The sequence below is a fragment of the Chlamydotis macqueenii genome, chromosome 2 (genome assembly GCF_036417535.1).
Source record: "Chlamydotis macqueenii isolate bChlMac1 chromosome 2, bChlMac1.mat, whole genome shotgun sequence".
In the NCBI taxonomy this organism is placed as follows: domain Eukaryota; kingdom Metazoa; phylum Chordata; class Aves; order Otidiformes; family Otididae; genus Chlamydotis; species Chlamydotis macqueenii.
The window spans coordinates 32,873,602-32,945,690 of record NC_141557.1 but is presented as its reverse complement, the minus strand read 5'-3'; the positions used below and the strand labels follow the sequence as shown (position 1 = coordinate 32,945,690).

General features: G+C 40.4%; 1 protein-coding gene across 2 annotated transcripts; it reads right to left on the bottom strand.

Moving 5' to 3' along the window:
- Positions 1-21,955: 21,955 nt before the first annotated feature.
- Positions 21,956-57,170, bottom strand: ABCB5 (ATP binding cassette subfamily B member 5). Of its 2 annotated transcripts, none has more exons than XM_086741534.1 (28): positions 57,122-57,170; positions 55,994-56,078; positions 55,834-55,882; positions 54,640-54,793; positions 54,130-54,193; positions 53,704-53,895; positions 52,433-52,604; positions 51,278-51,402; positions 48,712-48,889; positions 47,615-47,728; positions 46,627-46,737; positions 44,140-44,265; positions 42,810-43,013; positions 41,406-41,576; positions 38,593-38,754; positions 38,156-38,395; positions 36,035-36,181; positions 35,490-35,594; positions 34,639-34,716; positions 33,483-33,566; positions 31,332-31,535; positions 30,395-30,495; positions 28,900-29,040; positions 28,273-28,429; positions 26,360-26,572; positions 25,270-25,476; positions 24,125-24,271; positions 21,956-22,153 (listed from the first exon to the last, which is right to left on the bottom strand). In XM_086741534.1, exons 1-28 carry the CDS (start codon positions 57,168-57,170, stop codon positions 21,956-21,958), a joined length of 3,978 nt encoding a protein of 1,325 aa, XP_086597660.1. The 2 variants fall into 2 exon arrangements, with proteins under 2 accessions (XP_086597660.1, XP_086597661.1); XM_086741535.1 differs by having other exon boundaries at positions 26,375-26,572.
- Positions 57,171-72,089: the final 14,919 nt, after the last annotated feature.

The window sequence follows — 72,089 nt, the reverse complement described above, 5'->3', positions numbered from 1 at the left end:
GATTTTATAAACACTTCTCTAAAGTCTATATCAATCTCTTTTGTATCACTTTGTTTAAATTCTTCCATCTAAGGCGGTTGCCATCTTCTCTTATTTCAATTAGTAGTGATGTGAGCTGGCTTTGTGCAAAATGTTATTCTCTGTATTCACAGAGGAAGGATATAGATGTCCAAGAAGCAAATAAAAGGGGCAATGGCTCTGCAACTTGCAACCTCCAATCCATTCAAAGCAGTAAAAGACAGCAGTAATCTGAAGCAAGAAAGTTCCAAGAAAGTTCCTAATGAATTTCTTTTGCAACTGAATCTTTATCCCTTGCTGAGGGAGAACCTATGACTTAAAAACTTTTTTATTTTTTAAAATCTCCTTTTTCTACAAAATATACTAACTCTACTCAACTCAAGATTTATGTCTGTCAATTTTATGGGTATTAATGATGCCTTACACAGAGTAAATTCTGCCATAAAGAGTAAAATTCTGTAAGTTTCTTTAAAAAGATTTTTCAATTGAAATGATGGACCTACTTAAACATTTATATATTTGTAATAAAATAAATACTACTACATATTAATAATATATTTATATATTATATACTCATGTGACATGTAACATATTAAATGTATTAAATGTATCATTGCATGTGATACTTATACACTGTGCATGTGTTATAAAATTTGTATTTTCTTCCTGCTGTACATATATGTGCTTCTGCAGAAAGAATACAGACATTTGGGTCAGTATAGAGTATTTTCTTCATGCCTTAATGAAATTTTTGCTTTCAGAGTATAACTTGCTTAAAAAAAGAGCATGCTTACAGACACGCTTTTAGGCTTATGAACATTACTGGATTTTTGTTCTTTTTCCTTTAAAATACTATCAAACTATTTCTTTTCTGAACAGATTCCACCTAGACCTCTTTCTCCAAGATCAATACTCTTGACTCCTACAGCATTTGAAATGCTGGCAACTCTCCAATCAATGTGTTTAAAGGATTTGCTTATTAGCATCGGATCTGTGCTTGTTGGCGAGATGTTTGGCCCTGAGCACATAATCAATAGTTTGCCAAAGTGTAAGTAGTGGGATAGCTTCTCAATTTTATAGAGAAGCTTTTCTAGATTCACACTTTTATTTTTTTCAATGGCTTAGTGAATTTACAAGAGAATTCTGATTGAAGTAAACATACCCCTACTGCCAAAAGTGAATATAAAACTTATGGCCATGCACCATAAAAATCAGCTTCCTACTTTAACAAAGTTTTAGCTGATGAGGAAAATGTGCCTGCGGATAGCATGGAACTTGGAGTAGGAAGATGTTTTTTCTGAAATAATATAACAATTTATTTTTAAATGACAAGCCTTTTCTCTCCAGAATTACGAAAGCTGCTGTACTTGGCTTATGGAAAGACATGATGCATTTTGGAATAGGCTTTTTGTTTAGGACATGTCTTCTTCAATTTGCTTTTATCTCAGCAAAACACATTAGTGAGCATTGCTAGGGGGGAACCTTGTGTTTCAGTCCTATCAAAGCACATTAGTTGCAGAATGTACTGGAAAAAGCTAAAAAATTAAAAAAAAATCAAACAACTGCACGTCCATCTCTCCTTGCAATAATGTTGTTTGTTTTCAAGCGATGAGTGCCCATGCCAGCTCTCCAAATTCATCACAAGTATCTGCAGGACTTCATTTTAGGGACAAAACCACAGATAAAGACTTCTAAGTCCAAGGTCAAACTAGCATTGCTACCCCAGGAAAAGACACCAAGCTAGGTCTGGAGCAAAGTACAAAAGCTGTTGGATTACCCTTTTATTTTGGTTTTATTTCCTCACATTTGTCTCCATGTTGATATTACTTTAACAATTCTTTCACTGGCTGGTCCCCCTAATCTTCATGCTGGTAAGTGGATTCTTTTTTTGATGGCTCTCCAAGCAGCGCTGTGCTGGCCAGTTTCATCAAGAAACGACACGTCCTTTTAGAGGAGGTGGGGTGTGTGTGTAAGAGAGAGAGTGAGTGGCTGTGTGGTGCTTAGTTGCTGGCTGGGGTTAAACCATGACAGTAAGAATGAAGCCAAGGAGGAGACATATGAAGTGTTTTTCTGAACCCCAGCAAATTTTCTCTGCAGCCAGAGAGTTGTAGAGACTTTTAAAAAGCCAAGCATATCTGTAGATTGATGAAGAAAGTATTGCAATTTGACAGATGTTTTATACAGAAATACAGGTCATTTGCAATGTGCCCTTCTAACTCTGGCTTCTTCCCTTTGCTTTATGACGGTTGATCATCTAAGCTGTATGTTTTCTTTTAGCTCCTAAAACAGTGACTCAGTTTATAATCAGGATCAAGTGCCTCCAACTTGGAGATATCTTTTAAACCCACATGTCTGGATTCACAAATACAACCAATTATGAGAGCTGTAGGAAACACTCAGATAAAAGTGAAATTGTAATCTTAAAAAGAAAAAGGAAACGAAGCTTTGTGAAAACATCTGTGAATTTGCTTTCCCTTGTCTTCAGCTCTGGCTCCAGGGACTCCTCAGTGAGAATGACACCTAGGAGGATGATTACTCATTAAAAGAGGGAAAACCTTGTAACCCAGGGAGCATTATCATGTACTGCATGCATAAAACTGTTCACCCAGGGTAGCTCTGACTTCACAGGTTTCCTGACCTGACTACTCACTGGGGATTTTCTTCCCTTGCTATGTAGGAAAGCTACACTCTCCTTCTAGAGATAGCATTTGTCTCTGCTTGTGCTCTGTTTTCTTAGTCATTAGCAGTGAATGCATCAGCTACCACTTCTCCCTGGGCAACAGCAATGACTGCGACCGCAACGGAAACCCAGTCTCCTTGCAGTCCCTTCCTTCTCCGCTTTTGTTACACAAGATTTCATAATGTTCATGATGTGCGATCTTACTCAACTTAGGTTTTTTTTTACAGACAGCCAACTTAGATGTGAGAAAGTTAAAACTCATTCATACAATAAAGCTTGGCTAGACATCACTTCATTACAAGAAACAGGCAAAATAGGAATTAAAATCCACTTTCAAATCAGTTTTATAGGGTCTTTTCTCTTTTTTTTTGCCAGGCTTCTCTGATGGGAGAAGGAAAGCAAACCAATGCTTCTTGGTTAAAATACCTTGTCCTTTAAGCTTTTACCTACATCTCTTCAGAGCCTCATTGTGCTAAGTAAATTGGTTGTAAATGAAGCAATCAGAAATAGTTTCACTGAAAGAAGGCTTAAAAAACTGAACTAACAAAATTGGAGATTTAACTGGACTTAAGAATGCTCCTGAAATGCTTGAGTATATTGTATTCCAGAAACTCTATTTATCCTCTTGCATTGAATTACACAATTTCAGGTGTAATTATAGAAATAGGCAAAGATCACCAGGAGCTGATAATATTGAACCACATACTCAGCTAGAATCATTATTTTGGCCACACTATAAACCAGTAGCTTTAGTTAGAAGCAAACCTCAAAACACTTAAAACATGTCACCCAAAACCAGAGAAGATGAGAGAGTAATGTAATGGTGAATAAGAAAGGGAGTAAACCCACCCATTTACTGTTCACAGAGGGGTGAAGCAGACAAAGTCTCTAATGCCCACGTGTTAATTATCTCCTTGACAGCATGTCACTTACCCTCCCAATGCACAAGCTTATTGAAAAATGGATGAAAAATGCAGTCAGAGGAACTGACTGCAAAACTCTCTGAGGATCTGAGGAGAATTAGGGATCTTCCTCAGGAAAGTTACTTGTGTGGTATAAATTTTGTCAAACTGAAAGAGGTGGGTCTGGCAAGTCAAGTGATCTAAACGCACTAACCTAGGACTTACAAAACTCATGACTCTGCAATTGCCTCGTGAGCTGGGAAATCCGGAGCTTGAAGATCCTTACAGTTCCCTGGGGCTGGACTTAACACACAGCCTCGAGGACTTGACAGCCAAAAAGAATAAATAGTTTTACTAGCAGTCTTGTTTCTACCTGTTTTTGCCTTGGAGAACCACTGGGCTCCCAAGGGAGAAGACATTCTGCAGTCAAGTCTCTTTCCGCGCTCCTCTCAAGCTAACATGTCACAAGACAATGTTTTTGCTACAAATGAAGGTTTACGCAAGTGGAAATGTCTTTTTTTTTTTAAAAAAAAAGCGAGACAGTACACTTTTAGTGGGGATTGCAGAAGCACGGACTGTCTGCTGTTTTTACTGTGCAAAGAGAAAAGACTGTTCATCGTTGAGACTAAATTTATTTGCATTTTAAGGGCAATTTACCCCAAGAGGCTCTTTCCCTAGCAGCCCTGCCAGCTTGCAGGGCCCATGCTCGAGAGCGGCAGCGTGCTGTGGCAACAGCATGGAATGCGCACTCACGGCATTGCTAATGCAGCTAAAAATACTGCAGGAGAGTAAACAAGCAGGGATCTGTGCAAAGTTTGTGTGTCAATAGATGTCACTGTTGCATGTCGTATGCAGCTTTGCAGTCCTGGCAAATGCTGTCTGGCCTAGCTGTGCTGGGCAAGGGCTGTACATGGGTCCTGTTCCATTTCGTTGTCTTTGCTTTTTTATATATAAGCCTGTCCGTATGACAAAGAGAAAGTACACCAGAGCACCTGCTGGCTAGTGCTTCACCAGTTAGATAATTAAAAATAAGTTTTAGCTGTCATATAACACTAAAAGCAGACCTTTACCATTGATCTGCTTGAATTTGCAGGCCTGGCAATTAGTAACACCATTGGCAATACGGTTGATAATCAGACTGCACAGAGATAACGGAGGTGAAACCAAGGAGCCGCAGAGACATGCATAGCAGCCCACAGCGACTCCAATGTCTCAGCTGGCACTGAGATCATACCTGCTCATGTGCCATGCTGTTGCGGGCATGTGAGAGCAGGACTTGGCACGGCTTTCTGGCAACCCCTGAGTCTGACTCATGCTCTGAGAGAAATACCAGAATACTCCTCTGCTAAATCACTGGGAAAAGGTGCCTCTTCCACGCCGGATGCATCAGCCAGAGACTCGGCTTTGCAGGGAGAATTTTTCGGGGGGTTTTATTCTCTCACCAGGGGTTGGCTTTCCGTTACTTGCCAGATTGTTTATCCTGGCCATCTCCTTTCATGCTGTGGCCCCCGCTCATGCTCCCGCATCCCTGGTTACGTAGCAGGGGAATCACAGAAAATGTTTCTATAATTAATGTGCCACTGCAGGATCCTGTCCTGCCTGTGCTCTCATTCTTAGCTAATGACTCAGCCCCTCTTTTATTCCCCCTTATGGCAATCAACGTGCTTCAGTGCCTTTACCCCAAATGGTAATGTTTTTATTAAGGACATCGAACGTATCCCTTGCTCAGTGATGCCAGGTAGAACACAAGTGGTTTTGATCCTACCAGCGTAACCAGAAAACCCAAAGAGGTTTTTTGGCCTCCGAATTTCCTGCATCTCGTTAGACTGTCCGGCGCACATCTGTAACAGCTCACAACCAGGCCCGTCAGCACATGGCTCATTAAAAAGCCATGGCTGCCAGCTTCTTTTGGCCTAAATTCTTCTCTTCACGGCGTAATACAAATACTGGTCTGTGCACTGAGTACCTTTGTGAGAGCTTGAGGCAAACAAAAGCAATCTCTCATCAGACAGTTTGGTTCTCCGTGGGTGTCAGTGTGCGCTGATGTGCAATAGCCTCTGCACTTCTCAAGAGTGGGGAAGTGGAAAATCCCCATGGGTGAGACTCTGACCTAAGGAATTTGCCTTGTAAATTACACATAAATGTTCAGTGGATGAGAAGATTTTGTTTTGTCCTCCTGCATTTTTTTCATTTCCTCTCCTCCCCATATAATATAATATAATATAATATAATATAATATAATATAATATAATATAATATAATATAATATAATAATATAATATAATATAATATAATATAATATAATATAATATCATATCATATCATATCATATCATATAATATCATATGCAGATTGCAAGGTATATGCTTAAAAAAAAAGAAGTGGGGAAAAACTATATGAGGGCTATTATTTCCAACTCCCCTTTATCCTGTCCTAACTAAAAAACATTTCCGGTAAAATATTAGAATTTAATTCTTGGAGCATGTGAGTTACTAATCTTCCGCCAAAAGGCAGAATATCTCAAAATTAAGCTGCCTTGAAACCTTTGCCATCCCAGTAACAAAAGCTGGAGGTACAGACTGAGTATCATCACCTTGCCGTGTTAATACTGCTCCTTCTCAGGAATCTCAGACATTTCCTGCATTGGGGATCCAGAGAATTTCTCATGAAAACATTGCTCAAGACCTATTTTGGCTAAAAACATCTTGATTTATGGCAACTTAAAAATATTTGACTGTCTGTTGAAGCATTGAAAAGCACTGTGAGTTTTGTGGGCATGTATTAAGGAAGGTGAAAGACTTTTTATTTAATACTAGCAATTTGTATGTTGGGTTTTTTTAATAGCAAGAATGTTAAAATCGGGAATCAAACCAAATATGGCTGAAATCATGGGTGACATCTCTCCTTCCTCCTCCAGACCCAACTTCTCCCATGAGCGAGAATGTCAGAGGGGCAAGGCTTGGTCAGAAGGCGCGTACAGGGCACTACCAGCATGCCTGGACCCCCATTGTCTCCCATGGGAAAAGGGGGCTGGAAAGGGAGGTTTCCCACCTGGGACAGTCCTTCAGGGGTTCTGCTGGGGTGATGCAGGTGGTGGCTGTGCTGGGCAAATGCAGAGCAGCATGGCCACGCTCATCATGCCAAAACGAGTGTTTGTGTGCTGAGTGCTGGGAAAGGCATAGCAAGGATGGGCAGCAGCTGTCAGCCGCCATGGACAGAGGTCAGAGTAGCACTGAACAAAGCACAGGGGATCAGAAGCTGTGACTTCCTGTCATTGTCCTCCCTTTCCTCTTCCACACATCTGTCTCCATCCATTTTCCATAAATCTTTCTTTCCCATCCTGCGTGAGCAACTTGGCGAGTGTAGGTGGGGTGACCATCAGGGTGCCAGGTGCTCTGCGGCTCAGCTGGACAAGAAGGGCTCTGCAAGGTGCACAAGCTCTTCCTGCTGTCAACTCCAGATGCTGTGGCTCCAGCTGAGCCTCCCCAGTGCAAGGGGGGCTTTTCAAGCACTTTCCTCTTTGGCCCAGGTTATTAAGCCAAATCCTTTCCCCTGGATGTGGCAGGCACAGAGCAGTCTCACTCAGGGTGTGAGACCATGCTATGCGATGCACTACAGAGCACAACCAGAACACGAACAACTTTTGCTTTTAAAATTAATCTAATTTTCTTCTCCTCAGCCTCCCTTACCCAATGGGTTCCCCTTGTCATAGGAGTCAACTGCCAGAGCTGCATTTCCAGTATGTTAGAAACAGGACCAGGTGATCGACTTTGGACATACACTTTATTCAGTAAAAAGGGCAGTAGAGGTTAGATAAAACTATTTGCAGCTAAATATGGAAGTTGGTTTTAGCCGTGAAAAATTGCTGAGAAGGTTGAAGCTCTTCATCTCAACATTTGTAGAACAGCAAAAAAAGATTTTTACCTGCAGAAATTGTTTCTAATTGAGAATTTAAAAAACAGAAACAAAACTTCAGATTTCTGCTTGAACAAAATGTTCAAAATACTTGGCTCAGCTGAAATAATTTTTTAGCGAATGCATTTTCATTCTGGCTTCCCCCAAAACAATTTGGGGGAGAATATCTTTGCAATGGCTTTGCAATTGCAATTTGCTAAGAAAGAACTTGCCATGGAAGAATTAAAGGTGTCAGGTAAGACCCTGAGTCAGTTTTGGAAGCCTTCTGATACACAACCTGGCACTGATTTGGATGTATCTAGCAAAGTAACTGGTTCTGCAGACTTAGCTCACCTTCTTGGTGTTTCCTCAAGGCTTTCTTGGTGTGGTCGCGGGGGGCTGTGACACACCCTCAGGCTTTGAAACCTGGGACTGGGTGGACAGATTGCTTATCTTGGCTGTTGCTGGATGGAGAAAATCCCCTGTCTTGTGATCTGAACATAACAACGTTTCTTAGAAAAATATGACCTTTTGAAATCTCTACTACTAATCACCCAGAGAGCAACCATACCCGACTGAAATCCTCTGGTTTTTTTTGTTAGTTTCCTGTAGCATAATTACTCACCACTTCTGGAGTTTGCTTACCCTTTTAATGTGTAGGACTTCTTTGTTTGAGATACTTTATTATTGTGTTTCATGTGCTTGTAAGTATTCAGGCAGGATTGAAGCTCCCCCGCTCTTGACAGATTTGCCGTTTAATCTGAAGCAAGATAGGACAAGTGAATGTGATGAGCTGGAAGAGGGAAGGCCATATGAAAGATGTATGGTTAATGTCCTTGCAGAACATTACTTACCCCTTGAGCCTCATAAAATATTTCCAGAGAACACACACATCTGACTATCATTCAATCCAACCTTTAATGTTTGCCAAGTTTTGTGGAAGGTTTAAACAGTGCAGGGTTCTGAGGAAAGATTTGGAGATGTTTCTCTTTGTGTGTGTTCATCTAATCCTGTACTTCAAGTGTTTAAGGTTTGGGGTTTTTTCTTGTTTTATTTTTTCCTAGACTGATATCATTTGGGGACAGGATTCTCCCTAGCTCATCAGAAAGAAGCTGGCACATTTATGAGGCAATTGTCTAAATAATAAATATGGTAAGAATTATAACAAAGCCCCTTCTGACTTCGACTTGTCACTGAACTGGGGTTACATACAGTAAATACATATCAGTACTTGAAGTTCCCAGAATTTCCAGTTTTAACAATCGATCTGGCCATCTTTATCTCCCTCCCAGTAAATGAAACGCAGCAGGCTACTTTCTGTGTACCTCTCTTTCCAGTGAAATATTATCTCAAATAGTGTGGTCTCACCAAGTAGGCCCTTGCTAGTCTTTTAGTGAAGGATGGAGCTACCCGAGTAGCTTAGTTTCTTTCTCTATGGCAATCGTTGCAACTGAGACATTGACAAATATGTGGGGCAATCTGAGAAGAAATGAGGGGAGGTGACGGAAATTCGATCTGATTCGGGGGAAAATAAATGGAACTACTGATGTAAAAAGGTATATATATTATGCAGTAGATGATAGTTTTTAACAATATGCTGTTATTCACAAATCACACATAATCACACAACCCGTTATATTCAACATTAAAAACATTTATTAATGCCTGTTTTCTTTTGCTTGTGCTTTTTTTTTTATTAAAAAAAACCTGAGACAGCTTAAATATGACTTGTGTTAGCACAAGCTTATTATAAACACATGTGAATGTTTATGTGAATGTGCCAATCCTGGTGGCATTATGATTGAGTGTACTTGACAGGAACGAGAATAAAATACATTTTTAGATGTACTACTTTCCCCATAAAGATGAAAACAGGCTGAAGAAGTCATGACAAAACTGAACTTCAATGAAATGCGTTTTAAATGTCACCCACATAATACCGTTCTTCACTGATGCTTGGCAGTAACTGTACAATGATGACGAGGGCGGGATAAGTTGTGTTCCTGGTGGCTTGAGATATAGTTTTTAAGGACACTCCATGTGGGGATGTTGGCCCTTGGTAAGTGGCACTTTGAGGCTTCTTCTGTGCTGAGCATTTTCTTAGCACTGACTGGTGTTTGGAGCAGCAGCAGCAGGGCACTGCTGTCCCTTTTTCTGAGAACGATGTGCAACTGTGGGATGGCCGGGGGGAGAATGGAAATATGAAGCCCTCACAGGAAAGCTATGCTTTCTGGGAGAAAGTAAGCCTCTGGCAAAGCATCAAGATGGGGAGAGGTTTAATTTTGCTGTAAGAAGTATTTTCAGAGAAGCTGGTTTGGGTTGTGTAGCTTTTCATAATACCATCTCTCATGGAAGCCAGGGGACAGCTTCTGGGGTCCAAATAGACCTGCTGTTGTTTTCATAGTGTGAGCTGTCTGGGCTTTTCAAGTGCAAGGATTTTAATTACTTTCCCAGAAGCTATGGCTAAAAGGTCTAGACATAAAAGCTGACAAAGGTTTATCTACTGAAAAATGTAATAAATACGCGTAACAAACATCATGTGGATAAGTGCTGTTTGTGAGTCAAGAGTGCTGGCTCAAGTGTCTGACTAAGCTGAAAAGAGAAATTGCATCATCAAAGCTTGATGACTGTCAGAAGAAAAAGCTACTTTTGACTTTGCAAGATTGAACTAAAATGATGACAGCAAATGGAATTTTCCCATGATTTATTTGAATTTTTGCTTGGATTATTTCCAAACTTGTCATCATGAAGCAATCTCCAATGTATTTAAATATATACAAATATATATTTTATAAATATAAAACTATATATCCATTTAAGTATACTCATACATATTGCAAAGTGTATGCTTTCTTCTCTTCCATAAACGAGGCAGATGAAATATATCCTTTTAGGAAAAGCACATTCATAACTCTGTTTATTTGTGAGAAACAATTAAGAGTGATAGATGCAAAGATAATTTAATGATGGTGGATGTAGATGAATTTTCAGACTCATTATACATTATTGCACTCTGCAACTAAACATATAAGTGTAAAATAATTATAGCAAGGTACTAATATATACCAAAAAAAAAAAGAGAGAGAGAGAGAGTAAGAAAACATTAAAACATAACTCTGGAAGACTCCCAAAAGGACTGGCATAAATTCATGGAAAAAGTTGTTCCAGGTCTCAAAGTATGTGTGAAATAAGAAATTGAAGAAAATAGTCAAGTAAGTCTTTATTGGGAACCCTATTTATTCCGACTAAAACTACATTACTGAATATGAAAAAGTAAATCACATTACAGATGTCTCTTCATATTGCTCTAGCATCATAAATGTGGCTTTCATTTTAATTAAAATTTCATTTTCATATTCAGTGTTGGTGATATACACTTCATTTACAGTAAATAAAACACATGTACTGGGTTTATAACCAAGACCATTAGTGCTGTATAAAGTGATAGCTGTTTCATTGAGTTTCCTCTGAAGCAACACACACACTACATTGCCAGGTGTACATTCGTATGAACACCAGATGTGAAAATGGGAACTCCACTTACCATTTTTAGTGTGGTTTCATAAGAAACAGGCAATGTATGGGATTGTCAGAGACACCATTTATTTTGATCCCTGAAACATTAACTCCTTGTTTAAAATTCCCCCCATGTTTAAGATTTCCCTCATCCAAGAGGGAAAAAAAATCCGGATTCTGCTAATTGACTCATTATCATAAGCCATTTTGGATGCTTCTGCAATCTGAAAATTTATTTTCCATCAGGATAAATAATTCTATTTCCTGAATATTTTTCCTTCTCTCCAGCCTTCTTGCACTGCTAATACCTAGATGAAGAAACTTCACCCTCCTGTGCTGCAGAGGCCCTTCCTCTTCCTCAAAGCACTTCTTATCTGCAAGAGTGCACTCCCTGGTGCCTTTCTGGTCAGGACCCGCAAGATTATCTGCAGGGCTGATAATCTAACCTAGCAATCTCTTTAAGAAAGATGAAACATTTAGAGTGGAACTCCCTTCACCTAATGTAAATGTATAATCTGAACAAAAAACTAAGACTCCTGATTTAGATTTCTGGCAAGAAATAGGTGCTTCCCTGGTATAGTTCACTGTTCTCAGACAGACATCTGGAAAGAGATGAGCCATATCCCAGAGGTTTTTTTTAAAGGCAATCTGATGGATTGCTTCATCTCTAAATGTCTGCAGTTGAGTGGTAAGTGTCCTATGGCAGTGTCTATTCACTCTTGTTTCCCTCTTGGTAGAATACCATGTGCGTTCTCTGAGAATGCGGCCCATGGGAGATCAAATACTGAGGGTATCATTTTGCAATCAAGGGTGAACTCAAACAATTATTTCCACAAAAATAGCCATATTCAGGTCATTCTTTCAAACCTCAAGGACTGTAATGAAGGAACTATTCTAGTAGTGATTAACTGCAAGGTGGGTTTGCTTTGGACTACATAGAAGACGGCAGTAGTCACAGACGACGTTCATAATGATCAGAAAGAAATGTGGGTGTTACTGTTATGGAAACTGCGGAGCAAGGAAATACATAATTGCCATACAAGTCCACAAAACATATTTGTTGAGCTAACATGACTTTAAAATATCTTTCTGTGAAAGCATTCAGTAAAATAAAGATTGGCATCTTCAGGAGAATTACAGGAAGGCTAGGCGAGTTTGCTTTGGAGCGTGTGATACTGATGTCGTTGGACAGGCTGGGGATGACAGAAGCGGATGTGTGAGCTTCCCTAAGGGCACAGCAAATTATTATTTCCAGACAGAAATATATGCTTCAGAAAATAGTTTCTGGACATGACTGCTGATGAGCCAGGTAGGCAATAAATGCTAAAATGAGAAGATGACTGCTAGGGTCTCAGGTAGATAAGAGCTGCCTGCAGTCTACATGACAAAGCACAGCCCAGAGGCAGATGGAAGCAATCCAGTGTAAATGATTCATTTACTGAGAGCAATGACCAGTCTTCTGCTGACAAATTTTTGTTAATTTTAGAAAGTAATCCTTTTGCACTGCTATTGCTTTTGGCACTTCCTCTCTCATCTGGCTGTCCTTTTGTATCGGATCACACGGTGCAGCATCTGCTGTGTGTGCTAGGGAAGGTGCTTGAGGAGGAAAATCAGCCCTGGCAACTGGAACAGAGCAGTCAGGGACTGGAAAACATCAGGGCGATGGGCAAGCTGTGCTAACGCTTATAGGGCAGCTGGAGGTTGATAAAGAATAGTGAGGCAACAGGATTCTTCTGCCTCTGTGTGGAAAACTATCAGTCCTTTACAAGTACCTAAGGTAGGACTTAACAAAATAAGCCCCTCAAGTATATTGTACAAGAAGAAACTACATACATGCTGTTTGTGGCCTCATTGCCTAGCTATTTCTCTCCTTGCCTAGCCACGCTGAACATCTTAGAAACACCTTAATGTCTCAGACATGGAGAAGGTGTCTTTTACGGAAGTCAAGTTTGTCCTACACACAGAAGTATGGCTGCATGAATAGAGGTGAAGTGATGTACTGACTTCCATCCACTGTCTTGACCAGCTCAAGCACAGTTTGGTTATAACTATAGCAATTGCCAGGCCACAATTCTCCAGTATAATCCAAGTCCATTTGCAAATAGAAGAGCTTGGAATACCTTGGAAAAGCTATCACTTTATTTCCTTCTTCAGCAAGACACAACCATGGCTCCAGATAAACTGTATTAACTCCTCTGGTTTTTGTTGTTTCTCCCTTGAAAAAAATGAGTTCCCTGGGTAGAGTGCCCATGGTAGCAGGCAGCGGGTGAGCCCTAAATGCAGGCAGAACTGGAGCATTGCTGTGACAAAATTCTTCATGGAAGGGGGTGCACAAGCCTCATCCAGAGAAGATATATAACCCTCGAAATCCTAACTCCATCGGCACCAGTTTATCATCTGTCCTGCTGATATCTATAGGGTAGGATCTATCAGCTCAGGATCTGGCTTTGTTTTTACCTTTACTGGTGTTACAAGGGCAGTGGTTTTCCTAGAACAGACACAGTCCAGGAGAGCAGTTTCACTTCAAACCCTCCAGCAATGTCAGGTGAACAGACCTTAAAGGTCCTGCATAGTTTCTTAACATTTCCCTGACTAATTAGATGAAATCCCCAACCTTTAACCTTTAAATGGGCCCGGCTCCCAAGTGTGACAGGAATTTTCCTAAAGCTCAGTATGACAAGAGCCCTGCAAGCTCACCCTTACCCAGACACATTCCCATTTTTAAATACGTAAGTGAAAAGTCAGTGGTCCCATGTGTGTTGATGGTAGCCAAGAAAGGACAGGTTAGGTGTTGCCTGCCACAGATCATTTAGCAGAATTTTGCAAACTCTCTGATTTTAAATTAAATTAATAGAACTAATCCAGGTAAAAAATAAATAGACGCATTGCTGTAGTATTTCAGCTGATCTTAAAAAACCTCCAATTGTTCTTTTCTCCACACTTTTAAAAAAAAAGATAATTTCTGAAAGTACAAGGGTTGTGAATTGCAATTTTAATGAAAGCTTTCCTTCTTGCCATACAACCAGCATTATTAAATAACTTCTTTATGAAGATGCATACTTTACAGGTTTTGGATTAATAGAAATCAAAATTTTATGGGCTGCAGAAGAAAGTAGGCATCTGGGAAAAAACACACAATGATAAACATTGTATTCACTTACTGTTTTGCAAACAGCATTATTTCTGAATCGCTGACAGGTATTTCAAACGGAAATAGCACACCCAGGAATGGGAAACATCCACACCCACTGGGACTGGTGCGCTCCAGTGCTGGTAGAAACAAGAGGACGGTTAACTCTTTGAGGCTGTAAGGATAATCAGGTCCTATGCCCTCTAGTTCACACACTTCTGTCAAATACTTATCCCACCTCTGGAGCTTCAGTCTGTACTAGTAATTAACATTTTAACTACACTAATGATTGCAAAGTTTTAATCAAATTTAACAGCTATGTATGATACTACAATGGGGTCAAGTGGTTAAGACACTGTCAGTTCTTTCTCCAAAATCCCTTATGAATGCCTTCTCTGAAGCCTTCACTCCCTTTTTTTTTGGGACATCATACCTTAATAATTCCCTAGGACGCTTAGATCAGCGCTGGCATAAAGTGTATGGGCCTTCTCATCTAGTAGTGAACAAGGCCTTTGGTGTTCCTTGGCAAGCATGAGCTGATGTGTTTCCTTCATCAGTAGCCTCATGGCAGTCGTCTTAGGAGTCAGGTCCCTGGTGACACCAGCAGCGACTCCCCATATTGTGGGTATATTTGGAGAACACTAGCCCTTGCTTGGGCAGGGATAAGGGAAGACTTTTTTTAATTCTGGCACCTGGGGTAGATGGCAGCACAGGATAGAGAGTGATGGGGCTGACAAATCCTCTGCTCTTAAGATGAATCCTCATAGGCTTTTCTTTTCTGTCAGGGCTAATTCTTTTGATCTCTATGTCAGTTTAGGGTTTGGTGCTGAAAAGGGGCTTTTAACATGCATTTGTCTCCGAATTTAGGTCTGCTTTTAATCAGAGCCAGCCTGCAAGTTGTATGGGCATATCCAGCTGCAAAGGTGACCTGGATGGTCTGAAACAAACCATCAGAGTTTATTATTAGTGTCTACAAGCTGAGCATATTAATCTACTTATATCTCATGGAGTCAGTAAAGTCATCCAGCTCATTCTGTCTTTTAGAAGGCATGCAGCATTTTGCTGTTTTGTAATTCTTACAGGTGACTGGGATTTTGCTTTGTTTCCTTGCTCACCATCTTACCTGATACGCTTTCTTGGGAGGTATGCTGTCTCCCGGGGGCTCGTATCAGGGATGTCGCCGAGAGAATACCTAGCCTCATACGGCCCACAGACTATTATCTGCAACTGGTGTTTCACGTGGGTGCCAGTGACACAGCTGGCAGCAGCCTGAGAAACATCTAAAGGGATTTCAGGGCCCTGGGTGACTTTTTTGCCTCAGTCTTCACCAATAAGGGCTCTTGTCTCACCACCCGAGCTGTGGAAAGCACAAGCAGGGACTGTGAGGATAAAGAACCGCCCACTGTACTTGAAGAGCAGGTTCAGGAACATCTGAGGAACTTGAAGGTGCACAAGTCCATGGGACCTGATGAGATCCATCTGCGGGTCCTGAGGGAACTGGCGGATGAAGTTGCCAAGCCACTGGCTATCGTATTTGAGAAATCATGGTGGTTTGGTGAGGTCCCTGATGACTGGAAGAGAGGGAACATAACCCCAATTTTTAAAAAGGGGAACAAGGAGGACCTGGGTCAGGTCCTCACAGGCCGGTCAGCCTCACCTCTGTGCCTGGCAAGGTCATGGAGCAGAGTCTCCTGAAAACCATGCTAAGGCACACGGAGAGCAAGGAGGTGGTTGGTGACAGCCAACACGGCTTCACCAAGGGCAGATCATGCCTGACCAATTTGGTGGCCTTCTATGACGGGGTGACAGCATTGGTGGACAAGGGACGAGCAACAGATATCATCTACCTGGACTTGTGCAAAGCTTTTGACACTGTCCTGCACGACATCCTTCTCTCTAAACTAGAGAGGCACGGGTTTGATGGATGGACCACTCGGTGGATAAGGAGTTGGCTGGATGGCTGCACTCAAAAAGTTGTGGTCAACGGCTCTATGTCCACGTGGAGACCGGTCACGAGTGGCATCCCTCAGGGGTGCATGTTGGGCCTGGCCCTGTTCAACAACTTTGATGGTGACATGGACAGTGGGATAGAGTGGACTCTCAGCAAGGTCGCCGACGACACCAAGTTGTGTGGTGCCATCGACACGCTGGAAGGGAGGGATGCCATCCAGAGGGACCTTGACAGGCTGGAGAGGTGGGCCTGTGCCAACCTCATGAAGTTCAACCAGACCAAGTGCAAGGTCCTGCACCTGGGTCGTGGCAATCCCAGGCACAAATACAGGCTGGGCAGAGAATGGATCGAGAGCAGCCCTGAGGAGGAGTTGGGAGTGCTGATGGACAAGAAGCTCAACATGAGCCGGCAATGCGCCCTTGCAGCCCAGAAGGCCAACCGCATCCTGGGCTGCATCAAGAGAAGCGTGGCCAGCAGGTCGAGGGAGGTGATTCTCCCCCTCTACTTTGCCCTGATGAGACCCCACCTGGAGCACTGTGTCCAGTTCTGGAGCCCCCAACACAAGAAGGACATGGATCAGTTGGAGAAGGTCCAGAGGAGGGCCACGAAGATGATCAGAGGGCTGGAGCACCTTTCCTATGAGGACAGGCTGAGAGAGTTGGAGCTATTCAGTCTGGAGAAGAGGAGGCTCTGGGGAGCCCTGATAGCGGTCTTCCAGTACCTCAAGGGGGCCTACAAGAAAGATGGGGAGAGGCTGTTCAGTAGGGCCTCTTGTGATAGGACGAGGGGCAATGGTTTTAAAATAGAAGGAAGTAGATTTAGATTGGGTATTAGGAAAACAATTTTTACCATGCGAGTTGTAGAACACTGGAACAGGTTGCCCAGAGAGGTGGTGGAGGCCCCATCCCTGGAAACGTTCAAGGCCAGGCTGGATGAGACTCTGAGCAACCTGATCTGGTTGGAGATGTCCCTGCTCCTTGCAGGGGGGTTGGACTAGATGGCCTTTGAAGGTCCCTTCCAACTCTAATCATTCTATGATTCTATGATCTATTTTGTGTTGGGTAGGACTTGCTTTTGTCTGGTGTTTTACTCAAATCTGCACATGATCTTTTAAACAGGGCTGTGGTATGACTGGCTTTTAATATGTTTGTATTGAGATAAATCAGTAAAGTGTGTTCTTAGGTCACATAACATAACACTTGTGAGTTTAAATAAATCAACACTATTTACTTAAATTGTGTTCTCTATTTCCCCTTTTTAATCATAGAAAGTTAGGATTGGAAGGGACCTTCAAAGGTCATCTAGTCCAACCCCCCTGCAAGGAGCAGTGACATCCCCAACCAGATCAGGTTGCTCAGAGTCTTGAACCTGGCCTTGAATGTTTCCAGAGATGGGGCATCTACCACCTCTCTGGGCAATCTGTTCCAGTGTTCCACCACCCTCCTCATAAAATTTTTTTCCTTATATTAAGTCTGAATCTACCTCCTTCTATTTTAAAACCATTACCCCTTGTCCTATCACGACAGGCCCTGCTAAAGAGTTTCTCCCCATCTTTCTTATGGGCCCCCTTTAAACACTGAAAGGCTTCTCTAAGGTCTCCCTGGAGCCTTCTCTTCTCCAGGCTGAACAGCCCCAACTCTCTCAGCCTGTCCTCACAGGACAGGTGCTCCAGCCCTCTGATCATCTTCGTGGCCCTCCTCTGGACTTGCTCCAACAGGTCCACATCCTTCTTATGTCTGGGGCTCCAGAGCTGGACACAGTGCTGCAGGTAGATTCTCACCAGGGCAAAGTAGAGGGGGAGAATCACCTCCCTCGACCTGCTGGCCACGCTTCTCTTGATGCAGCCCAGGATACGGTTGGCTTTCTGGGCTGCAAGGGCGCATTGCTGGCTCATGTTGAGCTTCTTGTCCACCAGCACTCCCAAGTCCTTCTCCTCAGGGCTGCTCTCGATCTGTTCTCCACCAAGCCCATATTTGTGCTTGGGATTGCCATGATCCAGGTGCAGGACCTTGCACTTGGTCTGGTTGAACTTCATGAGGTTTGCATGGGCCCACCTCTCCAGCCTGTCAAGGTCCCTCTGGATGGCATCCCTTTCCTTCAGAGTGTTGAACGCACCACACAGCTTGGTGTCATTGGCAAACTTGCTGAGGGTGCACTCTATCCCACTGTGCCTGTCACTGATAAAGATGTTAAACAGGGTTTGTCCCAATATCGACTCCTGAGGAATGCCACTCATCACAGGTCTTCACTTGGACATCAAGCTGTTGATCACAACTTTTTGAGTGCAGCCATTCAGCCAATTCCTTATCCCTTGTGGTCCATCCATCAAATACATGTCTCTCCAGTTTAGAGACAAGGAGGTTGTGCAGGACAGTGTCAAATACTGTCAAACACTTTACACAAGTCCAGGTAGATGACATCTACTTGTCCACCAACGCTGTAACCCCATCATAGAAGGTCACTAAATTGGTCAGGTATGATTTGCCCTTAGTGAAGTCGTGTTGATTGTCACCAATCACCTCCTTATTTTCCATGTGCCTTAGCATAGTTTCCAGGAGGATCTGCTCCATGTCCTTGCCAGGCACAAAGGTAAGACTGACCAGCCTGTAGGTTCCCGGATCTTCCTTTTTTCCCTTTTTAAAAATGAGTGTTGTTTCCCCTTTTCCAGTCAGTGGGAACCTCACCAGACTGTCACAACTTCTCAAATATGACAGACAGCGGCTTGGCAACTCAATCTGCCAGTTCCCTCAGGACCTATGAATGCATTTCAGCAGGTTGCATGGACCTGTACACTTTCAGGTTCCTTAGATGTTCCTGAACCTGCTCTTCTGCTACAGTGGGCAGTTCTTCATTCCCCCAGTCCCTGCTTTTGCCTTCTGTGACTTGGGTGATGTGGCTAGAGCCCTTGTCAATGAAGACTGAGGCAATAAAATTGTTGAGTACCTCAGTCTTTTCCATCTCATGGGTAACCAGGTCTACTGTTTCCTTCTGGAGAGAGCCCACATTCTCCCTAGTGTTCCTTTTGTCCTGATGTACTTATAGGAGCTTTTCTTGTTGCCCTTGACATCCCTGGCCAAATTTAATTCTATCAAGGCTTTAGCCTTCCTTACCTGATCCCTGGCCACTCAGACAACCTCTCTGTAATCTTCCTGGGCTACCTGTCCTTACTTCCACCCTCTGTAGGCATCCTTTTTGGTTTTAGTTGGACCAGGAGCTACTTGTTCATCCATGCAGGCCTCCTGGCATTTTTGCCTGACTTCCTTTTTGTTGGGATGCATTGCTCCAGAGCTCGGAGGAGGTGCTTCTTTAATATCAACCAACCTTCCTGGGCCCCTCTTCCCTCCAGGGCTTTATCCCATGGCACCTTGCCCTGAAGAGGCCAAAGTCTGCTCTCCTGAAGTCCAGGGCAGAGTGCTTGCTGCACGCCCTCCTTGCTGCCCTAAGGATCTTGAACTCCACCATCTCATGGTCACTGCATGACCCTGATTCATATCAGAATAGAGGACATTCCCAAGACACAATTGTCTGCCACTGTTCTTTCCCCACTTGGCTGCCACAGGCCAGAGCAGTGTACACACACTCCCTCCATCACAACATCGGCACCTGCCCCTTCTGGCCCTGACCAAAGTCCACACCTACATTTCCATAAGGAGCGATGTGACACAGTGCTGCCAAGCATCTTACTTCAAGACTATCTGTTTATCCTTAACATACATAGCTGGTACTGAGTCTGTTCAGCTATTGCAGCATGAGAATACCTATGTAAACATGCCAAAATGGATGCAAGTGTAGCCAATTATTTTTCTAGGCTGACCACTCTGCAGCTCTTTCAGCACCTTCCAGGTCAAACTGCATATTTCCTCACTGCTCTTGCCTCTGTGCTAGTAAATAATTCCAAGCTGGTGGGAAGGAAGCATGTTTTGGATTCTTCCCTGTTATTTGCATGGATCTGAATACAGTATTTTCCACAAAGATGATCCATTAACTAGCACCAGATGTTAGATGATTCATTATGTTACAGAACCATAGCTTAGTGACTGTTATCTCCTCTATTTATATATTTAACTTAATTTCCCATTTTAACTTCATCTTACTTATTTGTTACTGCAATAGATAATAATGAATTGTAATATTACAAAAATTTATTATTCATTACAATTGTAATGAAAAAACACATATACATCTAACCAAAAAGTACAAAAATAACACTTTCTTTCCCCAAAAGATTCATGTATTAAGAAGAAAGATATTTTATTTTCAAAACTGAGAATCAAACTCTACTGCTTGTAATTTTAACTCCAATGCAGAAACAAAACAGGGAAAAGGGAACTAGTTGGAGCCTACATTGAATAACTGGTAATATAATGAGGGCAGCAGCTCCTGTAGTATCTGCCTATCGTGAGAAAGTAGAGAGGTCACGCAAGAGGGGTGCCTGAATGAGTGGTAACTCCTCTTGTAACAGTCCCTGAGAAAAAACTGTGTAAGGGAGAGTGCCTGCATTTATTTTGGCAAAGCTGAGATCAGAATTTGTTGTCTTTTGTGTGTTTTATTCCCCTTCTGGATCCTGATGCCGGAAAACAATTGAAATGAGCAACACAGATAGTCATTACCGTAAGTTTTGTCTGCTACAATTGAGCAGAGTTATCTGGAAATTATAAAGCACTGCAGGTTGCTCCAGGCCATAAATCCTAACCCAAAGCCACATGCAAAGCCTTGGAAAATTAAAATGCTGCAATTGGGTTTAACCAGCCAAAAACCCCGGCTGCTGAGTCACTGACTACAAAGGACATAGTCTTTAACTGTTGAACTGCGTATTGCAGCACCCTGAGGAACATATCAGAGGAATACAGCACATGTGTAAATTGGTTTTGCCAACTTCAAACAATCTTTAAAATTATTCATAGCATCATAGAATAATTTTATTTGGAAAAGACCCTTAAGATTATCAAGTCCAACCATTAACCTAACACTGCCAAGTCCACCACTAAACCATATCCTTAAGTGCCATGTCTATTAAAAATAAAGGATCTCATATTGAAAACCACTGTTACTTTTTTTTTTTAAAAAAAAAGCAAAAAAAAAGCAGCTATTTACATGGCTGACATGAGTCCACTCCAAAAGAAGTCATCCTAGCTGTCCTGCAAGTCTTCTGAAATTATCCTGATGGAGTCAAAGAGTGATTAAACTCTGTTAGGTCAGCAATTGAAAAATACTAAACAAAACAATGGTATCTTTTATGTTAGTTTATCTCTATATAGAAAGGTTGTAACTATGATAATTATTGTCTGAAATAGACTATTGGATCTCCAAGAAATGTGTGAAGTACAGTAATACTAGAAATCATAGAATCACAGAATATTGAGTTGGAAGGGACCTTCAAAGGTCATCTAGTCCAACCCCCCTGCAAGGAGCAAGGACATCTTCAGCTAGGATCAGGTTGCTCAGAGCCCATAAAGTGGGGAAAGAAGCCTACCAAACCCACATACCTAACTCTTTCTCTCTAAATTTAGTACAAATGCCTTTATTTGGAATCTCAGCAGTCAGTAAGTAAGTCATCTTTAACAAAGACTTTATGGCTTCATCTGGCTGCTGAAGAAACCCAAGGGGCAAACACAAGCACCAGCTCACTGCTTATCCACGATTCTTAACTGCCAAACTCTGGTAACTGCCTTGCTCTATGGCACCTGGTATGGATCAGGATTTGGAGGACAGCGAGAGCAGGGTGCCCCACCTAAGCCATGCTGTGAATGAAACTACTCCAGGTACTCCCTGCTCCATTAGCACAGACACAGCCAATCTTAAGTTTCTGTAATCTTTTCATGTCTTCCCAGAAAAAAAAAAATTAAAAAAAATCTGAAACAGTACTAATTAGAGACTTGTGCATTTACAAGTGCAAAATAGTGTCCTTCCTTTGCCAGTAACTGGCTGTGGGTGCCCTGCTCAACCACCCTTCCGTTCTGGATCACTGCAATGATGTCTGCAGTCTGTATGGTTGTCAGGCGGTGAGCGATGACGATGCAGGTTCGACCTTGCCGGGCGTTATCCAGAGCTTTTTGGACAATCTGCACACAGATGTCATGAAAATGCTGTTAGTACGTGAAAAGCAATCACATTTGATTTCTTACTCTTGTTATCACCTGAATATATCTCACATAAATAGACAAGTCAGTACATGCATAAGACCCTTACTCAACAGGGTTTCTCACTGAGGTCAGTGACACTGATCAAATAAACATGAGACATTGAGAAGTGGGTTCCTGGGCTTCCAGTTTGGGTCAGAACATGAATTCAGTATTTATAGAATCATAGAATGGTTAGAGTTGGAAGGGACCTTCAAAGGTCATCTAGTCCAACCCCCCTGCAAGGAGCAGGGACATGCCCGACTAGATCAGGTTGCTCAGAGCCTTATCCAGCCTGGCCTTGAATGTTTCCAGGGATGGGGCATCCACCACCTTTCTGGGCAACCTGTTCCAGTGTTCTACAACTCGCATAGTAAAAATTGTTTTCCTAATACCCAATCTAAATCTACTTCCTTCTATTTTAAAACCATTACCCCTCATCCTATCACAAGAGGCCCTACTGAACAGCCTCTCCCCATCTTTCTTGTAGGCCCCCTTGAGGTACTGGAAGACTGCTATCAGGGCTCCCCAGAGCCTCCTCTTCTCCAGACTGAATAGCTCCAACTCTCTCAGCCTGTCCTCATAGGAAAGGTGCTCCAGCCCTCTGATCATCTTCGTGGCCCTCCTCTGGACCTTCTCCAACTGATCCATGTCCTTCTTGTGTTGGGGGCTCCAGAACTGGACACAGTACTCCAGGTGGGGTCTCACCAGGGCAGAGTAGAGGGGGAGAATCACCTCCCTCGACCTGCTGGCCACACTTCTCTTGATGCAGCCCAGGATGCGGTTGGCCTTCTGGGCCACAAGAGCAATTGCCGGCTCATGTTGAGCTTCTTGTCCACCAGCACTCCCAAGTCCTTCTCCTCAGGGCTGCTCTCAATCCATTCTCTGCCCAGCCTGTATTTGTGCCTGGGATTGCCACGACCCAGGTGCAGGATCTTACACTTGGTCTGGTTGAACTTCATGAGGTTGGCACGGGCCCACCTCTCCAGCCTCTCAAGGTCCCTCTGGATGGCATCCCTCCCTTCCAGCGTGTCGACAGCACCACACAGCTTGGTGTCATCGGCGAACATGCTGAGGGTACACTCTATCCCACTTTCCTTGCTCATCCATGCAGGCCTCCTGGCCTTTTTGCCCACCTTGTTCTTCATTGGGATGTACCTCTGCTGAGCTTGGAGGAGGTGCTCCTTGAATGTGGACCAACTTTCCTGGGCCCCTCTTCCCTCCAGGGCCGCCTTCCATGGCACTTTGCCCATCAGGTCCCTGAGGAGGCTGAAGTCCGTCTTCTTGAAGTCTAGGGCTGAGAGCTTGCCATGTAGTTTCCTTGCTGCCCCGTGGATCTTGAAGTCCACCATGTCATGGTCGCTGCAGCCAAGGCTGTCCTTCAGTTTCACACCCCCCACCAGTCCCTCCCTGTTCGTGAGCACAAGGTTGAGCATGGCACCCCTCCTTGTCGGCTCCTCTATCGCCTGCAGGAGGAAGTTGTCATCCACGCATTCCAGGAACCTCCTGGACTTCCTGTGCTCTGCCGTGTTGTCTCTCCAACAGATGTCAGGGTGACTGAAGTCCTCCATGAGGACCGGGGCTTGTGACTGTGAGGCTGCTCCTATCTGTTGCTTGCTCCTATCTGCTCTTTATCATCAAATACAACTAACAGGAAGACATTTGAAGAGTATCAGCTCCCCATGGTGTTTCCTACCTAAAATTTTGGTATTTTCTGCTTGTTTATTTAGTAGATACGTACAGCTTCCTAGTGTTGTTCAATTCACAACACCTGTCAGGAAAAGCTACCATGATACACCTGCCCTGTTGTTTCACAGCTGAGTATTTGGAACATGTTTGCATTGATTTTAATCTACAGAAAGCAACTAGCTATCTATATAGATATATATACTTTATATAATAATCTTTACTTACTTTTTCACTTTCTGTGTCGAGAGCAGAGGTAGCTTCATCCAGAAGCAGAATGGCAGGGTTACGAACCAGAGCACGGGCAATTGCTATTCTTTGTTTTTGACCTCCAGAAAGCTGTGTTCCTTTCTCACCCACCCGGGTATTATATTTCTGGATGTTAAAAATTAAAAAAAGGAGGCCTGTGAATACTCTTAGAGAAGGAAGATCAGAAAAGTAGTTTTATGCATGACTATAAAAACGATGAGGCATTTCCATCTTAAAAAAAGAAGAACAGTGCAGGTGGTTTTAATAAAGATAAGGTTTTATAAACACCTCTAGTATAAACACTTGTACACACAGTCACACATATTTACACCTGGTCTGAAAATTTACTTCCTCAAAGGCTGGAATAGGTCTTGAATGGTACCACCAGTGATACAGTGCTAAGGCATCCACAGACATCTGGCCATGATCATAAGAGTAAATAGAGATTTAATGTTTACTAATATATACATGAAGAACTTGAATCTGCATTACTTGTGAATAAAGAATCCCAAATGTCCTTAGTAGTAATGAAGATGAAACACTTTCCAGCGTCATTAGATAATTTTCAAGTTACGTAGAACTACAGTAAAAAGAAACTATCAAAGCATTTTTCCTTGTCAGAAACAAATTCTTGGCAGGCATGAAGGTCAAATGCCATGTCATTCACTTTTGATTTATTACTCTTTCATATTTGTTAAGAAACACTCCCTATGCACACCCACCCAATTAGAAATAGAGCATTTAGTTTTACTGAATTATTCTAAGACAATTTTTTTGTTTCTTCTCAGAGTAACTTGAGAAGTTTCAGCTGTCAAAGGAAAAAATATAAAAAAGTTACAAAGACCTGTTTATATATAGAGAGTCCTCTTTTTCCTTCATATTTTGCTTTGCCTATCACTATATTAACTGGAGCACTTTTTTTTTTTTTTGGATCAAACTAAAAAGGTTTTTAAGCTTGAAACACACTGAGGTCTTTAAATATAAATTCTATATTTTTCCCTATGAGGGGAAACAAAAAAGTTTATTTTTAAATTTGATTTATGCAAGCAAGTATTCCCTAGGTTTCTCCATGTCACTCCAAATATCTAGAATCTCGCTGTGAAGAGAAGATCACTATCTCTTACCTCTGGTAGTCTTTCAATGAAAGTATGAATATTTGCTGCTTTAGCTGCTGCTTCAATTTCCTCCTGACTAACCACCCTACTGTTGTCGCCGTATTGAATATTTTCAGCAATGCTGCAGTCAAACAAAATGGGCTCCTGCGACACCAGGCCCAGTCTGGACCTCAGCCATTGTAAATGCAAAGATTTGGTATCAAATCCATCTGCTAACTGGAAAAAGCAACAGAAAAATGATGCCAAGTTGACTACAGAGCTCATCCACAGATACACGCTGTAAACAGGAAACACGAATTGTGAGAGGAAGCCTATTACGTGTTACACTCCCAGCTAAAATTAAGTAAATGTTGCATACAAAATGGAAAAGAACCAGTAGTATGGATGAAATATGTCCTTTCAGTAATTTTTAATTTTGTATGTGTTTTTACATTCATTTCCCAGCAGGCAGGAACATAGAGGGCAAATCACAGGCTGTTCCTGCAGCCCTACTAACCACAAGAAACACCAGGAACCCTCATGGGAAAGCCTATCCCTAAGAAGCTGAACACAATAATAAATATTTTTTGCTGTAGGCCTTTCACTCAATCTTAAAACCTCCAAGGAGGTTTCTTTGGACTTTCTACACCCATTAACAGGGACCACCATTGCAATCATCCAGTGGTGACGCAGTACCATCCCTGTGGGATTACATTTGTATTATCTGAAGCATGTATCTATGCCTCTAATGTGTGAATTCATAATAATGAGATAACTTATACACTGTGACAAGTGACATAAAAGTGTTATGTCCCTGTGTGACCAGGCTGTGAGCAGCTTTGGGGAGGCAATGCCGTCTGACACAGTCATTCTCTTTCCTGGCGAGATCCATGCCCTGAGCCAGCACATTGTGCCAGCGCTGGCAAGCGGGGCTAATGCATAGATCAGGCAATGAAAGCAGTCTTAAGGTTGTCTACAGCTTCAGTGGAGCCACAACTTCAGTAACCCACACCTCTAAAAAAAGGCATCTCTTCAGAGATATTGCCAAGATTGCTTATAGCCTCTGAAACCTTGGAAGATAAAAAGTTCTGTATATTTAATTGTTATTAAATAGCCACACAAATCTATTTTTTACCACTTGTCCTTCCACAGGGTCATAAAATCTCTCCAAGAGCTGAATGGATGTGCTTTTGCCACAGCCACTGCTTCCTACTAATGCCAGAGTCTGTCCTTTGTTAACCTTCATGTTGAGTCCTTGCAAAACTTGAACTTCTGGCCTTGTTGGGTATACAAAATTGATGTTTCTGAATTCAATGTTGCCTTCAAAATTGCTCTGAAAAGTAACAGAGAGTTCACATGCTTATTCTAGCATTTATTAGCTTTAACTAAAATAATACGTGTAAGTTTTGGTCATTTAACTGTGAGAGCTTTCAAAGAAGTTTGGGAGGGTGTTTTTGAAACTGCTTTTGAAGTTCTTCTTTTCAATTGCCTATTGGGCCAAGTGTAGTATCATTATTTAAGGAATGATTGCAGATGTAAGTACCTATATTCTTTGTGAAAGACAGTTTTCTGCATCTCTTGTATCTATTTTTTGTTTCAGCTTTGAAAAAAATATCTTTAGACAACTAAACAATGTTAATATTTTTCATTTTGACACATGTAATTGAGGCACTTCTACTCTTGATATAATCTATAGCATTTTTCTTTCCTGATCTCACCTTGCAGGTAGCACAATTTGAACAAATGTAACACAAGGTCAAGATCAGCTATTAAGACAGCAGAGCTAAATTCTTTGGTAGGTAATTTACGGGTGTGTAGGACAAGCTGTGTTTTGAACAGGAATGATAGTTGTTAATCAGCCATTCTAGCCAGGCAGATTTCTAAGCAGAAGTGGAAGAAAGGGGGGGCACATGTTAAGGCTATTTACCTCTCCTATTTGGGGTAGGAGCCAGCCCTATGTACATACTAGAGCACTGCTAGCACAGTGCTCTCCCAGCAGCTGATGATCTAATTTATTAATGTGCTCAAAGCTTTTCTTTGCTGAAGTCACAAGCATCACTTGTATTCAAGTCAAGTCTATACTAGAAATGTTTTCATTCAAGATTTATTTTACCAGGGACCTTCTGCCAAATCTTTCAACCTCTGTGCCGAAGGACCCTGGTTCAAGAAGTCTGTAAGCATGATCATAACTTTAAAGGCAGAAAATCCTGCGTATGAGCTTAAAGTTATAAAACTGGATTATGGCTTCCTGAGTAGGAGCTACCATCTAAAACCTACATGAGAAGTTCATTTTAAACTTAGATGTATGGGCAAATGTAATCCTTCCAGATCACATAAACTGAAAGCATTTAATGTAGAAATTTGACAAGTGCTGAGGTCAGTGTCCTTAATGACAATTTTGGTTTAGAGGTGAGTTTTTGGGGATTTTTTGAGGTTTTTTTTTTTCCTTTCTTCTTTTTTTTTTTTTCCCCCTTGTTTTTCCCCTTTCTCCCCAACTTTAGAGCAAAACAGATTATTCATTAAGTCAATTTGGAATTCTCAAGAGCACGTTTTTACTTGTAAGAATTTCCACAGTTGTTGGTTTTTGGCAAAACTGTCCCTGAAAGAACTAGTCTCTCTTATCACCAAAAAGAGTAGAAATATGCATTTGTATTTTATTTCTCTTCTGAATCCTTACAAAAACAACTGTTACTGGAACTGGTATTGTCAGTGTTTTCCTGAAACCATTTAAGATGTGGGTCAGTAGAATGAAAAGGGTTTTTTTTTTTTTTTTAGCTCATTCAGAGCAAAATTACATTTAAGGCTATACACTTCAGACTGAAAAAAAAGAAATAATATGTTCCATTAAAAAAATGAATGAGTCAGTACCACTACTTTATATAATCTGCCTTTTGTGACACTGTAAAAAAATACAAAGATATGAATACAGTTGCAGACAATAAAACAGGACTGATGTAGTTTGTTTCAACATTTTTCTGAGAAAAAAATCCAAAACCAAAAACAACCTCAAACCAATCCGCCCCCACTTCTTACCAATTTTTCACCTTCTTCACTATAACTGTCAATTAGAGGTTTTCTATCCAAAAGTTGAAAGATTCTTTGGGCTGACATTTTAGCTTTGCCATAATCTGGTGCCAGGGAAGCGGACTGACCGACATTCATAGCTGCAAATATAATGGAAGAGAAGACTCTGAAAACAAAAGAAAAAGCATAATTTATTTTAGGTAGAACAATGCATTGTTTTTGTCATGTGTAAAACAAACCTTCAGGATAAAGTTTTTTATGACATTCCTAGAGTTCCTCACCCCCCAATATTTCATCCAGTATTAGGAAGTTCTATTCGTTCCTATAACTACTTTATATATGAACAGGGGTGTCACATCACTTATGTAACACCCTCTGCCTGTAAAGAATGTCAAACAGCAAAGACTTCTCCAGTGTAGGTGCAATGAGCATGGCCACACGCTTGCTGCTTCACTGCCTGCATATGCACCTTTCCCCAAAATAGCCCTTCTGCCCAAACTGCACTCTCAACCAGACCAAATTCCCGAATCTCTATGTCCCATTACCTTTGTAATTTGATTAAATAATTTGCATGCATTGAAATCACTATCACATCTATAGATTTTTTTTTTTTTACTTTTTATAAAGTATACTCACATAAACACATTTTCAAAGTTGCTCAGACAATGGGCGATGAGCCATGCCCCAAATCTGAAGACTGCTGCATTAATAAAGTAGTTTGCACACTGAGCTACTCCATAGGTAAATCCATAGAAAGGGGCTTTTTTCAGGGAATCTCTGATAAAGCAAGAGATTTTCGGTAAATAACTTGTAAAATAGAAACAGCAGACACTGGCTGAGGGATCGCCAGATTTCTTGGTTAAAGCTTTCAAGCAATACAGCTTAGCCCCTAAAAACACAACAAATCAGCCCAGAACACATGCACACTCACAAATAACCGTTGTCAAACTCTAAAAGCACCCTGTGTCATGACATGGAACTGCCCTTAGGATAAAAAGTTAGAGCAATGAGATTCTTCATCCTCAGGCTACCTTTAGTCTTTTCATTTGCTTTTCTACAGCAGGACAGGTCACTAGAGCAGTTAAAAAAAAAAAAAAATAATAACTGCCACATATGACCCATTTTACTAAGAAAACAAGCAGGCTCCAGCCCAGCCTAAGAGCCACCTGCAGGCTTCTGCCAGGTCTTCCTGTTCGACCAGAGACCTCTCATTCTGATTCAGAGGAGGGATGTATTGCTGGGTATCCCCACAGGGATTCAGACTAAGCCTCTGTTTTGTAATCTGTCCTTCTGGAGAAATTTCATTTGTGTAGCTAATTGAATGCACACTGAATCAGAGACTGGTGGACTCTCTGCCCTCATGGTTTAGGAAACTGGTATCTCCCTTCTAATCTGAGCTGTAAACCAGAGACCTCTCACAGCCCAGGTGAGCATCCTACCCACATCTAGGGTATGACCAGTTCACCAGAGACTGAATTTTAACACTGTTTTGGCTGAGGACAGATTATACAATGCATCACTTTCATTCAATTCCTCCTTTTACATCAGTTACCTTGAAGGAGAAAAGAAACAAATTAGATTTTGGGATATTTTGTTTAAATAAAACAGTGCTAGAAAAATCTGGCATCCCTGATGATTTCAACGCATTTCAGTGGATACAAGTCAGTGCAATGTAGTGGGTCAAATAAAGGAAACATATGAAGTTCATTTCAAGGTTTCAAAGTCATATGAGGGGAATAAAACTGGTTTATGTTACAAAAGGTGTAGTACGGGAGTTAACTGTCAGTTCAGGAGTTAATTAGTATTAATCCAACATACTGAAATGAAGTGAACGTATTTCCTATATTCTAGGCATACATAGGCAAACAAAATAGTCTGGGACACATACGTAGACAATGAAGTTTATAAAGTGCTTGCATAATGGAACAGCAAATCCCGCAAATGTCTTTTCACTCTGCATTTAAGAATATATATTAAAATATATCAAGTGAACAAATTTCAAAACTATGTAAGCAGCTACTGGTATCCTTCCCAGTCTTGTGGGTATTGGATAGTTTGCAAGAAATTATTTACAATAAATATGAAAGACTCAAATGTACAAAGAAATAATTAATAAAGAGAAAAATCCTACCTATATGGACCATTCAAACTTGCAATGTATTTTTCATAAAATGCTTCTTCCTTGGTCAGTGAAGCTACTGTTCTTATGTTTTCAACTGATTCTGTTGAAATCTAAATTGGGAGATAAAACAAGTAAGAGGTAACCCCTTACAACTGCCATCTACAACATATCTCCTAAACACTCAATCTCTTCTCTAGTATTTATTATTTTAGATCGGAAAGTGTTTGCCTAAGAGAGGAGATCAAGGTCTACTACCAGGTGAAGGAAAGCCTCAGAGCAATGAGATTATTCACCCCCATGGTCATAAGACAAGGGGTGGCTGAAGCCAACAATGTATTAGAGTTCCTGCATACTGGCCCAAGGTTCTGAAGAGTCAGCAGCCCCTGCCCTAACCCGTGGGTTGTGATCCCAATGATTAAAACCCTATTTCATAAAACAGGAATAAACCCCAGTCATCTGAACACAGGTTGTGCTTTTGTATGGACTGCTTCTGCCTCCTGGAAGAGTGCTATTGGGTGAATGAAGGCCGTACCCTGAAACTTTTAGGCACATTAATGACTTGTATTTTATGATGGAATAAAAAAGGAGCAATGTCAGGGCTCGGGGGCTCAGGCCTGCAATGCTTCAGAGCTACACTGCTCGCCCTAGGCACAAGGCTCTCCAGTGCTGGGGCTGTTGCTGTTACAGCTGTCCGTCCTGGCCCAGAAATCCACCGTGGAGGCTTTCAAATGCATTTTTATAGTCTAATTTACAGATGTTGTGTGTTATCTATGTTTTGCTTTTCTTGGGGATATATAAACACTCCCTTCATCCCCCACCCTGTTCTGTCCTCTCGTCTCCCCCCTTCATTTATCTTGGATAATTGAGTCAGCTGTAATATAGCTACAAGTTATCCTTAAAAGTGATCTCACATCATAACCCTGTAGTTAAAAATTGGAGAACTTACTCTTCCAGCCTCTTCCAAAGCCTTTTGATCTTTTGCGGCATGACCAGACACAGAGCTCACTCTCGCAGCGTTTGTAGCAATAACGAAAGGAATGCAGGCCAGGATAAGCAAAGTTAACTGCCAGCCGTATACAAAAGCAATAATGATGGCAGTCAGAAGGGTAAAGACAGTCATAGTCATCAGTCCAAGTCGGCTTCCTGTTGCCTAAGAAAACCCCCAAAACCCCCAAATATCTGTCATTAGATTTTTTTTTTTTTACTAATATCACTACTTCAAACTGCTATATAGTCAAGGCCAAGCAGTTCAGCTGGAAAACTAAACCATGCGTGGTCACATGCATGGATGGTATGCACCTACTTATGTAACTGTTCCTAGATGTTCCTTGGACCTGCCAGCATTCAGGCCTTCAAGCAAGCTTAAAGTAGTCAAAACAGTTGGTCATGATAGCTGTTTAATGAATTACGTATCTGGGACTCCCTGCGCTGCCTGTGGCACAGAAGGCCATGGCCACTGTCACTGTAGGGCAGGTTGGTGATTGCGTGCCCAGCGTTAAGCAAGAGGGGCTTCGTTCTAACAACAGGCATCCATTGAGCCATCTCACTAATGGTGGTGGAAACTACCCATCCTCAGGTTCTCATACTGCTGCACCTGGGGTTGGGTTCCTAGAAAAAAAAAAAAAACAACCTGGATTTGGCCACCCTGCAAAAATGCTTTATCTCAGTGGGATGATAATGAGTGGGAAAGATGAACTCACACTGAAGAACTCCTGTCTCCTCCCAGTCTATGTAACCTTTTCATCAAAAACTTAAAATGAGAGATGATTAGCATCCAGCATCCGGGTGGGCTCTGATCTGCAGAAAAAAGATCTGAAAGCAGCCCTGTGAAAATAGTTCATCTTCCAAAATTTGGCTTGATGGAAAAAACAAAAACCCTTGGGTGGGAAGCAAAAATTCTTCTATTTTTTTGCCAAAGACTTTCCTGCCCTGAAAAGACTTTTCTTGTTCAATAACATTTAAAATAGTAATAATTAAAGCAATGCCAAGGTGAATTGTTGCCATATGTTCTAGGGGCTGCACATAAAGATAGATTTGGAAACTTTAGCCAGCGCAGCATGAGGCATGGTACTTACTGACACACTGTAACGTTCCAGAGAACACAATAGCTTTGGAGAGGAATTCATGTCCTTAAATGGCTTTTGTAGTTAGGGGACCCTGTGCACCCCTCCTTTCTACTGCCCTGACAGGGTGATCTAGTTCAATCAAACAAACTGAATCTTTAAAATACGAAAATTACTAAGTTTTGTCAAATACTATTTTCTCACTAGTCCATAAGGAAGGAGAACAGGAGACAGAAATTAAAGTCTACTGAGACTGAAAAAATGTAGAGATTAAAGGGTTTTTTATATACAATATGAAGGAAACAAAGACATCTTAAAACAAAACAGTAAACTTTCCCCCTACAAATCTTGCAGTGATTTTTTTTTTTTTCTTCAGGGAGAAGTGAAGAAATTGAGAGACATTTGGATGATCAATAGGGACTTCTGATGAGGTGAGCAGTAGGAGGATTTGTGTAGAATTTGCCGCGTTCTCCTGCCAGTGGCCACCTCTCCTATAGCACCACCTTGAGTTATTCCTTCCCTTGGCCATTGCCCTCCCTGGTGTTCGTCATTAATACTGTTACATTTTTTACTGTTTGGTTTGCTTGTGTGTGACGCATGTTTGGTGGGGGTGGGAAGAAAAATTGTTTTCATTAAGGTCAACAAGGGTTTCTATTATCTGCAGATAAAACCTCTTTGTGGTACTCAGGTGACATTCATCATATGGTCCACTGATTCTGATCCCCAACACACATGCAGATTTCGCTTTGCACAGTGAAGTAGTCTACAGTTAATATATACTTAGCGTAAAGACTTTCAGGAAGGGAAATAAAAGGTCTCTGAACATCTGTTGGATTTTTGCTAGTTCTCATAAATTATCAGCTGGGAAGCCATTTCCAAGGTGACAACAGCATGCTATTTAAATGTGCGTACCAGCTGGTGGGATAGATTTGCTATCTTGTGTACTGATATAATCTCGATGTCCCTTGCCAATTGCAATTAATATTTGTAAGGAAAAAAAATTTTCAAAAGCACACAAAAAAGAATCTGCATACCCCTTTGACTTGGGAAGCATCCGTAGCAAGCCGAGTTAGCAGAACACCAACAGCATTTTTCTGATCATCGTACCATCCAACCTCCTGCAAGACAGGAGACTAATTTTTCTTTCAAAAAATTACATGTTCTTATCATATTTCAGATTTATCAGGACTGTTAATAAAATTAACAAATGTTCCCAGCTCAGGTAGCATATGGAAAAATGGAAGTACAAGTCATGATGGCTAACTGCAATATTCTTTCTCTGCAGTCAGCATCTTCCAAGTAAACAAAAAGAAAAAGCTTAAAAAATATTGTTCTGTTGTAAACATCTAATTGTTCACAATCTAGTGTTATTAGCTGTAATGTTCTTCTGAATGTGCCTATTTAGAAACATTTATTACAACCCCTTTTACTCAGTCCTTCCTTGGGCCTGAAGAGGTTAACTACTCTCTTCTTACAAGTTACCTACTCCATTAACCATAGAAGAGCAATTGCTCATCAACCTTTGTAGATGCAGAAAGGGAATAACCTCCAAAGGCTATGGCAGGTTCTCTTTAACCACTAATCTTCCCTCTCCTAGTCCCTTTCAGATGTTTCTATGAACACACAGGTGTCCCCACACACCCAGTGTTAGGCATTCTTAAAACTCTTATGTGAGTAACATGAAATTGCACAAATTAACAGGAAGTGTTTAATATAAGTAACCTCACACTTCTCATGGCTAATTCTTGATGCAATAGGGCAATCTGAACTTTTTGCAGTAAAATATTACTGAAGTATGTAGATTTAAATCTAAATAACTAAACGTATTAGACTTAAATCAATATATTATATATTTGCATCATGACCACTCAAGCAAGGGGAAACTAAACGTTTTTGGTCATCCTTGCACATATAGCCAGCTGCAAACTGCACGCATACTAGCATGCTAGAAATACACACATTTGCAGTTACACCCCTTCAAAAGTAGACTATTTGCAGTAGTAGCACTGAGCCAAATTGCACATGGATGACAAGATTTCTAGAAAAGTTGTACTTTTTCCTAAGCTAGTGGTAGAAGAGACATGTTTTTTTTCTTTTCTCCAAATCACACTATCGAAACCCAGCGTGTACCTTGTAACAGTCTGCAAAAGCCATCTGGCTCTCTTGATATCCTAGCTGCATAATTCATACCTGCTGAAGTAATGCTCTGAAGGATAAAGAGCGCAGTCTCATTGTTAGTATTTCCCCAGACTTCCCAAACATGAATCCCTGGTGGAGGAAAGAGAGTCACATTTTCTAATCTGATGCTTTAACTCTGTTTATAAGCCCAGATAACAAAAGCAATGACACCAAAGAGTCTCCTACAACCCTCTGTGCATATCTGTATCTTGGGAAAAGTTTTCCCAAGAAAACTGTTTTCCCACAGAAAGGAAGCAACATGGCATAGAAGGCAGGAGCTTTGTTGGAATGCCTTATTTGTATGCCTCGACAGCATCAGAAGATAAAATAAGGCTATCTAGTTGTTGCCCTCCCTACTCTGACTGCTGCCAGAGGCGTTCACTCACACCAGCCGTACCAATAGATTTTATGGTATGGACATCAATGTGCAGTAACTGTTTCCTGCAAGCTGCAGAACAGTCATAAGAGGTCAGCAAACAAGAGAGTTAGTTTGATGGTATGAAAAAAGACCATCTGCTATGGAGAGAGTCTATTTTATACTTTATCTGGCAATAGTCTATAGCCTGTCAATGAGAAATGTCAGTCCTAATTTTAACTTTTAAGGCCAGATCCTCAACTTTCATTTCAATCATACTGAATCCACATTGCCTTCAGTGGCATATTTAAAACAACAGAAAATATGGATGCGTGCCTAAGTAAACACATCAATAAGGCCATATCTCTCAAAGAACCCTGGCACTTCTCTGTGTTTTTGTAAGCTCTGATTGGTGTTTTGCTTCTCAAGCTACATTGACATGAGTTGTAAATGCAGCCAGCTGATGGGGAGTTGAAAACTTCTAACATTTCAGTCTAGTGACACTTACTTGGATTATCTGTGTTACTAAGGTAATCACTCCAAGTAAAAGAAACATTAGAGAAAGCACCAAAGTGTTTTTATTCCTCTTTTCTGGATCTGTTTCTTGAAAAGCCTATACAAGGAAAAACACAAATATGAGTATGTAGACAATGACTGCCAGTTACATAAACTAGCCTTCATCTCAATAAACCTGTCTATTTCAATTTCTCTTAGCAAGTATCCTGGATCCTGAAATCAGTCTGGAGTCAACTTCCTGTTGATGGCCAGAAGACAGTCCAGCTTTCCATTTAATCTACATCTTGCTGACTTGTTCTTTCAGCTCCAGTTATTATTCCTCCTTTCCTCTGCTGGTCAGATGCACTTCCACCAGGCTCTGCCTCTAGTGGGTCATTTCACCAATGTTTATCCATTTTTCATTGGATCCATTTGTACAAGTGAATACTACCCAAAGTCTTAGATTGGGAGAACTGGTTGAGCACGAGGGAGGCTTAGGACTACAGCGTCCTTTTGCAAAAACAAAACAAAACAAAAAAAACAAACAAAAAACCTTACCCCAATGATTTTTCCAAATATAACAGCAAATGCAGGATGGACTCCACCTGAGATGGCAGCAGCAATCACTCCCAACAGCACATACAGCCACTCAGGTTTGTTCAGAGCCAGGATTCTTGAGTAAGGCACAGCAGGGAGATTTTCTTCCTACAGGAAAGGGAAGGCTGCAAGTTTTCCTTGGAAAGTTGCAGAATATGAAATTCCCAAGACAGTGTGTGTTCATTAGGCTTTGAGTACTGAAAGCCCTCTCTGTGTGCACCGAGTGAGCAAACATGCCGGATAGCTGCAGCTTTGCCTTTTTGTATCCTAGAACTTCAGCTGCACTGCAAAAGTTTGGAGACAAAAAAAAACTTAACAAAAGGCTAAGTCATGAGGGGAGAAGGGCCAGGACAGTTCATTGAAAGTCAGATAGGACTGGTTACCATGAATGGCAACTTTAACACTTGAATCTTTATAAAAGACTAAAAGTCTCACTGTTCAGAGCACAGAAAAGATCCCTCTGGTTCAGCTAAATGCTAGTGGGCTGGCAGTAGTACAATTGGGTAGAGAGGTCGTCTTTCTCTTCTGCAAACTATAGCCTATGCATCATTACGAAAAGCATGAAAGAGGCACATGTAACAGTCAGTTAGCCTGCATCTTCTTTGAAAGTACAAGAAACGCCCTGTTCTGCTCTACTAATTTATTCAAGTGTCTATGCCTCCACAGGGGGAGTTCTGGAAAAGCAAAAAATGAAAACATTGGAAATGAGACAAAAATATTAGGCAGGATTATGAGTAAGCTGCTCTTGCTTTCTGGTTGTTTTATCCCACGTTTTGGCTGCTGAATGAGGGTGGCTAAGCCTCAACCATAAAAGTCAGTTGAGCTTTCTGAAATAAGTAATTACAACAGCTGGATACTTGATTTCTTAATTTTTTTGTGAATGTGACAAATACTGAAGTCTTGAGCGTGAACACCCACTACTTCCTCTGGCAAGGTCTTAAGCAGGATTAGTACACAGATAAAAAAGATCTTTTAAAGTTGCATAACTTTTTTTTTTTGTGATAATAGGAATGGATCCAGTTCCTTGGTGCTATTTGAAATATGTATTAACTGGAAGCTATATTTTAGTGAGAAGGAATAGATACAAATCACACTAAGGCTTCCACAAGTATTTTAAGTAATGAGATGCTATATTACAGATGAGATCCTAACTGCTACACATTCAAAAGGATCCATGATTTTGCTTCAAAATTCATTTTATTTCTTCCCTTCAAGGGTCCTGAAGTCAGGTAAAAAACCAAACCCCAAACCACCAAACAACACTTCCAATAAATTTTATGCAGAAAAATGCTGTAGTTCAAGCAGTACAAAACAGGAAGAAAGAAAACCAAGTTTGAACTGAGCTGCCTACACAAAGTCTGAACCAGAGTCCACTAGAAATCTGCTCCTATTGATTGCCATGAGTAAGTTTTACTCAACTTGGACAAATCAAATTGTGTTCTTAAAACCTGAACTTCCTATGTGACTTTTAGTTGGTAAATGCCATGTAGGAAAAAGGTGTTTTATCTGAATAAAAACCTCCAAAACTTGATGTTTTAAAGGATATACTAAGACTGAAAGAAAAAATAATGTTTTTTTTTTTTTTTTTAAGAATACACTTCAAAATGTTAAGGTTTTGATTTTTTTTCCATTTGACATAAATGTAACACAATATTCCAAAGTGCCTTAAAATTTGGTACGCACCCCAAGGATTACACTATCCACCAGTATTTGCAACAGTGAGTACCAAGAAGTAAAGAATCCTACAAATGAAATCTCATAACTCATTTTAATTAGATAGAATTAAAACTTCCCTAACACTGAAATAATACACTTAATTTTATGAAGGATGACAAATCAACAGCACAAGTTTTTTCCAGCTCCACACTAAGTCAATAGTGTTAAAATGAACTGTTTGGTAAGATGTACATGATTGTCCCCATAGCCCTGGGACAAATACTCAGCCTGCTGACTACTGACTGTAACAGCACCAGAGTAAAGGTTGCATGGCAGCCAGCTATCTAAAACTAATCAAAATTATGTGCTTTCTGTTTATGCTTACATGTTATCACTAAAATTCTAAACTAAAGTTTTAATACCAACCTCCAGCTTTTTCTTTTTCTTTTTTCCAGAGGACTTCTTCTTAGAAGAGCGCCTCTTGCTCTGATATCTGCTGGATCTTCTTCGAATGCTGCCTCTCCCAGAGATCACAGATTCTTCAAAACGATCTTGAAGAGTCAGCTTCTCCACAAGATCACTTCTGTTATTTTCTTCATACTCCTCAGCTTCTGTGTCTTCGCTTTCTTCTGATGTCTTAACATCTAGAACATTACTGCTACAACCCTAGTGAGAATTCAGGATATACAGCCACAAGACATTTTGAGCAGGGAGAATGAAAAGTTTGTTGTGTTTTTTTTTTTTTCTCATGCGTACTGCTGTTTCAATCATGTGATCACTGCTGCCTATAGACCACATGTTTCAGTGTGTAATGGCAGAGCAGTAGACTATTTGGTCCTGAAAATAAATAGATTTGCCCTTACCTGCTGCATTACAAGAGAATAGTAGACTCCCTTCTGCAACATGAGCTCGCTGTGTGTTCCTTGTTCAACCACGATGCCTTTCTCAAATCCAGCAATGGTGTCTGCAGTCCTGATGGTAGACAGTCTGTGAGCAATCACAATGGTGGTACGTCCAGCCCGAGCCTTACAGAAAAAGGGCAAAAGCAAGTTACATGACAATGGGCAAGAAAACAACACTACAATGAAACAGTTCTTTTAGGCATTTATAACATAAAAGAAATCCAAACTTTAAAAACAGTCATTTCTTCTAAAAGCAAAGACTTTTTTTTCTGGTTTCACGTCTCTTGTTTACCAGTCTAAAGACACTTTCACTTGCTTAATTTAGGCAGAGAATACCACATTAATCTTATTAGACAAGCAATGCGGATACTAAAGGCTGTAATTAAGGTTACTTGACTTTTTACCAAACTTGAAATGTTTGAGCTGAAGTTGCCCAGAAAATGTTTCCACATGTATCCACGCGTGGGAGGGAAATGCAGTGAGCATAGTTAGATCTTTCTCGAAATAAAGCTAGGATATTTTCTTTATATGCTAGCTATCCTTTCTTTATATACTATCCATGCATATTTTTGGAACTAGAATATCAACATGACTTCTGACAAGACTTAGCAGGAAAGCAGAGGAGTGGAACATATCTGGGTTCAGAAGTGGGTTTTAGCCACTCCGTAAAGTTCTCTCCCAGTCTTTCGAAATAAGCTACAACTCAAATTGTCAACTAATACATTCTCTGCAGGGGCCTGCTGGGATTTGGCAGCGAGAACCGCCAACACCTCAATCTGCAGGTTACACCCTCCATCCTTCTCCAGCTCCCACATGCAGACCAGCAGCACGAACAATCCTCACGCAGCAAACGAGTGTGCGCCAGCTTGCAGCTGCTGGAGAGGGTGGCTTCCCTCCTCACTGATGCCTGGAGCAGACGGTGATTTGGGTGCAGGAGGAGAAATCCAAGGGGACTCACAGCAAATACTTTCTGCAGTCAAGGAGCTTGCTGGAAGTTACTTGCTGCAGAAGCTGTACATCACATGGGCACAGGAACAGGGGTGCGGAGAAGATGAGGACAGTTTCAGTATATGAATGCTTCCATGGAGATCTTTCCCTACACCTGCCATCAAGTTCTCAGAGATTTGAGTCACTCAAAGCCTGTCACAGGAGGTCTGTCTCAGTGCCATTTTCACACCTGTGCCCTAACACGCAGAGGTGCAGAGCCCTCACCACTGCAGCTGGGAGCTGTGATTAGAACCAGCCAAAAGCTTTAAAGAGTGCAAAGTTATCTGAAAAACAGCAGACCACAAGCATCTGCCTATGAATGCTCAGAAAAGGCATGCATTTGTGAGGTTAATATCTCTACCCCTCGTGAAAATAATGTGCCATATTAGCACTGCTTTTTCCACTCAGGGATGTTGAGAAGAAATTTGCAAATCCCATTTGGGGGCTACATTGATGGACATCAAAAAGCTGTGAAAAGATTAATAAGTTATGATTCAGGGCTCATTTTGATGTGTTCTGGGAACATGCTGAAGGATGAGGAAGAGCATAGAGAGCAGTCCCCTTATTTGAGTGATCTCCCTCTGTGGTATGCACTGAATGAAGTAATAAGCTTCTGGAAGAGGTTAGTATTTGATCACGGAATTAAAGAACATGTAGAAGGTGGCTAAATTATGGCTGAAATGGCATTCTTTTAATGTTTAACTTAGCAACAATAATAGAATTTTTACATAAATTAGATTAGATGACTTGTTTTTGCATGTGCATATTACCTCAGACTAATAGTATCAATACAGTCATGTGAATATAACTGACAGCTACACTTTACCTCTGATTTAAACTGACTGTCAATGAAGGTGGTAAATTCTGTATTTCCCTTGAACCATACTTGTAACTCATATTTCTCTGTGTATAACTACTGAAATGAAAGGCAGGCCTTTTCACTTAGCTTTTAAAAATACATTAAAATAAATATTAGATAAATGAAAAAAAAAAAAAAAACATCCTAGCCCAACCATGAAGTTCTTTTTTAAATCAAAACCTCCAGGCTCTACTACATCTTGGTGGAAACTGCTGATGAAGGAGGGCTGCGAGCTGGTGGGACAGAGGCTTGGGTAAGAGCTCTGAGAGCTCAGCTCTGCAATAGTGGGGCCCCCCTATAGCTGTGGGGCTGATAAAAAACACAAGGAGGGCAGAGACTTAGCATCTGCACTGGCTTTGCTTTTTGTTCCATGTAGGGTCTGAATTGCATTCAGTCTCTGTGAAGAAAGGAAATGGCTAAATCCCAAGAGCTTTCTGAAAGTTATGAAGCAACTGTTCGATGAAGAACAAACACTAGGAATATTATACTATACATTTATATTAATCTATCTGAAAAAGGCTATTCAGTTCTCATGCCTTGCCTTAACAAGATGCTATCCATATTTCAAGAGCAAATGAACAACCGTGATTTTAGGAAGGCAGTGCAGGAGACCTAAGTTACAGTTACACATGAGTGCACGTGTCTTGGTAATAAATAATAATGCTAAAAAATACCAAATAGACATGATTCCTAAGTAAAATTTTGATAATTTGAACTCCCTGTTAAAAAAACAAAACAAAACAAAAAAAAACCAAAAAAACCCAACAAAAACAAAAAACCCCAGAAATTGAAATATCCATCCAAATTTTATTTTCCCCAGTGTTCTTTATTCCAATGGAAACCTGCACTGAAAATTGTAACTTAGTTTTTCTTAAGCGCTGTTGCACCTTTTCATGGTGACTAGTAGCTTCAATAATATGGCTCTTACCTTATCGAGAGCTGCTTGCACTATGGATTCACTCTGAGTGTCTAGTGCAGATGTAGCTTCATCCAGAAGAAGAATCTTGGGATTTCTTGCCAGGGCACGGGCAATAGCTATTCGCTGCTTCTGTCCCCCACTCAGCTGAGCCCCTCTTTCCCCTACCATGGTGTTAAATTTCTGAGAAAGAAGAAAACAAAACAGAAGTTGTGGAATGTCTCAAATGAAATCCTCTCTTCTCTGCGCAAAAAGTACCCAGCTTCTAGACAAGAGGTTTCTAGCTGACTTGAGCATGAGCAGAGCAAACAGGCAACTACATCCATCCATCCAGCCCTTAACCAAGCCCTCCTACCCCCATTACATACTTTACATGCCTAACTTTAAACTTAGGGTTCTTTAAATTCTTGATCTTTACTGCTTGCTCAGAGAGTGCTCCAAACCCTAGGTTTTCTCAAGACCAGCCCGTAAAAGACATCTCTGTATTTACTGAGGACTGTCTACCTTCCCAACAGGGCTGGGATCCCAGGGACTCACCAGGACCTCTAACATTGCCTCCTCTGAACCTGAGGTACCCCCCCTTGGAGCCATGTCTTGTCTCCTACAGACTGTGTCACTCACTCCAAAGTGGCAAGTCTCAAAGTCCTTTGTAGTCTTTTATTATACAGCTATTTAAGAGTAAATATGATCAAGGAGAATTCCTGAGAAGGAACCTTGGAACAGACTGACACTTTAGAAATGGTACATGCTTGAGAGATGGAGGTCAAGCTCTCTGAGGTAGCAGAAGAATTTGAAATCAAATCCCAGATGGGCACTTTTTCCACATGTTTTTAACTGCAGAACCAAAAGGAAGGACACATCATCATCCATCCCTGAAAACGTGTTTTGAATAACTGATCTCACTTCCCACCCCCACCCGGAAAGGAGTAAGGCACCTACTACTAGGAGAGGGCTCAAAGCTGTGAATTTCAGGCAGAGCAAGAGGTCAAGCTCCTAGCTGCTAAAAATGGCCTTGGTTCAAGGCATACTTATTTCCTTCTGCTCTCCATTTCCTATTGATTGTGTAGACAGCTCCTGATAAAGAATTTTGGATTACTGGATCTTATCTTTAAAAGCCCAACTCTTCCCATGCCTCATGAGGTGTGTAGGGGTGGTAATACAGCTGTGAAGCTCCCTTTCGCCTGAGTTAAGGCATTGACATTGTCTCCAGACTTAGGCCCAAATCCTTTGAGGGCAACCAAACAAAGGCACATTATCTAGTCCAGAAAGTCCTTGAACTGAAAGCTGCTGGAGGCCATAAGAGTATTTTCTGAAGTTACATTACAACTTTAATTCCCATGCTCCCCCTCTCTGAAAGAGGACACTGGTCTAAATGGACCCTTCGTTCTTACACTTAAAAGAAGTTCATGAACTCACATCAGGCAGTCTAGAGATGAAGTCGAAAGCATTGGCTTCCTTGGCTGCTTGCTCGATTTCAGCATCAGAAATATCTTCTCGGCCGTAGCGAATGTTCTCTGCTATTGTTGTTGCAAACAAAACAGGCTCCTGGCTCACAATACCAATATTTTCTCTTAGCCACTTTACATTAAGAGTCCGAATATCCCGACCATCTAAGGTAATCTAAGAGGAAAATTGTATGTCAGAGTTGAGGAAATGTATTCTGTTAATAATAAATCAATTAATGACTGTTACTTGCCTTAAGCATCAACTACAAGGACAAAAAAAAAAAGAAAAAGATTGTTGACTTTAGTAGAAGGCTATGTTGGGGGAGAAGTTACAACTGTAGTTTTTCCATCCACTGCACAAGCTAGAAAATGGCAAGGAGCAGCATAAATAGAGAAGATATCATGGGTTTGGTTTTTTTTTGTTGTGGTTTCCCCCCCCCCGCCCCCTTCAATAACCGTGCATTCGTTTTACAATGTTCTCATGCCCCTGTGCCAGTTTGCTGTCCTCACAATTGTGGCTACACAATTGCCTCTGTGGCTGTGCTTTACACCAGGTCCAAGATGACTAAAAAGGACAGGAAAGCTATTTTAACCTAGATAATTTGCTATGTGGTCCTATGAACACTGACATTAGCACAGGCAAGGAACAGCAAACTGAGACATTGGGGCAGGGGTGAACAGCCACAGAAACAATAAATTTAAGGAAACTACTGCGTTGATAATTGATAGCCTCCTTGATACATTATGTAGTGGTAGTTCAGTGTTTAATATTTGAAATGTTTATTTAGCTCCAACTAGCAGAAAAAAATACTAAGCAGCATTCTTCAAATATTAAATATAAAAATAACATTTTCCTTAAAAACATATTGTTTATTTTCCTCCTTTCCAGATACAGAAAAACAAGTCAAGAAAACAACTATTTAAAATAGGAAAACTCTCTCTAGGTTTTAGTTTATGTTCAACGAAAAGGAAGTAAAATACAGCGGAGCACTGCTTGCTTAAAAAAAAAAGTTTACAGAACCTTAAAAGCCAATTGTTGATGAAAAAAATTTTAAATTCAGGTCTTATATCTATTCAAAGATTTGTGGTATTTACTACTTCTGGCATAGTACTGCAAAGAAAAGGAGAATAATGAAGTCAAGCTAACAGGAGAAGATAGTTAATTTGAAATTTAAATTGTGGAAATACTGAACTATTCAGAGATATGCTTAAATTAAGAAAAAAACCGATTTAATTAGTATGGGAAGTTTGTGCTTATCCTAATAGTTCTCAGTTTTTACAGTTCACTTGCAGGCACTCACTTCTCCCTGGACAGGATCGTAGAATCTCTGCAGCAACTGAACAGTAGTGCTTTTTCCACAGCCACTGGCACCAACCAAAGCAATGGTCTTCCCAGTTTGAACTTTTAGGTTTAGACCTTTGAGGATCTGGGGAAAAAAGAAATTAAAAAAAAATTATATCTTAGCTTCACAAGTTTAATTAGATAACAGTCTGTCAAGGTGACTGTAGCAATAATCAAGACAGTAGTAAGGGGCACAGTCTGAAGGCATGGTAATATTAGTAAGTTAATTATACCTGTGAATATTCTGGGGCACTGATATGAAAAGTCCTGCCTTATGCTTGTGAAGTGTATTGGCCTTTAAAACAGGATGGCTACATGCAACCTGCCTTTGGGAATGGTCCCTGAATCCTTCTGGCTACCAAACCAAGCCTGGGAACTATTTGAGAAGATTGATAACTATAACAGGCCAGGTTTATGCCAAGAAACATTTTAAGAGTTCCCTTGCATAGACCATTGCATTCCAGTGCCTGGGAAAATTCCCCAGCACACTCAAATCAACTAATATAGACACAGCCACAGTACTCTGAACTTGATTGCTCATTTTCTCCAATTTATGTGATCTGCTAGCAGGTTTGGGGTCTTAGGTTCTCCTGCTGTCATCCATTTTCCAATGCTTAGATAATGGCATAACACTTAATTGTGAATCTCACAGCAAAATATTTTGCAGGTACTAATATTATTAAGAAACAAGCTTACTTTCTTCTATTTTTAGAACATAAATGGCTATTTTGACAAGGTAACTGCTGGAAAGCCCTTAATAAATCCCAATCCTTATTGTTAAGAGCCTCAGTAACCTGGGGAGTAGTTACAGATTAACGATATCTTTGTTGCCATTTTCACATTTAAGAACATTTTACCTTGAAAGACATCCATGTTGTATGTGAGTAATGCTATGCAGTTGCCAAAATATTTGGCTGCTATGGGAACTCTTGTTTATACCAGGCTGATTTATAATTTTGCCTACACATGTTTTTGCAATGAGAGATTAAAATAGTTGCAATATTGCTCTCTGCTCCCTGTGTTACAAACCCTGCTGGATGTATCTCCAAGAAGCTGATATCCTAGTGCCTGCCTTGTCAAGCGGGAACTATATTCTGGATACCATACTTTCTCCAGATGCAAGTAGTCACAACCACCTAATAGGTTATTTCTAACTCACTTTTATCGGGTAAGGTGTTGTCAAGATTAAAACTGACAATAACTAGACTCCTTAGATCTCTTTGATTTGGTTTAGCCTGAACAGGGGAGATTACACTGTGTTGCATCAATTGCTTGAGAGATTGTGGAGAACTTCTACATATCTTTGCCAATTCCTTTTGGCTCTATTAAACAACATTGTCATTCTTCCCAAATCTACCGAGTCAGCAGCTCTACCTACTAAGAGTTCAAAATATTTCTTATTTCCCTCCCATTTGGCTTGCAGACCCATAACGTAGCTCGTTTGAAAAGCATTTTTAGGAAGGATGAAGAGTCTACCCTGTCACTTCTGATTTCTGAGTCAAGAGTGAAAGAAGATGCATTGTACCAACTTCAGTCAGGTGGAAAGCCTAGCTCTGGGTCTGTCCTTCAGCAGCTCCAGTGGCCTGGAAGCAGATTTGATGCAGACGACTGAGGTGGGAAGAGTCAGCTGAGGATATAGCCAGAGTGACAGAACTTCCCCATTCTCACCCCTTAATTGGCATGTCCAGCTTTTAATTGTTGAGATTTGAAATCTCTATTTCTACCTTTTTCCTCATCAAGTAACAGCAGCAGCAAATCCCTTTTCCTTTCACCTTTGTCAAAGTCTTTCAAAGATTATAAACTGTTGAATATTTTAGAGAGGTCAAACCAACTTTATCACCACAAAAGTAGATCACCATGACATGATGTACATAGCACTGCACAATACAGTTACTAAGGAAGTTCAACTGGCAAAAAATAGGGACATCTGTTCATTGAACAGCAATTTTAACATCTGCCCAAAATAACATTTGATTTCCAAATGAATATTTAGGATAGTATGTTTCAATCCATTTGATGGCATATTGTTGTAAAGTCTGTCTCACAGGTCATTTTTCACATGAGATGTCACAGCAACTCAGAAAAAGCAAAGGACTGGAAAGAGCAACTTCTTGATTTAACTGTGTAAGGTCTGGAAGTTTTAATGACAGAACTTGAAAAAAATCTTATTTGGTTTATCTTATCGGTTTATTTGTTCACACAAATTCAGACTAGAAGCACCACACATTCTTCTTAGCTTTGCCCAGCAGAGGGGAACGGTAGGCAGGTAGCCAGTGGCAGTAGATCCAGAGCTTTGTCTTCGGACGTTATTTTTTTACCAGTAGTGCACAAGCTCCCAAGATAGGAATGCAAAATGCATTCAACAACAGCAACAAGATTGGGGAAATAATACTAACATAGGCTTCAGAATTTTAGTACAGTAGGTTAATCTAAAATGAACACTTACTTTAACATCAGGTCTGGATGGGTAACCGAAATGGATGTTTCTGAATTCAATTTCTCCTATTAGCTTGTCTGGTTTGTAGCCTTCCTTAGAACTGCTATCTATGAGCCGTTTCTAGAAAGATATTTTACAAGTATATTGCTGGTTATTACACTTTCAGAACTGCTATTTCAGCTGGAGATATTGTTCCCTCCGTTACTTTTTTAGCTGCTGTTTTACACTGCAGCACACCTTTGTAGGGCTGCTGCATTTTACTCACAAGATGCTGAATGCAGGGAACATTCAACTATGAACTCTGCTTTGACAAATACAGCATGTTTTCAAATGCAACAAAACTCACAGTGGGAAATCTGCAATTGCAGAACTTAACTGTACTACCTTGCAGCCAAAACATGGCCCTCAGCTGTCCATATAGGAGGACACTCGCATCAAGAATGATGTAGATGTTTCTGCAGGAATTTTCTAGTTCTACTTGTTTAAAATATTTCTTATACACAGATATCCAATTGCTGCATAACACAGCAAGATGAAAATAATAATAATAATAGTGTGGAAACCCTTTTTCATAGCAGCATCAGCACTGTTGCTTTATATTACTATATCTTTCAATAGCACTATTAATCCCCTCCTCACCAACTCCCCCCTCCCCTAAAATCCCAGCTCAGCTGAAATTGTGCATTCACGCATTTTTTAAAAGTGTAGTGCCTTACTACTTTCCCTCTGGTGTTCCAAGGCTGATACTAGAGAAAGATCTCATCCATAAATCTCAGATAAACACGCCAGGTTTCCCAACATTCATTGTAACAAATAAAGAGGTAGTTTTCTTGACATGAACAGAAATACTATGGGTTTCACTGGTAGGCATCTATTGAGTTTATGGTATAAGAAAAACAGTCAAAAGCCCCTATATCTCTTGAGAGAACAAAGAAAGAAAAAAAGAGGGAAAAAACTAAGTCCAGTGAAAAGGTTTCTTTTCTACATAGATACTTACCTTATTGATAATGTGATATACTTCATAGGCAGCCCCACGTGCATTAGCCAGACTTTCCAGGTTGGGAGCCGCTTGGCCCAGGGAGAAGGCTCCGATGAGCACAGAGAAGAACACCTGTGGGAGATGGAGGGAAGCATCACAGTTAACAATGATTACAGAGTCACCAGTGCCCAGCTGTTAAATGTCGAAGTCTTTCTAATGCAGCCTTTTCCAGGAAAGTTAAATACATAAGTGAAAGGTGCACTTCACAGTCGCTCCTATCCAGTCTCCATTTTCCTGGGGTGGATGGTAACTACTGACATACACTTTTGTGGCCTGAATGGCTTTTTTTTAAATGCTCTTGCATTTTCTATCATCTAAAACCAAATATCTTTCTCTGTTGCTTTCCAGATGTTCCCAAAGTGAAGAGGCTTGCAAAATTTAGTCCAGATTTTCTTAACTGAAGTCCCACTTGTAAGACCAACACAAAATTAACTTGACATGCTGTTAAAAACCATATTGAGGAGTCAGGACATCAGAAGTCACTTAAGTATGAAAACTAAGCATGTAGCCAAACTTTTGATGGCAAGAAGATAGCTAAATATCCTCAAGCCAATACCAACTTAGACACATTGGTAATGTATGGTAAACACTTGCAAGTAAACAACACTAAAATGCAGAGAAGACATTGTGGCTAAATGAGACGTTGAGGACTTCCCAGTACACATTCAGCACACCAGTGGGATTCCTTTAATCCTATTGCCTAGCTAAAATTTTGTTGTCAGTCCAGGTTACTTGTCTTTGTTCCCTAACCACCAGCTCTAGGTTGTTCATCCTGACCTACAATAGGGTCCAAGACAAGTAAGAAAATGATCGACTGAAGATGCTTTTGCCTCTACATTGATTAGAGTGAAAATTCAAGGTGCCCTGTTCAAACTCGTTATATCAAAAGCTACATAAGATGAATACCTTTCTTTCAGTTCTTTCATATCAAGTGAGTCTCCAGCAGCTAATTTAGCAAGCACTTGGCAGAAAATCGAAGTAATTATACACATCACTTGCATAACTATTTTCTTGAAATTACAGAGTACTTTTCAAAGCTGTGTTACTGTACTTACAATTAACACACGGCCAATGTCATACTGTTCTGGCTCCTCAGCAGTCAGCTTGGTTCCATACCAAAATGCAAGTGCATAGGATCCAAAGATAAGAAATTGTGAAACACCGAGAGACGTGTTGGTGGTAATGGATTTTTTCACTCCAACACTTCTAGCCATCTCTAAATTACCATCATATCTGAAAGTGGATAAGGAAACCATTAATTCAACAGGTACCATATGCCATTCTGATTGATATTTCACAGTGCCCTTTTTTAAATTAAAAGGTTTTCTGCCATAAAAGCAATTAAAATCTCAAAGAGAATACAGATCTTTTTTGACAGAGGACTAGCAGGGATGTAATTCCTTGGATAAATCTGCTGTCATATGCTGACAACATTCTCATATCACTATCAAAGACACATGCTACTCATGCATGAGTAGCATGAATTCATTGGAAGACAAGATACTACTCTTGAGCCATTGTTTGCATTATTCCTGAAAGGAAACCTTGAGAAAGTTTTATCAACATTACCTATCAAAGGCAAGGTTTAGTCTTCCATATTTAAAAAAGGCAAAACAAATAAATAAAAAACCCCAGGCACTATGGATGGATGAAGGCAGGTAAATGAATAGAAGTCAGAGCTCCCTCTGATGCCGTAATTGTTCTCTAATGGGCCATTCTGTGAAGTCAGGAACCTTTCCCTTAGTTTAGTTTACTAGCATAGCAATATAGCAAACAAGTGGACACGGCAGACCAGTATAAGACTGACAAGTTCAATGCGAGAATTATTTCTTCTAAGGATAGTTCATATTCATTCATCTACAGTTTCCAGCTAATAGCTTTGACTTAGTTAAGCTCATTACAGAAAATATAGCCTAGGAATAGTGTATCTTTTTACTTGTCAGTGAAATGCTCAGCACCTTGCACTTTTTTCCTAATAAATATTTTCTAAACAAAACATTCCCAAAGTAGGAAGATGTGAAAAACAAGTCAGCTGGGAAGGAATCTTAAAACAATGTGCATTAGTTTTGTTCATGTAAATTGCTCACATGCTACCAATGCCATATCTGTTACTCAAATATATTTAAATGTTTTGGCTTGGCTGCGTTCTTAAAACCAAGCCCTACCTTCAAGTCAGCAGTATCATAGGTCTTCTAGGGAAATGAGAACTGAGTTTAAGCAACGTAACATGTATATGCGATCACTTGACTACAGAGCAAGAGCCAAGCCACTGCCAGAAAGAGAAGACGACTGAAAGTCCCTTGCAAGCGTAAACATTTGCAGTCAGTGGAGGCACAGTGCAGTGAAAAGTTGCTTTCCCTAATTCTGAGGCCATCATTTAAGAGCTGTGTAGGAATCACAATCCACAGCTTGCAAAATACCCTAGTTGGTCCTTGGTAGGAGTTTGTCTGTTCTAGTAGATGATGTTCCTGGAAGAGCCAGCAGTTCCATTTTTTTTTTTTTTTTTTTTTTTACATTAAATGGAGATGGAGCTGTGGAAGAGGCTGACTAGTCAACCATGGAGGAAAGGAAAGGCCTTACTGGCATGGAGTTACCTGGCTTTCAGTTATTTTTTCTCTAAACCTCAAAAAAAAAAAAAAAAAAAAAAAAGAAAGTAGTTTGAAGTACCTTCTGCCATTGGCTTTTCAGACACTAGTATTTGCAGGGACCAAGAAGAAGATAGGGAGGAGAGCAACAACTGATTGAGGTCATCTTAGGCCTTTTTTGCATTTACTATGTAAGCAGAAAGGGTCTTAATATTGTAACAACTTAAGGACAAATCCCAGTAAGCAGAATACAATGCTGTAAAATAGCCAGAGCTCAGACCTTGGAAGCGTATAAATGCAGAAGCAGGCTGTAGGACCCCGAGCTAGGGCTATCATCACCTTAGAAATTTCACACAAGACCAGGGCAAACATGAGAGTTGAAAAAGACAGAAGAGATTAATGGATCGTATGGATCAGGTCTTCAGGTTTGCCTTTCCCAACTGCATGGTATTGGTGATGCCCTGTATTCTTATACTGAATGTTATTGTTTATGAAATGTGAATAAATTTGTGGTCAGCCACATCCACCTCACCTTTTACCTATGACTAGGGCCAACACTGGATTAGGTCAACTACAAGTGTTATTTGCAAATCATTAAAGTAATAAAAGCCAGTGATGCATTTTTACTTAAGGTCGTTATCCAGTGAAGCTTAAATATAAACTCATTAATCAAAAATCAGAACAGCAGTGCATATGTTCTAGAAGTTAAGCAATTAATCACATGCTTTGCTGCATTTAACTACTAGGTAAAGATAACCTTCCCACCACTTTCACTTTAAATTCAACTCCAGATCTCAATCAAAGGAGCAATTTGAGTCTATGCTGCTGTGATAACACCAAATAGCCTGTATTCTCTACTACATCTACTTACAGATCTTTATTTTCAGGTGAGCTGTCCACTCATAGAAGGATAAAATGACACTAAGGAGAAACTCATTACCCTGTCCCTCCAAAAAAAAGAAAAACCAAACCAGAAGCCCACCCTACAGACAAACTTATTCTCCATATTTTAAATATAATGATTTCAAAAGCTTACTTTGTTAATGCCTTCTGCTGTCCATTGAAAGCCACAACAGTCCTGATCGCTGTCAGAACTTCTTCTGCCACAGCTCCTGCTTTGGCATAAGCAGACAGCTCTTTAGCAGTAAGGGATGCCAGGAGCTGGAAAGTTGAAAAACAGATATTACTGAAGTCTCCTGAAAGGGTATGCACACTGTATTGGTGAATAAGAATAATCAATGTTCAATGCACGAGACAAGGTTTTAGAAAGAGGGGGTAAGTTCCTCTCTGTGCCCTGAATTTCCCCCAAATCCAGCTCATTCTCTCATTATGTCCTCATAAAAGTGAAAGACTACACAAGCATCAGACGAGCTTCGTGACTGACCCACTTTCCTCCCAGGTTGAGGACAGACTATGAACTACACTACAATGTTGGGGGGGTAGGGGAGAGGGGGGCGGGTCAGGGAGATGTGCTGTAGCTGCTCTGGGGGGTGTCTGAGGTCTTCAGGAACTGGAGCACCAGTAGACATTGCAGGCAGTTGCATTACAGCTTCTAACCCTCTTCTTCCTAGCTTATTTGAAATGCTTCAAGTAGAAAAAAACCCTAGCATTATATGTTAGTATTCCCAAGTGGTTACAAGCCATACGCATTAACGCAGCTACAATGGATCACAAGGGGAAAACATTCTCCTATCTGAAAGGAGAAGCTCTCCAGATAATTCACTAATTTATATCACTCCAGTCTGCAGTAGCTGCACACATGACTTAAGGTCTACTCTGTACACACTATGAAATTATTTGCAATAGATGTGCTGTCACATATATGCAGATGGAAAGAGCTTGAAAGGCATTTGTGTTAAGAAGGAAGAGTGAGGGTCATGAGCGTGTGCCTGGGCTTCCCCAGTGCTCTGCCTGAGGAAATCGCTGTGCGAGGAAAATGCTCAGATGCCGATTATCCTCCTGCCACACAGCACGAGGACACAGTAGGTGGATGGAAGGAATATGGCATGCAAGTACGTGCTTGGGAACACAGAGAAATCTACAGGAGGAGCAGAAATCATAAAGTAAGCATGGGGCCAACCTCCCAACTTAGAAACCACACTAGGTTTCTCCCATGCTCTCCCCCTTTCCTGTGCATAAGGGTTGTAATGTTTTTCTGGTTAGCTTTGTTTATTAAACCCCACACACTTACAGTTGACCAAACTGCTGCTGATGCAGCAAGCAGAGGGCTGACTGACAAAATCACCAGCGTCAGCTTCCACCCGTAGATGAATCCTATAATAATCCCTGCCAGAAACGTGGCAAAAAACTGTGCAAATATACAGATCTTGTCTCCGATGCCTTCGTGGATGGTGTTGATGTCACTTTAAATAACAATAATAATAAAAAGAGATTTGTTAACTTTGAATGCCTTTCGTTCTAACTCCCTCCCCTCTCTGTTTCATGCTGTGTGGCCTAATGTCAGAAGCTTTGCCATTTCCTAACTGGCACAGTGAAATTTCTAACCACAGCTACTGAACAGTACCATTATTCTCTTGTGTGGCCAAAACAGCAGAAACCTCTTATTTTTTAGGACTCATTTTCTGTATTTTCCATCATTCTCTGCTATTTCTATACCCTGTCACTAGGTCACAAATGACCTACTTTCCTTATCCAGAATCCAAATGGAGCAATACAAGTAAACAGCCAAACAGCCTCCTCACCTCCTGTGACCATCTCCAAATGATTCCTTCTGCTCAGCTCTCTGATGCATTTTATGCTCTTAATTTTGGCTGCAAATTCAGATCAAGGGTTATCTCCATTCTATCAGAAAAAAACACTATTTGGAAGAACCTCTGTTTTTCATAATAATTTCCTTCTCTATTTTCTCTTCCTAGCCCATACAGATGTTAGAGCTGAGAGTAGTTTCATTTAAGGTTCTCTTGTATCTTTCAGGACACAGCTCTGTCCAAAGCTATCTTAAAATCCAGGAGGAAAAAAAAAAAATATATATCTGTTCATGCATATAGTCCCATTGCATCTTCAGGCATACAGTCCTCATCCCTAAGTCTATGGAAAAGCTCCAAAGACTTTAACTGACTGGATAGAGTCCAGCCTGAGATGTGGCTGGATGTAAGTGCAAGATCATGTCCATTCAATAAAGTGTCAGAGCTTTCAGTGTTTGTAAACTAGCTGGAAACAGAGCTGTTTATGTAGTACTGTCTGCCATGTACTTCATGGACATTAAAAAGCCAATGTCAGGCCTTTCACAGCAAAAACCCTTCCAATGCGTATATCACAGAAACTGCAGAAATGAAGCTGAAAAGAATAATGAATTTCTCCCTTAGAGCTGTAATATTTCACACTTCACTTTTTAAAAAAAACAAAACAAACCCCTCTCTATAGACTATTCCACAGAAGATAAATGGCCATTTTCTTTAAATGTCATACTTAAGGGGAGTAAAAAATGAACAGAGCCCTCACTCTGTCAGTCTGGTGTTCAGCGTTCCTATCTGGGTAGTATCAAACCAAGCCATCTCCTGATGGAGCACTGCAAAAAAGAACTTCTGCCGGATCCTGGTTGTCTGCCTCGTAGCAGCAATCAAAAATGTCCACACTTGGATGGTGCTCAGGATCAACACAGCACAGCCAATTGCCACGTAGTAGTAAGCAAACCTGTGACAAGGGAACAAGAGGCCATATGACCCCACTGTATCTTGTGAGAGAAGTTAGACACACAAAGCAACAATTGGTCTTCATTTACTCCATTAAAATAAATATTGAAGCCTGTGATACATTATTGGGAAGCCTTTTTGAGAAGGCAAACATTTAGCTTCTGCTCAATGGGATAATGCAGTAAAAGAAAATCCCTCAATACTTTGTTAACAGAATAACTACAAAGACTCTTACTTGGTCATTTCAGCTTCTATATCTATGCCTGGAATTGATGGACAGCTGGAACCATTTGAAGAATCTGTGGGAGGAAAAAAAAAAAGTAGTAATATTTGTGATAATATTTATGTAGAAGATAAATCACAGCAATCTCAGGTGATCAGTTTGGGAATGTTTTGTATTTTGCAAGTAGGGTTTTGCAAAAATACAAAATCATTTGACAAATACACATTTATTTTTTCTGAACTTTTAGTAAATACAGCGCCTGATGGCTGATGATATGGAAGGTGGTCATGCTCCTTATTATCTCACCAAAGTTGAAGTTCATTCATAAAAGGCAGAGCCAACACACTGGTTTTGTCCTGTTGAAGCCATTAAAGATTGATTAAAACAATTGGCTCATTTGCAGCAGGATGAATTTTCCTCATTACATACTTGTTCAGATGTGCACCAGTGCATAGTCTGGGGAAAAATCTTATCTCCTGATACATAACTGGTATGTAGAGAAGTCTAATTTTAACTTTTTACCTTCTGACATGTTTGAGTTAATGCCGCTTAGCACAAAGCTGTTTGTCACCTCTCCAAAGACGATGATCATAAGTGGCAATCCAGTACCATTTGCAAGAGCTGCAATCAAACCAATTACCATCAAAAGGACATCCACCCAATCAGCGTAGCGAAACTGTGTGAGGATTAAAAGAAGGAGAAAAAAAAAAAAAAAAAGTGATGTTTTACCTGACAGTTCACATATACAGTACAGCAGACTTACAGAACATGCTTTGTTTCTACCTACTTATTCTAAGCAACACCACTCCAACTGAAGGCAAACTCAGAACATGAGAAGCATTTTGTAGTAGTCCCATACATCTTTAAATCTTAGGGCTGCTAAGGGAATATTGGCAGGACACATGGTTCTTCCTCAACTCAGCAGGAAAAAAAACACCCAAAGCATATGTCCTACATATTTCTAAGTAATGATCTTCTCTGTACAATGTATTGCATTTTGTGTTCCAGTAAGTTACATATTTACTAAGATAATGCCTTTGAAATGTAAACAAGAGTGAGTTATTGACCAGCACCTGGGTTATATCTACCAGAAGAAAATGTTCACAGCAGAGATCGTATCTTAAGGCTTGTCTACCCTTGAACATTTGTTTGGTTTAAAGAAGGATGTGAATTTAAACTGCCATAGCTATTCCTGGATGAGGCTAATCTGAAATCAGAACATTTTATTCCTAACTGTCCTAACCCCCTTCCAAATTGCAAATGGACATGGAATAAACCAGAGAATAATAATAAGTTATCTTATTCCAGAATAAGCAAGTCCACGTGTAAGAGTTATTTGGGAATAGCTGTTGTATAGAAAACTGACAAAAAAACCATACCACTGGTTCTCTTAGACAGCAGATCCCTCAGATGTCAAACACAGGATAAATCCTTTATAAATAGAGCCAAAGCAAGGGCCTGTGCAGTATACATATCCTAGATGAGCCTCAGCAGGGGTGAGCTTCATCCTCCAACAGTACTAAGGTTCCCATACACTGAAGTGAGAATCTGACCTAACAGGCCAAATTTTGAAAAGGCCTAATGCCAGCCGTAGTGTTTCATAGTTCTTGGGCTTCTTCCTCAGTTTTGATTGTCTATTAATTGCAGTTCATAAATAAAGAACTCACAATGACAAATAATGAAAATAAAAAGCCAACCATCAAACTGGACACTAACCAATTCAAAAAGGCCAACCATCTTTTTCTCTGGCTTCTCATTTTTCTTCCTAGAGGAAAATACAAGGGACTAATTACAATGAGGTTTTTCTAGCAAAGCTATATTAACCCCCCTCCCCAATACGTCACTGGCCAACGTGTTAAGTTCAAAGAATACCTACGTTTTTTTGGGCTTTAACTGGTTGCTTTGTTCAACATTTTCATCATGTTGGAAAGAAGGGTTGTCATATCCCTTGCTTGCAGATTCTATGAAATAAAAACCAGACTTTTTTAACATAATAGCCTCTCTTTTGCATGATTCTTTGTAACTCTCACTGCCGATTCTTTTGCATTAAAGCTTAAATACTAGTTTTTCCTAATTTTTGTGGAACAGCCTGGTGAATTTTTCTTGAAACTTCCTTTCAGTTCAGTTCATTTCCTTTACTCCAGCAAAAAGGTTCTAGCTTCATTCCTGAGATGGAAACAAACTTCATTTTTACAATTAAAAATATTTATATAGAAAGGCTATCAAAGACTGAAAGCAATAACTATTTAATTCTGCAAGCATCTGCACAACTGAATGCAAATGAGGAGAAACTCTGCTGAAATAAGTGGAATTGCTTATAGTGAAGGTTATAATTGCTGTAGGTAACATGAAACAGATGAGAGTTCACTGAAGAATCTTTGCCTGTAGTAACCATTCTTATTTTTTCTTCAAATGGAAGTAGTTACCATACATATCACTTCCTTTGCGCTAGAGGCTTTAGAAATCTAGACGGAAGAGGAGTTGTGTCCTAGAAAGCTTATGATTCTAAATGTATAAAATGAGATGTAATAAATGGATCAATAAAATGATGAGCAACTGCAGTAGTGAGCCAGCTGTGAATCACATGGGAAGAAAAGGGCTCCACACGCCAGCCACTCCCAATTTACATTTAGCTTAACTTTGACTGCTGACTCACTATGAACGGAATTCCCCAAGTACTCTTTTTAATGTCAATCAGTCTATAAAGACTGGTTTAGACAACCATTTGCTTCCACCTTACAGAACTTATCTTAGGACCATTTTCATGCCCAGGCTAGGACTCACCTAAATAGTTTTACCCATGTAATTGAATTTGGTTGAACTTGGTGGAATGATTCATGTATAAACATTTTCTAGGTGGTGGCTTTAGTTCACTGTAAACTCATTCTGTTATCTCCTATAAAACCACTACGGCAATCAGCAAAGACTCCTAATGCACCTTTAGATTGGGAGTTGTGGAATATATTCCCCAAACGTACGCACGGCTTTAATGCCTTTGGCTTACCAGCATTGGAGAGGTCCTTCTCTGTGGCTTTTACAAAGAAATCCTTCATTGTTCTTCTTTGATGTGTGCTTACAAGATAAGCTCACGCTAATCAAAGCCTATAATAAAGGAGCAACAAAGCATTTAGAAAGAGTAGATATTTAAGTTCACATTAAAATATGTGTGGGTTTTTCCATGACTCCTAACCTTTTGATCTCCACATCATCCTATTTAAATATAAAGGCTAAAAGAACTACTTTTAAGGAGATATTAAGAACAGGGCCCACTATTACAATGGAACCTAATTCAGTAGCCTGTTTTAGTTGTCTTTTATCCTGAATCCCTAGATCATTCATATACAAACTATTGCAGATGACCTGTTACCGAATAGAGGATTTGCCTCATTATCCTGTGTTCAAGTAAAACTTATTGAACAGTCACAACATGATCACAATGACAAAGACTAAAAGATACACGTATGCATTATGCCATATAGCAACTAAACCAGATTTCCAGGCAGCAAATGGCTCATGCTCCAAGTTCTCCTAGGCTTTACTGCTTGAAGTATCAAATATAGAGTTGGTTTTTTTTAAAAAAAAAAAAAAAGACAAAAACCTCACACATTAATTTGATGTAGGTTAAAATAACAATGATAACAAAATATAAAAATCAACTACACTTGAATTTTTTTTTCCTCTTTTTTTAAGCATCCTTTTTTACAAAGTTCTAGCTATCTTTGGATCCTCATGCTATTTCAGCTTACCTTGAGCACCCGCGCCGTCAGCACACGTTTGGGGGGACTACGGCCCCTTACGGGGGAGGGGGGGGGCGGGGCGCAGTGCCCCCAGCCCGGCCCAGCCGGATCCGGTCCCTGCGGGCTGAGCCTCCCGCGCCCCGGCCCTGGGCTTTATAGCTGCGGGCGCCTCCCTCCCGCGCTCCCCCTCCGCCCTCGGCTCGGGTTTCAGGTGTGGGCCGGTGCCGCAGCCCCCGCCCTCAGCAGCCCCCTCGGTCAGAGCATCACCTTGCACCTCGAGTCTCCCTCTTTACTAAAAGGAGAAGGATTTGAGTTTGGAAAACTCTGCTGATAAGGAGCGGGGAGGGGGTGTTTGAAGAGTCACTCTTGCAGTGAACAATTCAGGCTTGTGAAGGCTATCTGCAAGGTCACAGCAAATTTGGGGAATCGCCTCACTGTGTTTGATGAATTTCAACCAAGAGTTAAGATACACTGGTTAATTTGAACTAAGAAATGTTGTTAAAAGAAGTGATTTTGTCTCCCATTTCTAAATAAGACGAAGATCAAAGCTAGCCAAGTGCATTATTGTTTTTACAGAAGCTAATAATCACATTTTGCTCATTTAATTCCCACCTCTTCCCCACAATTTGTATGGGGTTTTCTTCTGGAAAAATTAAGATTGTTTCTTGTTTTGGGTTAGCTCAGAGGGTGGTTTTGTTTGGTTTGTTTGTTTGGTTTTTTTTTTTTTCCTTGGAAGAAATCAGGTAAACAAACTAGATTTTCTGCACAACCCTAGAAATAATAGTTCTTCAGCTTCCTCACTCACACATATTGGAATCTGTATTATTTGCTTCCAGTAATGACTGTTGTGTTTATGAAAAATAAACTCCTAGTTATTTTCCCATCCACTCAAATGCAATTATCCCAGATAATTAACTAGTTACTCAGCTGAAGTTATTGTCAAGCAGCAAGTTCAGGGCTTAGCTTAAATAAAGCTTCCCTTTTCTGTCTTCCCGGCAGGATTCAGATTGTGTTTTACATGTTGGTTATGATGCCCTGAAAGACTCTCAGAAGAAAAGGCGTTATTGGGCATCATTGTCTTCTACCCACTGGGACCCTGTGTGTTCAGTTACATTCAAAGTCCTACATGTCAGACCTATTACTTTTTTACTTTCTTATCTCATTAGCATTACCCAGGGTTTGTATTACCGACTCGGTGTTAAGCCTGCCTAACACACATGCACAACTGTTGTTCTCTATTCCAGAAAATTAATGAAAAGCTTTGGCTTCTGCTGCCATGAGGAATCTGAATTTACAGATTTTTAGAAGAGACAGAACAGCAAGCTGAAGTGCTTCACTGTCTCAGCCCCAAGATTCACAGCTGTATGCAGTATTTCCTTCACCAAAGGCAACAGATCTTTTCTTATTCATCTCAATGGGAGTGAGAACAACTCCTCACCATGTCTTAGTTTTTGTTAAAACAAGTGATTAACTGTTATTTTCAGAAGAAACTATAATCACATTTAAAATTTTAAACATGGGAACATCCCACCTACAAAGGAAATGCATGGATTTGATGCTAGATATGGGGCTGACAGAGCACATAGATAGTAAAATAGAAGAACACAGGTAGTATGAACCGCAAAAACTCTCTTGGACCAGTTTTCAGAGCTGCTAAGTATCCATACATCTTACTTGGGAGCGCTGGCAGCTAGGAAGTGTTTGGTACTTCTGAAACAGACACTTTCACTTTTCAAAGCTTCATTATCTGTTATTCATACACAGTAGGAATAAAGTGTCAATTATAAGTCAGACCCATCGCTCTTCATGCTGCATGCCTGGTAAGAAAAAGGCTCAGAGTTCCCCTGAATAGAAAAGTCAGTCCAAAACCAGTGAGCGAGATGAGCAGGGCAAACAGCTCACAGTATGGAAGAGAGAAGCATGGGGTGTTGAGAAGAAAATTGTTTCCTTCTCTCTCCTCCTCCCTCCTCATTTCTTCCTTTGGTAATGAAGTTATGCTCTATGCAGGTTAATGAGCATCTCCAAAGTGGGAAACCCTGCTCCCTCTCAAACCATAAACACACAGATTAAGAAAGAAAATTAACAAAAAGACGATTAAGAAATAGTGTCCTGGAAAAAGATTCTTGATCTAACACACTGAGAAACACAGACTTGTAGTCTAAATACAGCTAACTGCTCCGTACTTAAATAAAAAATAAATTAGCACAATCTGGCATTTTTGCAGAAGCAAAAGTTCTGGATTAAAACACACAGGTGTCAAGCACAGATGACTCCCATTCATAAAAGAAGGCATAGTAGCAGCACAAGAAATGGCACTTTACAGAAATACCCTTGTAATATTTTTTTTAATTTTTGGGGGGAGGGGGAATGACATTATGATAAAATATCATAATGTGATTTGGAGGGGAAATACTATTCATTCTTTTATCCAAAAATATTTGTGTAACTTTGGAAAATACTCACTGCATCTGAAAAGTATTCTATTCCAAACAGACAATGTACACCCATGCCTCCGTGTGTTTGGTTCATCTGTCCAAAAGTGGTCAGTGACCGGAAAACCGAAATTAAACACAGTCAAGTATCATTAATTAACACCAGCCACAACTGACTGAACTAGAAAGGACATCTACTTTAAAGAACTCTTAACCATAAGCACAACATTATTAAAAATAAACAAACAAAAACCCCCACCAGAAACCCCCCACAGTGTAAACTGGAAATGAGAACCCCTTTCCCCAGGAAAGCATTAATGCTGGAAAGAATACAATGCATGGTATGCAAAAGCAGTGGACAGTTAGCTTTACTGAAACATTTCCTCAAAGTAACAGTCAAATACAAAGAGGGTGGGCTGTATTTTAGGGGCATCGTAGCTGCTTGCTCCTTTGTGACTTCTGCAACAGACCAGAAGAGCACCAGCAAGACACCCAGCCTGCACCCACAAGGCGGGCGTGGAGAGTCATGGCTAGGATTTCACCCTTTACCTTAATCATAGCTGATCACCTACCTTTTCCATGCAGCTGGGTTGTGACTAAAAGGTCAGAGCTATAAAAGACCTTTATCTTTACTTACTGCTCTTTGGTGTTAGTTGCTTTGTGACTTTTGCATCTGTGTTGTACCTAGGATTCAGCTGGAAAAGACTTGCCAGAATCACTTAAAAAAAATTAGAAGCCCTGTTTTCTTATTTATTTGTCAGAAATCAGACCAAGATGGAACATTGGTACTGTAGGTCTTGTAGACTTTGTGGGCTAATTACCATTAGTTGTAATCAACTCCCACATATGTACAGTGGCACGGGGACATATGTATGGCACTCAAGCTGAACAGTAGTATTATCAATAACGACTGGTGGTAGCATGGTACTTGCAGCCTTACTCTGAGATAGGGCATAAAAGGAGTTGCTCATTATCACCTGAAGTTCTTCACTGAATTCACTGAGTAGTAGGTTACGGATGTTGGCCATTTGGGTTATGAATATGAGACTTATGAATATATCCTACATAGTTAACTTTTGCCAATATAAACATGAATAGAAAGATTCTGCCTCAGCTTAATTAATGTCTGGGGGTGGGGGAGAGGTAGGGTTTTCTCCATCACTGCCTGACTGATCCAGGTTGGCCTGTACAAACCAGCAGTACCGAGTACCCACAGGGATTGAAAAGGACTCTCTTGTGGAGCAGCTGTGGGCTTCTATATCTTTCAGAGGAGTTAGATAGTTTTTTTCCTATTCTCTGTCACAGTGATCCATGCTAAACCTACCTGGTGTAGTACAACATAGAAAGCCCACAGTTTCAGAGTACCACCGGGGGCAATGAGAGTGGGGTAAATTATGTTGATTAAGGTAAGCTTAATTACACCGTTGGTTAAGATAGTAAAAAAGTTTGGGGATATTAATCACATTTGCCCACTAGAAGTTAAGAAGTTTTCTAGTTTCTTTACAGGGAGCAGCTAACTAAAATGTTGTAATTCTCCAAACCAAAACCAAGTTATATATATGCTGCTGTATCATTGGCAACTGCAGAGCTATCAGGTTCAATGGATGGAGAAAGTCTGGGCAGAGGCGAGTGTTGGAAGAATTAAAAATCAGGTAGAGAAATATGTCATGACACTTATTGAACTTTCTGAGAAAGGCTGAGCTATGTTGTTTAAGAGTCCTAATTATTTGTGGTTTTCCAGAATTCAGGTAGCAGGAACATATCTGATTCTTTTAACTTAACAGAGTTGCATCAAAGATAGCTATTTAATCATAATTGTTTCTAACCAGAATAACTTGCAAGAGATTATTGAGACTGAAATGGTTTTACAAGTTCTCTGTAGTAAACATTTTCTCAAAGAGCAAAACCAAGGAAACACATTTTCTCTCCTATGAAGCTTGCACATCTGTTTTAGGAGAGACTTAACTGATAAATGTGAAGAATTTGCAGATTTCTCGAGCAATTATTGTAATTCTTCTTGCCTTTAAAATAAAGTCAAGTCAATGTGTTTCATTGCTTTCTATAAAAGAAGAGAAAATACAATTTTTTTTTTTCTAAGTAATAGAGTGATACAAGTAGTAAGAGCGTAGGAAGCACAGAAGGCAGTCATTTTGTACAGAACACTTCGTATACCTTAAAAAGAAAAACATACATTATCAAAATGGTGACTTAAGCTGATAAAGACCTATAAAGATGATTCACAGAACTGAATGTCAAATTGTTCACCTACTTCAGAAAGATAGGGAGGAAAGAAGGGGAAAGGGAAGAGGAACTGACTTATGTAAGCAATTACTTATTCTAGGGCCTTGTCTGTGTCAGGAGAAAGACAAACCAAGAGGTTTTGGTCCATCAGACCAGGAATATTAGGAAGATTATGTTTCCTTAGTCTAGCTAAAGGAAAGGTCTGAAGAGACCATTATGTGCCTGGACATCTGCTGGGCAATGCAAGCAAGAGGAAAAAAGTGCCTCTTAAACTCTTGGAAAGTGTTGGGAACAAAGTTTTCTTTCAAGAAGTGAGAGAAATAACTGGAGATGGGCTTTTCTGCATTTCATCCTGAGAAGTAGAATGTGATGAGGGAAGAAAATTTGCATGAAAGTGATGGTGAAATGATGAAATTAATTTTTTTTTTTTTTAGAAAAAAAAAGAGAGGAATGACAACAGAATAAAGAAAATAAGTTTGAGTATAGGATTATTGTTATTCATGGAAACGCAGTCTAAAGGCAAAGAGTTGGCAATAAATACAAAATTGTTGTGGACCTGAAACACAAATAAGAGATCTTTCTTTCATGCAGAAGCACAAGATCCTTGTGTAGGTATAATCTATCAACAAGCAGAGGTTGGGAATGACTTTGTAGGCAGCTTTTCTGAAGAATAGCATCTAGGAGATACACTGGATGGAAAACTGAAGGGAAGCCAAGAATGTCAAACTGCTGTGGAAAAAAAAGCAAAATTCATGAAAGCACAGAAGAGTCATATGTGAAACACATGGAGTGGTGTTTTCTCTGTCTTGCACTGTTAAGTCCTCAGCTGGAGTGCTATGTCTAATTTTGGTTATTTCAGGAAAGATGTGGTTGATAGGAATTATGTAAGAAAACGAAATTGAAGAGGTATAAAATACATGACCTCTGAGCAAAGACAGATGGAATTGTGTTTGGTGTAGTGGAAAACATGCAACTCATTTTAGAAAAATATGAGAGACTGTTGCAAAAAGAATGTAATCCAGTGTCTTCCCTATCCACTGTAGCACTGAATTACAGTAAGAAAGACAAAAAGTAGATATTAGGAAAATGGCATTAACTTTATAGATAGTTAAGCATCTGGCCAGATTACTGATGGAGCTATTGGTGTCTGGATTGTTGATTCTTTTTTTTTTTCTTTTTCTTTTTTTTTTTTTTCTTTTTCCTTTTTTTTTTTTATTTCAGGTCAAGTCAAGAAATTGTCTACAAGGAAAAACTTGGTATATATGATTTTGCCTTGAGGACTGGGAAAAGCTGAAATAGTCTTCTGAGGTCCTCATTGGCTCTATTTTCTGTGTTGTGCTAGTAAACATAATGAAGGACAAAACAGAACAAATGTGGTACATTTTGTATTTTGATAAAAGACATGAGGTTATGTATAAACTGACTCTGTAGAACAGCTGGCAACAGTTTTGGTGAAGGTTTCTGCTAGTGAGAGACGGGAAATTGGATGAGTGACTTCACTACCTAGTCCATATCCTGGCATATATATTAATTTCCAGGCTTCTTTTTGTAGTTAATCAAGTGAAGCACTTTCAGATGAAAGTGAGGTTTGGTTTTGATAATAGTTTATTCCTGAGTTTGCTTTTCCAAGAACTTATAGTTTTGGTTGTTTCCATCTTCTGCAGTCCTGGAATGTGGTCCTTGTGCCCTTATTTCCACACACTGTTGTGATATATCCTGGAGCATGCAATGCATATCCTTCACTTTGGACTCTAAAAATATCTCTCTGTGTTTTTGCATTCCGTGTAACATCACTGTGACACAGCTCAGCTCTCATACACAGCACTACAGACTATTAAAAGACAAGAATTAATCAGTATGTCTTAGGGTTTTGAGTGCACCACATGAAATACAAAAGAAACTCACATTAAGTGGCAGGCCAGAGAAATTTGGCCAGTCCACTCCAGAGGAGCTATTTCTGAGCAAAGTGGATAAAAACTGTTGAAACGGTGAAGGCCATGTGCCTCTTCAGGAGTTAGATGTTTTTAGCAGTGTAGACATAACTACTGATATGATTTGTTCACTGTTAGAAGTGTTTTACTAACATAACCCTGGGATGAATGAAGCTGTGTGGGTAGAAACCATGTATTCTGTTTCTGAAAGGTCTTATTCAAGGACTCAGTCCCATCTCACATCAGAACCTTAGGTAATGGTGAATTATCGACAGTTCACATACGAAAATACGAAGAAAATATCAGGTATCTTTACTACCGGGGTAGCACCAGCCAAACCCCTTTCTTTGACCTGAATAACCTTTTGAATGTGCTGCGCAGTGCCAGACGGGCTGTGGGCAGCACAGAGAATTTCAGTTCATTCATTCTTTAGTCTTAGACTCTCGAAGGGAATTACAAAGTGACAATTACTTTCCTTTAAATATTTGTATTTTCTCAACACAAATCCTGAGGACAAAGATCTTTCTCTCTTTTGCTCTAGCCTCTCCCCCTCCAATAACCTAGCATTTTGTACATATATATAATTTAAATAACATGACTGAATCAAACAGGTGTTATTCATACAGGGAGCATGTGTTTGCTACTGTTATGTTCTGATTAAATGTTTATATGCTTCCGAGAGTCAGTGAGTGCAGTCCTTTTCATCTAAAGGAATCAGTGTAAACATCCCTGTTCACCGAGCCTCTGCTTCATAGAATCATAGAATCATAGAATGGTTAGGGTTGGAAGGGACCTTCAAAGGTCATCTAGTCCAACCCCCCTGCAAGGAGCAGGGACATCCCTGACTAGGTCAGATTGCTCAGAGCCTCATCCAGCCTGGCCTTGAACGTTTCCAGAGATGGGGCCTCCACCACCTTTCTGGGCAACCTGTTCCAGTGTTCTATAACTCACATTGTAAAAAATTTTTTCCTAATTTCTAATCTAAATCTATCCCCCTCTATTTTAAAACCATTACCTCTCGTCCTATTGCAACAGGCCCTACTAAACAGCCTTTCCCCATCTTTTTTGTAGGCCCCCTTGAGGTACTGGAAGACCGCTATCAGGTCTCCCCGGAGCGTCCTCTTTTCCAGGCTGAACAGCCCCAACTCTCTCAGCCTGTCCTCATAAGAGAGGTGCTCCAGCCCTTTTATCATCTTCGTGGCCCTCCTCTGGACCTTCTCCAACTGATCCATGTCCTTCTTGTGTTGGGGGCTCCAGAACTGGACACAGTACTCCAGGTGGGGTCTCACCAGGGCAGAGTAGAGGGGGAGAATCACCTCCCTCGACCTGCTGGCCACGCTTCTCTTGATGCAGCCCAGGATGCGGTTGGCCTTCTGGGCCGCAAGGGTGCATTGCCTGCTCATGTTGAGCTTCTCATCCACCAGCACTCCCAAGTCCTTCTCCTCAGGACTGCTCTCAATCCATTCCCCGCCCAGCCTGTATTTGTGCCTGGGATTGCCATGATCCAGGTGCAGGACCTTGCACTTGGCCTGGTTGAACTTCATGAGGTTGGCACGGGCCCACCTCTCCAGCCTGTCAAGGTCCCTCTGGATGGCATCCCTCCCTTCATGACTCTTATGAGGACACCACCAAGTGTTTCACTTACCAGGACAGATCGTGGTTCCATGGTTAAAATGGAGTTATGGAGCTGTTATTTTTGTGTGTGGTTTTTTTTTTTTTTTTGCAAAGTTGTAGGTGGACGATGGCTTTCCACTGATACTATTTCATTTAGGAGAAGGAAGGTTTAAAAAGCAGAGGCAGAAGTGTTTGTAGGTACATGTAAAGCATTTAACCCTAACTAAAAAAAAAATTATCTTAAGAAGATAAGTAAAAATGGACTTCCTATTTAAATAACAGATGTGGACACCTCCTGACTGATGGAGAGGGTGGCTGTATCAGGACTGGGTTTGAGCTGATGCCATGCTGTTCAGGAGCACAGTTTTTCCTAAATTGCCTACTCCTCCCACCAGCTCCACACCATGGCTGTCCCTTCTTCTGAGAGCTGCCACATTTGCCTGTTCAGCTGATATCACTACTTCCCTCAATCCAAAACCAATTTTTTTCTTTGTTTAGAAGTTCCTACTACTTTTCCCTCGCCTTGGGTGTCGAAAATTCTAGCTATCCCCTAACATTCCATCTCATAGTCACTTCCAAGTTACACAGTCCTTGAGGGCATGAAAGGGAAAAGGCATCCCAGGATTAATGAGGAATTATCTTGGAACAGAGGAGATGGGCCAAATTTATGAAGGCAGATGCACGTCTTAGGTACTACTACTTGTGTACAGTTGATTGCCAGAATAAATTACCCTAATTATAAACCTGGCTTAAATCTCTTGGTTTAGAGAAGATGTTACTTCTGTTCATAAATTTGCATTATGTGGTCACGATGTTGTTTTCCTTTGGGGTAGCTAGGTTTTTCCCATGACAGCCCATTCACATGTACTTGGCCATATTATCTTCTGAGGAAAAATGTTTTAGCACTTCAGTCAAAAGCAGTAGGATTTCTGCAAACTGGTGTTTCCTGCATTTCAGACGGACGTGTCCATGGTGGCTTGTCCTGGTGCTGGCTACCATGGTTCAGAGGGAAGAAGCCTGACTGAGAGACCTGAGGGGAGGAACAAAGTATTACACCTGTCTGTGGCATAGACAGCTTGTGATGAGAGGCAGAGCAAGAAATCCATGTCCTGAAGCTGAGATAGTCAAACCCCAGTGCTTAAAAGGAAGATACTGGTATTGTCTAAATATTCTCCCCTTTTGAGTACCATGTGGTAGACTCTCAGTTGTCACTATAATCTCCTTTAGAATCATGGAATGGTTTTGGTTGGAAGGGACCTTTAAAGGTCATCTAGTCCAACCCCCCTGCAAGAAGCAGGGACATCTTCAAACTCTTCATACTCTCCAGAATGGGATCTAAAACTACCTCCTTTTCCTGATCCAGTCCTTCAGCTGACAAGTAAAAGAGTTTAGGAGCAGAGTTTTGTCCAGTGTAATCTTTGACAATTTATGCTCACAGGAGTGAAGGAAACCCTTCACATGGACTGGGGAGTGCTCAGGCAACAAAGGGGGCTGGTGAGATACAGCTCCTGGGTTTTTTTTGTCCCATTGACGTAAACTCTAGATCAGGACTGTCTGCACTGTTTTCATGCAGCGCTGAACTTTGAGGTCTAACTGTGTTTGCAATATTATACTAGTTACGTAAGTTTACATTTCTGTATGCATCACTGCACAGTCATGCCTAGGCTTTCACCAAACTTCCCTCTGTTGTACTACTTTCTAAACAGATTACAAGAACTCTCATGAACTTCTGGTGTGACCTAAATTAACACGAGCATCAAAAAGGTCTGATGAAGGATATTTCCTTTTAAGGAGGAGTTGGTGCTTCCAAGGTATGCACAAGAACATACCTGAATAGCTCTTAAAGATTCAGGAAACAATTAGGCTTTTCTAGGTAACAACAGCCTGCCAAAAAAGATTAGACTATCAGAGACTAACTTTTGAAATATATTGATCTTCCTTTATGCGCCTGTGATTACAAGAGAAAGGGTAGGAACATTGAAAAATAACTGTAACTACTACCATGTATTTTAAAATTCTTTATTCTTCTCAAAAGGATGTCAAATCACTTGATGCCAAAATCTACTTGAAGCTCCTGAATGGTCTCATAATTGCCTAATGCATGATTTAGTACAGGAATAAATTCAGGTAGCACATCAGTTAATTGACTGGCCTATGAAATAACTTATGTTCAGAGAAGAAATACTTAATTTTAAGGGATCTTTAGCTGCATTGCAGAATGACAGTAAAATAGAAATTCTAATACAAATTTATTTAGGTAAATGAAAAAAAAAGATTCTTTCCTTCTGTTCCTCTTTATAACAGTCTATGTCATTAACTAGGAACCAATTGTACTGTTCGGATGAACTAATACTTATGGAAATAATTAGAAGATCCCAGCTGCACTATTCATTACTAAATATCCTTGAAGTCAATATGCACTGTTTCCCTTTTTGCTGTAATTCAAAAAAGCTTTTAATGAATTACACGTAAATTAATACCATATGTCCAAGACACCAATCAAGAGGAGCTTTCAGACAGTATCACTGTGAATGTGCTGGATTTTTTTACTCTGTTTGTATTGGATGCTATCCTATAACCAATAAGAAGATACAAACCTATAAAACCTATAAAAAAGACTTTTCAGGATGGTCAAAACTTTCAGTAAACATGCTATTTGTTTAAATAAACCAAGTTCAGAATCCATTCAGCTCTAGCATCCTCTTGAAATGTTGCACTGGAGGAATCATAGTAGTCTTAGTAGATGTTCTCATGGAGACCAAAAAATTAGGTTGAGCTTAGGATAACTGTGCTTTTTGCTGTCTGAGACTCAGTACATAAAGCTCACGCTTTCAAAAAGGAGCATCTGATTTGGTTAAACCTCGGATTACAAAAAGCTATGCTTGCGGTTGTTTCCTTCTGATCATTTTCATTTCACGTGCCAACATGTGTTTTGAAAAGGAGTTTAAAGTAACCAACAACACTGAAGAAGAGTGGTGGCTTTGGTAAATATTATGAACTTGCATTTAGTGATTTGAGTATTTGCATGTGGAAAAGTCATGGGGCTTGTTGTGTCAATGGTCACAGACATGAAAAGAGACTAGCTAAAATCCCCAGTTTTTAAACCATATATGTTAATTTCTCCTGCTTTGATAGTCTATTTTATATAGAGCCAGGAATGTTACTGTGTTGGATAAAATTTGCTGTTACTGTTGTCTTCAGTAAAATGTCTTCACTGAAGAAGAAAGACTGCAGTATAATGGGCAAGATTGATCCTACGTATTAATGTAGATTTAATACAGGAAAATAAACTAATTAATATTACCACTGTAACTGGCAATAAAGAGTTACAAGTTGAGCAGAGAGTCAGGAGGAGAGAGGTATATATTGTTTTCCTTTGCTTTATTTCTGAGTATCAAAGTGACTGTGTAAAGCATATGTTATAACTTTAAATTTCTGTATAGATAAATAGCAGGAAACCATGGAGAAACAATGAAGTATTTCTAAAACACTGCTATCATGACAGACTTCATGTTTCTATGGCATTCAATAGAGTTCAAGTTATTTCCTGATGGTTGTCACCTTGTGAAGAAAGAATCTCTCCCCATGGATTTCAGTAGGAAAAGGACTTTGCACTAAATGCAGCATTCAGGGAAGTTTTAAAAATGTATTTACAATCATTTTGTGGGCAAATGAATTTTTATATAGCTACAAAAAGGCAATGGCCTTTCATATATAGTTTTATTAAATAATATTCTCCAAAAAGCTAGGTTATTTTTATACTCTTTAAAATACCACACTCCAAAAGCTTTCCTAAAAATATTGCAAAATGAAGGTTCAAAGTAGTTTCCTTAAGATAGTATTTAAAACTTCTAGTACAGAGGAGACACTAACATGGAAACTAAGGAGTGTTACAATATTACCAGCTGCTGCTTTTATGTGCATATCCTGAATTAAACTAAATAGAAGTCCTTTCACCAGGAGCTGGAGGGTTCACAGGAGAGGCAAATCAGACACTGAATTGGTTGATTCAATCTTGATTCAAGGAAGTGAATGTGGGGAATTAAGGTGATATTCCACATAAAACTTTCCTTATGTTATATCCTTTGTTCCTGTAATGATATCACTCCCTTGGGCTTACAACAATAGAAACTTTGCTCTAAATTTTTTAGAGAACAATTGTTAGAGGTGAGATGGTCTAGAAAGTTATGATTTTTTTTTTTCTTTTTTAGCTCTTCTAACACTACTTGTGTGATCTTGGGCAGATAATTTTATCCTCCTATTTGTTGAAAAAAAAAGAGGATTTAAAAAAGTCATTAAGTATTTATCTAGTTATGAAATGGAATTTATGACAGACATTTTTCCTGATCCACAGAAGTACTGTGAGTATACAAAGAAAGGCTGAAATGTCCAAGTTCTACAGACAGGAGAGTCAGATGTGTATCTGATACTAAACATTAGGTATTAAATGAAAAAAAAAAAAAAAAGAAATCCAATTACATTTTCCTTTCTTTTGAGAGGGTGAAATGTGTGAGTTAAAGCTCTGAAGTGTAAAGTTTTAACTGGGAATGGCAGTTGCCCACAAGAGATAATCTAGCATTGCTGTGGTGTTAGAAGACATGTTAAAGCCGGGTCTAACTTTCCCATTGAGCAGAAGAACTTGTTAACATGAGTTGCACTTGTTCAGATCCAGACTTTGCTGAATGTTATGGTGTATGAAAGAAGCTGCTGACCTTTCCCCAGAAAGCACAGAACCATAGTAGGAGGTCACAAGAACCCTGGCAAATCTGGAAGGCTACAGCAGGGCACACCTTCTGTTTAAAGCTCGGACATTTTGTAAAGCATTGTGTATACTGTAGACTGTGGAAGAGCTACTCTTGCATTTCATGAAAAAATCACCTTCCGTCCTTCATTTGCTTTCCCATATGTTGAACAATCTTTTTAAAACAGAGGAAAAATATCTCAGTAGCTGAAGCTGGCACTGTTTCTTAGCTCAGTAGCAACTCTGCCACGACAGTAAAATGATAAGAATATACCAGTGGAAACACTGTAAGGAAAAGCTGAACAAGTCGGTGAATTATCAGTATGCAGGGGCACGCGCCTGTACGAACGCGCTCAGCCTGACTGTGCAGCAGGCAGCATTTGCAGCCTGGGCTCTAGCTGAAACATGTGATAAAAATGTGAAGGGCAAACTAATTAAAAAACTTGAAACACTGAGCTGAGGTCGTTCTTGTTTACGTCCCACTGTAAAAGACGTGACCTCTGTTGAATGCTATATAGTAATAAACAGCCCTATAGAAAAACTCTGTGGCAACCAGGATACCTTTTGCTCTCATTCCCAGGGCTATTCTTTCTCCCCTCTGTCCTCAGCCTCATGTAACTCCTCCTTCCTGCTGCCACTGGCCTCACCAGCCTTCTTGGGCAGCTACTGGCAAGGCTCAGCTGTGTTTGTCCCTGCCTCATGCCTTTCGAGGGTCATGAGGATTGGTGCCCTTGCTGGTGCCCTGTCTGACACCAGCGAGAAAAAGCAGTCAGAGGCCCAGCCTTGGCTCTGTAAGAACTTGCAGAACAACCAAAAAAATCCCTGGGCATCAAGGGAAAATCCAGATGTTTCCCTCCCCTCTCTGATCACACTTGGTATTCACCCATTATCCCCTCACAGCAGGAACAATTTTATTCTTGGAGCTGGTATTACTTAAGACCCCTCAATTAGCAATATCTTGAGTTTTGATAATGACAGTCATCTGAGACTAATGATGTTTTGCAAGCATTACATTGTTGACCGGGTTTCAACCCCCTAGTGAGGCAGTAAAACCTTTTATCTTCCTTTATATCAAGAAACTGGGGAACAGTATCTGAGTAGATGGTCAGTTAAGTCAATTATAGTAAAGTAAACCTAGCCAAGACATGCTGAGCCCTAGTATTGAGCTCCAGCTACAAAATCAGGCATTAAAATATGGAAAGTTGTGGTAAAATTATAATTTGAAATAGACAAGTGAAATTTGGGGATATGATGTCCCTCTCACCACAAGGACCTT

What these genes read in the sequence shown, in the direction of transcription:
- ABCB5 (XM_086741534.1), bottom strand. Translation starts at nt 57,170, where the DNA reads ATGAAGGATTTCTTTGTAAAAGCCACAGAGAAGGACCTCTCCAATGCT. An exon ending in CAGCAGAAGGCATTAACAAA is followed by an intron (nt 48,890 to 51,277) that starts GTAAGCTTTTGA and finishes ATCCACTTTCAG; the next exon opens with ATATGATGGTAATTTAGAGA. An exon ending in CATCCAGACCTGATGTTAAA is followed by an intron (nt 44,266 to 46,626) that starts GTAAGTGTTCAT and finishes TTTTTTCCCCAG; the next exon opens with ATCCTCAAAGGTCTAAACCT.